This window comes from Lepidochelys kempii, chromosome 1 (assembly GCF_965140285.1).
Source record: "Lepidochelys kempii isolate rLepKem1 chromosome 1, rLepKem1.hap1, whole genome shotgun sequence".
In the NCBI taxonomy this organism is placed as follows: domain Eukaryota; kingdom Metazoa; phylum Chordata; order Testudines; family Cheloniidae; genus Lepidochelys; species Lepidochelys kempii.
In genome coordinates this window covers 186,839,822-186,911,699 of record NC_136380.1, presented here as the reverse complement: position 1 = coordinate 186,911,699, position 71,878 = coordinate 186,839,822, and the positions used below count along the sequence as shown (strand labels likewise).

The following is a 71,878-nucleotide window of genomic DNA, read 5'->3' as shown; positions in this document are numbered from 1 at the left end:
AAGTGTAATATCTGTTCCTTATTTCTAGTCCACAAACCCATCAAGGAATTTCATGATAGCTGTGTAAGCACTGCTGATGTGAAAAGTTGTATGAACACATATTGGCATGAGTATTAGCACACTTTTGGGAACTGGTGACACTTTTGCTTTCTGTGAACACATACTTACTTCGTTCTAATGTTCACAAACAGTGAGTAACAGCGGTTTCGAATACCAATGTAGAGAATTCATGGGGTTTAATTCTTTTTAAATGACCAATTATTTTTGCTGTATTCTTTCCCCCTCTCCTTACCATTATAATGATGATGATAATTAGAAAAAGACTGATGATATTCTACTCACTAGTCAGAAAAAAATTATTTGCTCCAGGCAAATGGATGAATGCAGTTTTTGTAAGGTTGATAATGAATCTAAATACCCTGGGCATTAGACAACTTGATGGCAGATGAAATTTATCCTGGATAATTGTTACCATAAAACATATTAACCAGAATAATTTAAACTTCTCAGGAATACTGAGAAGGACTATGAACATGTGGGATCTAAAGAAAATGACTTGGTAGTTATAAGCAGCTTGATAAAGATGTCTGTCCAGCATGCAGAAGTTGTTTAAATAAGCAAGAAGATGCATAGGACATTTAAAAGGGTATTTATTATTAGGGCTGTCAAGTGATTAAAAAAGTTAATTGCAATTAATAGTGTGATTAATTGCACTGTTAAACAGTAATAAAATACCATTTATTTAAATATTTTTGAATGTTTTGAATGTTTTCTATATTTCCAAATATATTTATTTCAGTTACAACACAGAATACAAAGTGTATAGTGCTCACTTTATATTTATTTTTATTACAAATATTTGCACAGTAAAAAACAAAATAAATAGTATATTTCAATTCACCTAATACACCTAATACAAGTACTGTAGTGCAATCTCTTTATCATGAAAGTTGAACTTACAAATGTAGAATTATGTACAAAAAGTAACTGCATTCAAAAATAAAACAATGTAAAACTTTAGAGCCTACAAGTCCACTCAGTCCTACTTCAGCCAATCACTCAGACAAACAAGTTTGGTTACAATTTGCAGGAGATAATGCTGCCCACATCTTGTTTACAAGGTCACCTGAAAGTGAGAACAGGCGTTCACATGGCACTGTTGTAGCTGGCATCGCAAGATATTTATGTGCCAGATGCGCTAAAGATTCATACGTCCCTTCATGCTTCAACCACCATTCCAGAAGATACGCTGGTGACAGGTTCTGCTCAATAACGATCCAAAGCAGAGCGGACCGACGCATGTTCATTTTCATCATCTGAGTCAGATGCCACCAGCAGAAAGTTGATTTTCTTTTTTGGTGGTTTGGGTTCTGTAGTTTCCGCATCGGAGTGTTGCTCTTTTAAGACATCTGAAAGCATGCTCCACACCTCGTCCCTCTCAGATTTTGGAAGGCACTTCAGATTCTTAAAGCTTGGGTCGAGTGCTGTATCTATCCTTAGAAATTTCACATTGGTACCTTCTTTGCATTTTGTCAACTCTGTTGTGAAAGTGTTCTTAAAATGAACATGTGCTGGGTCATCATCTGGGACTGCTATAACATGAAATATATGGCAGAATATGGGTAAAACAGAACAGGAGACATACAATTCTCTGCCAAGGAGTACAGTCACAAATTTAATTACTGGATAATTTTTTTAACATGCATCATCAGCATGGAAGCATGTCCTGTGGAATGATGGCTGAAGCATGAAGGGACATATGAATGTTTAGCATATCTGGCACGTAAATACCTTGCAACGCTGGCTACAAAAGTGTCATGCGAATGCCTGTTCTCACTTTAATGTGACATTGTAAATAAGAAGCAGTCAGCAGTATCTCCCATAAATGTGAACACACCTGTTTGTCTTAGCAATTGGCTGAACAAGAAGTAGGACTGAGTGGACTTGTAGGTTCTAAAGTTTTACATTGTTTTGTTTTTGAGTGCAGTTATGTGACAAAATCTACATTTGTAAGTTACACTTTCATAATAAAGAGATTGCACTAGAGTACCTGTATGAGGTGAATTGAAAAATACTGTTTCTTTTGTTTATCATTTTTACAGTGCAAATATTTGTAATAAAAAATAATAATATAAAGTGACCACTGTACACTGTATTCTGTGTTGTAATAGAAATCAATATATTTGAAAATGTAGAAAAACATCCAAAATATTTAATAAATTTCAGTTGGTATTCTACTGTTTAACAATGCAATTAATCGTGATTAATTTTTTTAATTGCAGTTAACTCACGCAATTAACTAAAAAAAATTAACTGTGATTAATTGACAGCCCTAATTATTATTATTTCAGGTATTTTGCACAGTGTATTCAGTTTGGTCCCTGTGGAGAGAGACACTGTCGATAGATAAATTGACTAGATAGACAAGCTAGCTAAACAACCAACTGTAGTTAGCTAGACAAGGTGACTAACTAAACAGACTGACAGGTATACTTAGTTCAAGGTGTGGGAATAGTAGATGAAAAAGGAACCAAGTGATGATAAAATCAATGGTTCAAATCTATCCCTGGTGCAATTCCCTTGACTTCAGTGAATTTATACCGGGTTAAATTTGGCTTCATACATTTATCATATTTGGAAGAAGAGTGTTTTTCTTCTGAATGTCCTATGTTTGAACAAACCATTCTTACATAGGAGGAGTGCTTTGGAGGATCTCTGTCTGTTTGTAAATCTGTTGCACCATCTGCCTGTCTTTCTGTCCATTTCTCTCTACCGCTCTGAAGTAAATTCAGTTCCTACCTAAATCTGCAAAGTTGACAAATCCCCAGTCAATGAGTGAGGTGCTGGATAATGTTCACCAACCTGTGTGTGACCTTCTGACAGGCCATCTGCAGTCTGTGCCCCATGCTGGTAGCTTCACATTAGCTCTGGCTGGGAAGGGGAATAAAGAGAAAATCTGTAACACAGTTAGGAACCACATAGTTCATCCTTTCTTCCTAATTTCCCCAGCCCACCCACATCTTCAATATTCTTCACTGACTTTAATTCAGCTGTAGGGCTTCTTCAGCTCAGGAGGACATGCTCTAGTTCCTCTGACTAACATACTGTGTCCTTCATGCAGGAGACCTGCTGAAGCAACCTTTGTTCCTTTACACCCTGGCAGCATGTGGAGGGGGTGCAATTGTCCTGGCTGTTATAGCATCACTGATAACATTCTGCTGCCTGAAAAGCAAACAGCAGTTCATTCCGGTGCCTTCAGGTGAGCGGGGATTTCTCTGCTTCCTATTGGGTTGAGTACAGTCTGTCCTAGGACAGTCTAAACACAGCTCCATTTCCCAACTTGCTCGGTGCAGCTTCTCCGTAGGTTCTGACTAGAATTTGTGGCTAGTCTTGTCTTCCTTCCATTCCTGCCCTTGTCCCAGTAAAGCTGAGCTTTGTAAAAACCTGCTCGTTGCTGGGGAAAAGTCTCCTGCTGGTGAGTTCCTGAAGGAACATTTTTGTTTTCACCTCAGATTTGCTGGCAGGAGCTATTTGTGCTGAAAACATCAGTGGGGGCACATTAAAGAAGCCCTACTGCTCTGTTTAGGCTTGATCCTGAAGGGAGCTGAGCACCTGTTCCTCCCACTGAATCTCCTGTCTGGATCAGGCCCTCTGTGCTCTGAGTTCAGACATAGCCAGGCCACCTCAGGTGGCAATCCTGTCAGCTCTCCAAATTTGGAAAGTTTATAGTGTCAATACCCTGTATCAGTCTGCTCTGGGAATGGAGCCAGGGCCATGTGAAATGGAGACAAAGACGAGTGTAAAAAGCCAGGCTTCACACTGAATATATCCAGAGTTTATGGAGGGTGGGTCCTGGTTCCTTGCAGTCTTTCATCTGCTTTTCTACAGAGGAGGAAAAGGAAGAAGGAATGATGATGTCAGTCATCTCCAATGAAGAAACAAAGAGCCCTCCAAATGGAGACCACCATGAGGCGCCATCTGCCCCAGATGACAGCCCTCCAAACCCTGGTTGGTACAGGGACTTGGTTTGTAGCTGCCTGAGAAATAACTCATTTAGGAAATTGGAGGAGGATAAAGTTGACGTATGTTATTGAGGGTTGAAAGAGTTGGCTGGACAGTCTGGAAACTGAACGAGAGAGGATATACTGCATGACCACTGGCAGTGCAAGCTTCCCAGCTCTGTCCTGTCAATACCTCATTAAGCCACATCAGTATGTGCATTTGTCAGCTCTTGGTGCATTGTGGCCTCGTGCCTTTAATACCCAATAAGTGCACCAATACCCCACTAATGCACCTCCTCTGTGGGGCAGAGGATGGGCTCATCCATTTTACCTTCTGGGTATTAAAAATATCTTTTTACAAATAGCTTTGCAATTTCACTGTAATGTTAGCTCCCCATGCTGCATATCCAGTATATTTGTAAGGTAGAGTCACTAACATTGACTCCAGTTCTAGAAATCATTCTTATTCAGCACAGTGCTTAAGAATGTGCTAAGCCAGAAGCACATGCTTAAATCCCATTGAAGTCAGAGGTACTTGAGTACATGCTGTGTTGCTTTCTTGAATCGGGGCCACAATTAGTAATACATTCATATTTAAATCTACCAAAGAAATCGGGAATGGAAAACATGGTATATGTGTAATGCAGCCAGGTTAATGTGGGATAGAAACTGTTTTTTTAATCTTCTATTTGAGTGCTTGATGCATTAAACTCATTTTTTTGCATTTACTTTCCCTGATTTTTTAAATGAACATTAACAGCAGCATATCCGTTACTAACCTATATTAACCGAAGCTACCTTAACTGGAATACTTTTAAGTGAGCCTTCCTTATCTCCGGCATCTTTAACTGTGGCCTCAACTGTCCTTTACTGAGATGGCCTTAACTGAGTTATCCATAATCTACCATTAGTTCAATCATTCTTAGGCAAAACTGCATGCCCTCGGTTTTCAGCGGTTATTGACAAGGGTGCCACAAAAATAAATCAAGTGTGCTTGATAAACAGAGCACTGGATTGGGACTCAGGAAATACGGACTCTGTTCCTAGCTCTGCCCTTGACCTGTTGGGTGACCTTGAAACTGACCTCTTTGGGAAGGTGCTTTGCACTCTGCTGGTGGAAAGCATTATGTCAGAGGTCCGTATCATTGGTAATGCACATGTGCAATCATTCCAGATTTAATGAGCCAACCTTTTAAAACATTGACCCGATTTTCTTCCAATTTAAAATCCCCCCTCTTCATTATGGAGGTCTATAAAACAAGGTATGTTTAAATTTTCTGGCAGCGTACCAAGAGAAACTGAGGTATGCGTGTGCTGCATTTCAATAGGAGCCTGTGTAAGAAGGATGTTTTTAACTTGCTTCTCTGATTCAAAAATGTCTGAAAATCATTTTGCTCTAACTTCATAAATAAATTGCATTTGGGGTTTTTAGGCACGGAAAATCCCAGCACTAAAGAATCTGGTTGAGAAAGTTGAACAAGTGAAAAATGAAGGGTTAGAAAGGAAACTGAAACTCAGCCCTAACTAGGGTGACCAGATGTCCTAATTTTATAGGGACAGTCCAGATTTTGGGGGCTTTTTCTTATATAAGCACCTATTACCTCCCACCCTCGTCCCGGTTTTTCACACTTGCCTTCTGGTCACCCTAGCCCTAACTCTAGCTGCTTCTACCACAGGAGCCATAATAAAATACAGTTTTATCTTGTATTGCATCTTACAAATGTACTGCATCCCTTAAAATGCTTGGCAGAGTTAAAAAATACAGTTACAGAGCAAGATACTGCAATAATAGTGGGGAGGAGTTAAATGTAGAGATATAGGCAAGGGAGAATTGATATGGTTTGTATCGGAGATTTGAAAATGCATGGAACGTTCATAAGGCAGAGAGAGATGACAAGAGCTTGTCTCAAAGCAATAGTTGCCAGATTGTATTGAAGGACAGAGAGGAATCCAGTTCTGGGTGAGAAGAAATTAAACAGAGAGGGGACTAGGGAAAGATGAGCTCTGTGATGTTGTCTGTGGCAAATCCATAGAGGGATTTAAAAACAAGGGAGGTGGTTTTGAACCAGATCCTGAATTGAATGGGGAGTCAGTGGAGCAGTTTGCAGCATGTGCTGATGCAGTTGTGCTTCATTGTGCCTGTCAGAAGGTAAACAACAGCGTCTGAGTGTGCTGGAGACCAGAGAGCTGGGACTGGGGCAGGCCATAGAGAAGGGAGTTGCAATTGTCAAGGCAAAAGAAGATTAAGGCCAGGGTGAAGATTCCAGCAGAGGTGGAGCTAAGACAGTAGCAAATGTTTATAACCATTTCTCACTTGTTTTCCAGAAAGCACAGAGACCTGTCAAGGCCTTGAGGCAGAGCCCAAGATGGAGGCAGAGTCTGAGGTGACACCGGATCCAGAGGTGATTGTTGACATCAACAACGAGGAGTGTGTGCGCGACTCTTTCCCTGATCCTATTGATCCCTGACCAGACACGCTCACTGTACCATCCTGGGGTCTGGGGCGGCATACCCCTGTATTACATAGTCTCACTCCATGTAAGAACTTGCCTGCAAAATAACTGAATTAGAGGGGGAAAGTCCACATGCGCACAGATTACAGGCCTGCAAACCTTATTAAAAACCATGCTTGGGCGCTATCATTAGCAATGGGCAAACAGGTTCAAATATTAATAAGACTCCCCCAACTCCATGAACATTTGCCTATTTATAAGACTGCACCTGAGCTATGAAGCTGTTTAGCATGCTCTGAAATGAGCTGGGTAAGGTAACTCTCCCCCATCCCATTATTTTTCATGTCTTTGCCCCTCTGAGATTCCTGGCTAGGCACCAGGATGGACACAACATTTAATCTGAGACCAAAGCCAGGATTTGTCAGAAATTTCCTGGGAAAGCCTATACTCATGAGATTTCCAGCCACATTTTGCAGACCTGAGGTCAGGGGAAGGCTGAGATAAGCGTTCTTTGTGATGGGTGCTTATCTGAACCACTCCTCCAAACTCTTTGCATTTCACCCATAACTAGTTAGTATGTGATGCTGAGAGATGTGAACCAGCTGCGATGGCTGGACCTATTGGAAGAGGATGACTTTGGGTCTCTCAGTATGTTTGTTGCTCAGTAATGACCAACAGGTGGTTATGTGTTTTCCTTTCACTGATGCTGATTGCATAGGGAGATGAGTGATTTGCAGCTGGTGTGCCACTGGGCTGCTTGCCTTTATCATAAGGGTTTTCATGGTATCCACCTGTGATTCTGAAAAGGTGTCTAGTGTAAAGCTGGGATTGTTGAGTGGTGTAGTCCTTAAGGCACTACTACCTGAAATGTAATGGTCTGGCTACTGCAGGCTGATTAAGCTGGTCCTCGGTGTGTGCTTGGGCTTTATCTCCTCTGTGTTATCTGCACAGACAGCTGTAGTTTAGAGAATTCCTTAAGTGGGCTTGTCCTGGAGCCTACTCAATATTATACCCATCGACTTTGCTTAGAAGAGACTTGGGAGTGGAGTAGCAGGGTTCTGATGGAGACTTGTGAGCAGAGTTATATAGGGGAATCCAGGTAGCAGGGGACCCTGCAGGCCAGGAGAAAGGAGCACTGGCAAACCTGCAGGTGAGTCTATCCTGGGGAACTGCTGGTTTGGGCTGGGCTGGGCTGAGCTGAGCTGTGTTTGCTGTATGGGGGATGAGGGCTAGAGGAGGTTCAAGAAATCAAGCTTCCCTTGCTTTGAGAGAGCTGTGGAGGCAAGGGTCAGTTTAAAGTCAAAGCAGGTGATGCAGTTCAGGGCTGAGTTGCATTGGCAAAGCTGTGGTGGCCAAGAACATTGCATTTTCTCTTGTGAATGCTGTTATGTCCTCCATTTTGTCACCATTCACACACCCTTCCCCGCCCCCCAAAATCCTATGGAAACAGAACTGAGTGGTGGTTTGTACATGCTCTCTGATGCGGGCTGCAAGCACCTAAGTATGGAAACATTCCCTGTCTCCTGGCCTGGGAGCTGGAGAGACCGGCATACAATACCTGAAGGATCACTTTGCACATTTGGATGGCAAAGCTCTGTATTGGTGATGCCAGAGGGTAGTTTGTTCTGTTTTCTCTGATTTTAGGACTCCATTTATAAGATCTTGCAGGTCTAGTAGCAGGGAGGGGGAGGTTCTTAGATGTCCTGTGCCACAGGTGACTGTTCAACCTATCTCAGCTGCTAGGAAACACCCCATCTGTTAGGCACAGACTTTCCATGATGTGATGGGGCTGGCCCTTTGGCTTTTCTCAAGGCATTAGGCCATCCCCTCTCAGTTGGAATGTTGCTCAGAGCCCACTACATGAATGTGGCCATATGCGGGAGAGTTATATCCCATCCCTCCAGGGAACAGGTGGAAATGTGGGGATACCCATTGATGGTGCACTGTGGAGGAGCTGGAGAGGGGCGGGAGAGTTCAGTAGTGCCAAAGAAGTGCTGGGTGCAGTCAACATTGGGCTTTCCAACCTGTCTGCTGCACGTTGTAGCTGATAAAGCTAGAGGCAAACAGGGTAACATTAACCTTAGGATGGTGCTTCAACCCAGGGCTCAGTGATTCTCCTCTTCACAGGCACAGTTCTGAGATGTTTCCGCTACTGACCACATAGTCTCAGTTGAGGTCTGGAGCTGGATTGAGCTTCCCTGTATCCAGGAAATATAGGGGAATGAGGCTTCTGTTGTGAAACTGGTAACTTAAGGTGCAGGATCTCTGTAGGAGTCCTCTTCTCCCCCCCCACCCCTCCTTCCCTGAAGGCAGACACCTACCCACAGATTCTACCATGAGACAGTCTGGTGAGAATGTGCATGAGTAGGGTTCACCCCTTGAATGTGGTGCTGGTCATTGGTGCTGTCAGTTGTGGAGTCCTGTCCTGGCTTATGTGTTGGGACGTGGGAGAAGGTCCAGGGAAAGCTAAGATGGTAGCCAGCTTTGGATGCTCTGCAGGCAGACAGAACACTCCATTTCTCTTCGCTCCCTCCCTGCAGCTGTACAGCAATGGTTAAAGATTTTTATTACTGCGATATAAGGCCAAGAGGTGAATCTCTCAGCTTTTTGCTCTTCCTTTTTGTTTTTAATTGAACATGCTTATGCTCAGTTGCAGATTTGTTTTGATGATTCTGTTCCTAATAAAGAGACTAAACTTTCCACAAGAGGTTATAAAATAAAGTTCTGTTCTTTGGCAAATGCCTTGTGTTCTTGTCATTGGGGTTGCCAGCTGGCAGGGTTTTGACCGGCCTTGTGGATGTTTGTACTACCTTGCTGGTTAAAAGATTGAATGTATAGTTTGTTTTCCACTGGGGCCAACATTCCCTGTAAGCTGTGTGCATGCATTGCAGTGTGGTGATCTGGTAATGACCGTGCATGTCATGAGTCTGGGAGCCTGGTCAGCACCCAGGTCTGGCTCTGTCGGGCCAGGCCCTACACCTGCTGAAACCACAATGACTCCTCTTGGTGCCAAGGACCATAAACAGGACAGACTCAAGGTTTGTCCACTGGGGTGGGTGCAAATGATCCTGGGGGAGAGGGGGCAGTAAGAGGGTTCCCCCAGGGGCTCAGGTGTGGGAAATATCCAGTGCAGGGGTAGGCAAACGTTTTGGCTCGAGGGCCACATTGGGGAATAGAAATTGTATGGTGGGCCATGAATACTTACGAAATTGGGGTTGGGGTGCGGGGTCTGGGGTGGGGTTGGTGATAAGGGGTTTGTGGTGCTGGAGGGTGCTCCGGGCTGGAAGCGAGGGGTTTGGAGAGCAGGAGGGGGATCAGGGCTGGTTGGGGCATGGGCGCTTACCTCAAGCGGCTCCCGGAAGCAGTGACATGTCCCTTCTCTAGCTCCTATGCGGAGGTACGGCCAGGCAGCTCTGCATGCTGCCCCATCTGCAGGCACCTCCCCTGCAGCTCCCATTGGAGCAAGTAGGAGCCAGAGTGGGGCCATGGTGTGGCTTCTGGGATCCATGTGACCCAGCACCCCAGCCAGAGCAGGGCCAAGCCATGTGGTGCGGTTCATGGGCCAGCTGTGGCCCGTGGGCCATAGTTTGCCCACCCCTGGTCCAGTGGCTGGTTCTTCTGCATCTCAGAGGTGGTGATTCTACTTGTCACTGGAGGAACTGTCATTTCAAGGCTGACCATCCTTTGCTGGAGATGAGACAAGGAGATTCCAAATTTATACCATTGGGAACTGTCTGACCATGTTCAGGAAGGGTAGTGATAGTCTCATTTTTAAACAACCAAACAGCAAGTTAAAGGGAAGAGGAGGAAATGTGTGAATTTATGACTGACTGGAAGGGCAAGGAAGTCACAGGGCTTGAACTACCAGTAATAATAATCCTAATACTGAATAATATCACAGGTAATGCCAAACTATGGAAGATTGGATAATACCCACATCCACACACATTGTGAGGGCTCATTTACAGACATGCAGTTTTGCAAAATGACCACTAGGGAGCAGCAAATTAACACCAAAAACCCCAAAGTGCTGCATGGTTCTAGATAGAAACGTAGGTGAGCAAAAGTCTGCTCTTTGCTAGCACACCAAAGGTGGATTGAAAAAGAATGATCCACTATTAAATGGGTATATTAAAGCCAGGGGCCTGGCTGTGGGTGTTTCAGGGAGAGGAGCCTAGGCAAGTGGGTGGGCCCCTTTGGGATCAAACCTGGAGCTGGGATGTGGGAAGGACAAGCCGTAAAGCAAATCTCCAGCTGAGGTCAGCCACTGGCCTGTGATGAGAGGGGGCATATGCAGTGAGATCAGGCACGGGGTGGAGAACAGGAGGTGCATATTGCATGACTTTTGAGGGGCTTTTCAGCTAAAAGGGTGACTTGTGCAGTCTTTGCTGTGACAAAACCATCATTTTGGCCAGGCCAGCCAATGCATAAGCCAGGCTTAAACAGCACCTTAGCTCCATCCATGCTAAAGCATAGCTAAGAGATAAAACTCTGCTGCCCCTATGAGCTCTGGGCTGTAGAGCAGCTGGGAAGCGCTGCAGTCTGAGAACAGCAGCACGGCCCTGTCGGAAGAGGGTTTGAGGGGCAGCCTGTAATGGAGCCTCGGAGTGGGTGCCTGCTGCACCGTTTCTCTCGGTGCACACTCCAGGCAGAGTGGAATCTGGGGTGTTAACAGCTGATGCATCAGTTTCTTGCCTGCAGCTACGTAATGGGCAGGGTCAGGAGCCTGCTCGGCTGGGGTGATACAACACCCTGAAACGCTGCTATACTTCTCCAGAGGCATGAAGCATACCTCAGAAAATCTCTAAGCCCTGTGAGGTTTTTGAAAGCAAACTTTCTCAGAAATGCAATGACACTGCACACCAATAAAGGATTCTGATATTGCCAGCTAACAGAAGCAGTGAGGGTAAAATGTTCTGAAAGATGCATGACTTTACTCCTTTATGTTCCACCTCCTATGAAAGGCCAGCCAATTTCTGCTGTGCTTGTAACCTGGCCTTGTGACTGTCTCTGCTAAGCAGGGCCAGGTTTGATGAGTACTTGGAGGGGAGATTTTTAAGAAAAGCTTGGGGTAAGTTCAGGCTGTGGTGTGCAGGTGGCCCTCTCCATTCTGCATCAGAGCTGATGCAGCGCTCCAACATAGGGCTGGAGGCATTGTGCTGCTGGAGGCTCTGACTTTCATAAAACATAAAAACAAGGAACTGACTATTCATGACCCTCCCGCCTCTCCCTGTAGGACCCTCAGCCAGCTCCCTAGGGTGTTAGAGAGAGAATCCTGGCCATGTTCCAATATAGATAATTCCATCCTATTTCGCTAAATGCCCCTGTAGTACTGACTCCATAATCTGCTGTGTCGTGTTGCTTTGTGGTGCATTCCAGTTGCTGCTTTCCATTTCAGTGGTGGCCAAGGCGAATCCTATATGGAGACCAGAGTTTGTCAGGTGCCTTGAGCCCCTTCAGTATAAAAGTTGCTAGTGGAATTAATACTATCTATTTGTCTGAGCTGAGACCCAGAATAACTTGGCATTTTCTCCAGAGTTTCTGCCTCCCCTTATAAGAGCTGCCTGCACCTCTCAGTCATGCCCAGCTGTTGACAGGAAAGCAGTGTCCTCCTCTGGTTATTGGATAAATGAGCCGTGTTCTCCTCCTCATTCCAGTGCCGTGAGACGTAATGAGAAATAGGAAAGGCTAGACAGCTCAGGTATGGATCCAGAATGGTTTCACTGAGCCCTGCATCTTGCCTTCTAGCTCCCATCCATCTGCTGCTGCATCCCTGATGATGGCTGACATTGCAGGAGAGATGTGCCAATTAAAAGTGCTGTTCCATGTCAGCAGTGGGGAAAAGATAATCACCCTGCACGTGGCCATACTACCGGTGCAGTTCTCTGTCCTAGCATCTCACGCTCTGGGCTTGCAAGGACATGAAGGCTGGCTCTAGCCATTATTGCTCTATGCTGCCAGGTGCAAGATTCCAGTTCCATTTTCTGCCCCAGTCTCTCACATCAGGTGGAAGGAGCACTGAGGCTAACAGGCTGTATTTACAAGCTATGGGACAGATCCAATAGGCTTAGAGCTGGCAGATGGAAGCAGAAGAAGTCAGGGAGATCTGGATGTGGGCAGGCGAAACTGACTTGTAAAGCTAAGGCCAAATTTATAGCAGCAAATAGGGCTCTTAAACCACCAGGCCATTGATCAGTTCCGATTATTACCCCTCTGCCCTAAAAGTAGATGGAGGAGAGAGTCTCTAACATGAGCACTAGCGACAGAATGTGCAGTTGCTGCTCCTTCCAGCTACTGTCAATCAGTACAATCAATCAGCTATGAGAAACGCTCTGGGACCTGCTCTAGTAATCGTTGTGGGGGGAGTGCCATGGTCTGTGTTAGACAAGGGGGCAGATGAGATGATCACAATGGTCCCTTCCGGCCTGGGAATCTGTGAGAAGGTGCTGGGTCTGCAGTGAACTGCTGTGATGTGCCTGGCAGAAGTGGGGAGCATTCAGGCCCCTACACAGTGCTGCCCCTTTCCAGGCCCCCAGATCAGGCCAGGTGTGGCACAACATGCCTGGCTGTTCCCTGTCTGATGGCAGGGCTGCGAAGGCTGGGCCGCTGGTTAATGATCTGCACCGGTGTGTGGGATGTCTGCTTCCGTTCCCAATTCTGTCACTTGTGTGCATCTCCCTCCCACTCTGTGTCTCCATTGACTCTGAATCACTTGAAAGACTAACAGCGCTGCATCCTGAGTGTGCTGGCCTGACTGCTCTCAAAACCACAGCTCTCATCTCCTACCCACTCTTGAACCTCACCCTCCTCTGCTGCTGCCCCCGGCCCCTACATTCAGCTTATCCTCGTTATCTAGAGACAGTCAATTCCCCTCATCTCTCCAACTGCCTCACATGGCAAGAGTCCTCCTCAGGCTGCTGAACGCTCTTCTTCACTCAGCTGGGCATGGCTCCCCTCACCCTGCTTGTCAGCCTCACTCTCGGTGCTGTGTTTGACATGATTGCGCACTGCATCCTTCCTGACTGCTCTGCCAGTGTCACTTGCTCCGTCCCGCTCTGGCTTCACACCTTTCCTTTTCAAGCTGCTTGTTCTTCCTCTGAGGTGGTGGCTGTGTGCTGCACCTTAGACCATAAGGGGCATCTAAGGGGTGCCCCATCACTCAGTTCTTGGCCCCCTGCCTTTCTAGATCTATTCCCCGCTCTCCTCTTTTGATCGCAATATGACCTCAGCGCTTGCTTTTACAGTGATAACAGCCTGCTCTGTCTACTCTGTTACTGACCAGTCCCTCCGCCTGCCTCACGCACCTCACACTACCTTTCTTTCGTCGAATACTCTGTTTGGTGCCTGAAGTAGAGGATAAGGTTTTCAAAAGAACCTGGGGCAGTGAAGTACCCAGCTCCCATTGAAAGTCAATGGCAATTGAACGCCTAACTCACAGTGGTGTTATTGAAAGTCCCACCCCCCCCCCACCATAATCTCTTCTGGTCAGGGACTGGCTCTGTGTGTGTGTGTGTGTGTGTGTGTGTGTGTGTACAGGGCTTAGCGCAATGGAACCCTCAGACATAACAGGGGACCCTGGACACTATTGTACCACAATGCCAAAATAATAATAATTATCCTACCTCATAGCAATTGTTGCATCTACCAGAGCAAGTACACAGGCTGGTATCAGAAAATGTTGGGTTAATGTAGTGTGGGAACCCTGGTCCCAGCAATAGCACCTGCTGCAGGCTCAAGTTCCTGGGGCGCTACTAGGGCCAGCAGGGTTGATGCAGCAGCACCGAACGTGGTCCTGAGTGGGAAGCCGCCAGTGGGAGAGTAGCTCAAGGCGGGGGATGGGGCTCACATCCCGTGGGAAGGGGCGGCAGTTGAGGGGGCAAAGCTTGTCAGAGAAGGAGGGAGGAGAAGGATCTGGATGCTGAAGTAGAGGATGAACCAGAGCCAGAGAGATGATTAAGATAAAAGAAGACCAGGAGAAGTAAAGTAGGGGACTGGGCAGTGAGAAGAAGGACAATAGGAAAGGTTTCAGGTCAGGAAAAGCAGAGATAACTGGTGGGAAAAGGGAACTGATCAAAAAGCTGCATTGAATGGTTACGGTGTTCCCTGAGATCGTAAGGGCCGTGGAGAGAGTGAGTAACAAAAGTAGACCCGAGAGCCCAGTTCTTTATGGCTTCTGGTAACAGCTGCAGAGAGACACCAGCTTTGTCAGTTCTGCGAATGCTACATTATACACACCTCTGGCTGACTGTGTCTGACGCCTGAGGTCTCTAGCTGCGAGGTGGATTCATGAGAGATCAGAGAAACCCATCTGTAGCCACCTTCCCCAGGAGTCTCGATAAAGATGCCAGCTGCAGCAGCACACTGTGGCTGCCGGAAGACGGCGCTTTTTCTAGCCTTGTGCTGGTTTCCTGTCTGGGTTGCTGCTGGCCCAAACGTTGTTTATTGTATTTGTGAGGTGCTTTCTCTGTAACAGCTAGGTGAGGGATAGAGGTGCTGGCAGGAAGCAGGGGACAGTGAACCAGTTTGGAAAGAATCAGAATTGCCCTGAACTATAGCCCAGAGTTGAAACAGAATCCTGATCTTCTTCCCAGGGTTGGTTAAATAACCGTGCTACCCGCCCCCTGCCCGCCCGCCCTTCCCCCTTTCTGGGCCAGATCCCCAGCTGGTGTAAATCAGTGTAGTGCCACTTAAGTCAGTGGCGCTAGTCTGATTTAAACCAGCTGAGAATTTGGCCCTTTGACTCCAGATCCCTCCTCCTGTCTCTCCTCCAGGTTAGAACACTCTCCTGCCCAAGGGAGTCAGTGCTGGTGGGGGCTGAGAGAGACTCTGCTCCCTGGAAACCTTTGAAAGGAACTATATGAAACATTTTACATATAAATTTTAAAGGAATCAGAGGGCCTCAGGAGGATAAACACAATTTGTGAGGGTGTATCACGGCCTCCAGATGCATTCCGGTTTAGTAATCCAAATCCCTCCCACCTTCTAACGGACACCCACTTTCTAAGAACACCTAGCACACCCCTCAGATAACTCCCAGAATCTCCCTCCTGTAACACCCAGAACTTCTCCTAGCAAGAGACCGAACTCTCACTCCAATGCAGAGGTGACGCGTGGGTGGTGCACACAGGGTCACGGGGCCCCCCCATTAGATTCCTGCCATTCCTTTAGCAACAGCAGACTCTGCCCCACAGGGCAGAGGGGGATGGCAAGGCCTCAGGCTGCCTCTTGCCAGGATGCCCAGCAGCAAGGAGGCAAAGGTTCTCTTTGGCGACGGCACTCGCCTTGTGTCTGTGCAGCGTCGGGGTTGGGGGGAGGAAGCAACAGGGTGGCTGGCTGTGGCCTGAGCCCCTCTTCTCTCCCCCCCGCCGGGCCTGAATCCTGCTCCATTGGGCTGTTTCTCCTTCGTTGCTGGTGAAGGCCCAGTGCTTCCCACTGCCTACTTGGCAGATCGCGAACGCCCCCGTCTGTTGCCAGGGCAGAGGCCGCTCTCCACTTCAAAAGCAGGGGCTCTGCCCAGGGGAAACCGCTCCCCTTACGCTGCAGCAGGGGTGGCCCTGCCTTCCATTTAGCAACAGCTTCTACCTTCAGAGGTTTTCAAACTATGGGGTGCACCCCCCCTAGGGAAGGTGCAGAGGAACATTTGGGGGGGTGAGTGGCAATGTCGCAGGGCTCAGGGAGCCTCCACCCCCTGACTCAACCCAGTTGGCCACCCAGCCTGTCTGATGGGGTGCGGGGTGCAGCCAAACCAAAAAGGTGCCCTTTTGAGTTAGTTTTTAGTTGTGCCCCCCCCCCCCCCCGCTCAACCCAGACAGACTGGGTAGCCCACTGAGGTGAGTCAGAGGGTGGAGGTGGTGCTCCCTCCCCAAGCCCCACTCTATGGGGCTGGCCCGAGCCGCCTGGCATCACTGGCCCAGGCCACCTGGCGTCACCACTCAACCCTCCCAAATGTTACTCTGTGCCCCCTCAAAGAGTGCACCCCACAGTTTGAAACCCTCTGTGAGGTGGTTTGGGATGGTCATGTTCCCCCCCCACCCAGAACCTTTCAGTCGTGCTCCCCCCATCAACAGTTACACGTCCTCTCTGCTCCAACAACATCTGACCCTTCCAACCTGGTAACTTCTAGAGCCCTCCCCCTCAGTGACTCCCAATCTCCCTTCCTGTAACACCTGGCACCGAGCCCAGTCTTTGCAAGCTGTCTCAGGGTTTCTAAATACTGATAACTGCCCTTATATTAAATATACTGCAGTAATAACCCCAAATACAGCAGTCTCGCTATAGTAAAGTGCTGTATTTGGGGCCATCCCTGCAGCATGCGACAGTATTGTTTTATAAGGGAGGTACCGCAAGGCCCTTCCCCGACTTACCCTCTGCCAGGAAGCTGAAAGTTAGAAGCCCACATAGCTTTGTTTCCATTGTGTCAGGGAAGGCTTGTTTTTGCAGGTGCCTGTTCCAATGACATATGCAGTTTCCAGTTCTTGTCAGTAACAGAACTTCTAGTTAACTAGTACCGCAATCCTGTCCTATCTCATGGGGCATGTGGGTGGTGTTAGCAGGGCCCCACACAATACAGCCTGGGCTCCCATAGGGAAGAGATTCACTAAGTATGCCTCTACGCCAGGGGTAGGTGCTCATTTGCTTGTTCAATGCCATGTACAGCTGCATTCTTGTTAACCGGAGAAAGCTAAAATTAATCAGTTTTTTACCCAGACTATTTCACGTCATGTGACTATTTCCTGCCACGAGTTCCCACCAAACATCAAAAAGAGTGCCAACGGAGTGATAAAGAAGGGGACAAAGACGGAGGCCAAACAACAACTTAAGCAAAACAAAATGAGGAAACCTCTTTGGTGACTAGATGATTTTTAACTATCATGTTGCCACATTTCTTATTAGTAAGCTTACATGGGTGGCATAACCTTGGCTCCTACTGATGGTAGCCAATTTCTTTCTCACTCAACGAATTGTAGCTATAATAGCAACCACGCTGACCATTTGTACAATGAATATTACTGCAACTGGATGTATTAATATGCACCACACTTCCTTATAACTGGTAGGACTAAAGAATAAACTTTCCCACCAATGTGCAAAAGATGGTTCATGCTGTACTCTCTTTAAGATCTTTTCTATTTTTTTGCGAGGAGTGGTGAACAGTTAGCATCACTCTTTGCTCTGGTGTTCTAACTCCTTTAAGTGCTTCTTTAGGTCTGGGTGTCTCACCAATGGCTTTAACACAGATATAGTAACTCCTAAATTTACTGGCTCTACTTGTTGGTATAATACATAATGTGAATGAATATTCTGCATGGTTGCATTATGTAGTAAGAAGTCAATATCACATCCTTGTACAGTATATACAGAACATGAACATAAGTTGCTGTGGGGATTGTGATCTATTTTGTAAAAGAAATTTACAAAAAATTCAGTACACCATTTATGGATTCATAAACAATTAGCATTAATTAAAACAATTTTTGAGCCATTGTTATCATTGGCCTGTAGACAATAATGGCATTTACCTTGGCTGGAGTCTAAACAAACATGGGACCCTTCAATAACTCCGGATGTACAGGAGTAACCAGTGCCTTTTTCCCATGCGCACGAATCTAAGTTGACACTGTTATATCCTTTGTCACCTTTGTGAATCCATTTAGGGATGTCGATGGGGCTTATCACGGAACCATTGACGTTGAGGCCCAGAGCAATTTGAGCAATTCCTCACACGCATTTATAATGGTAAGTATATAGGTGTTAATTATTTGATCTATAGGATTCTGAGAAATTAACTACTTTCCAATATGCTTGGTGGGAGCTCTCAAAATTATTTGTGGCATTTTCCAAAAGTATCTTTTAATTCCATAGGAATAACATGACTAAAACCATCTCTAAGCGTGTTACTGGCTATGTTTAACAGCAAAGTTTGTGCCTGAATACATGCAAGAGACCATGAAAGATTTGTCTGCAGAGTGTCTATGGAATCCATGATTTTAAGAAGGTCCTGCTCTTGCATGGTTTCCCAAATTGGTAGGATTCTAGCAATGTCCTACTCTGGAGTGCTCATTTGATTTAACGAGGAGGTTAATGGATGACTTAAGGAGGCTATATCGTGTCCCATGGCATCAATTTTATTGGCCCAGATGTTTGCATCAATGGTGTATATAACACCAAGACCTGTACCTACTCCTCCTAATACAGTGGCCAATACATTCTTTTTAATTCTAGATGGCTCCTTGGGTAACACACTTTGCATCTAGGCGTTCCATCCTTTTATTAAGGGTTGAGTATAAAGTGCACATTTTCCTTCAGTGTCAGTGAGAGTTACTTGCAAAGGCATGGTAATTCTTTTTAAAGAGTAGACAGGATTGATTGGGAGCAATCTTTTACTATTCTCCTTCATTACCACCGGTCCTACGTTACTAACATATGGTCTTGGTACTACCATTACTCAGACCTTTTCTTGGGCTCCGTTTACTCCATTTACTGGCCATACACTGGCATCATTTACATTCACCTCCACCTTAATAATGCTGTAGCAGCTGGTTACAAATGTTACATTTTTTTTCTTGCTTACAGAAACTATTTGCGTTGACAAAGGAATTACAATGGGCTTTTGTACTGTTGTAACAACTCAGACTTGCATTATATGAGTTGGAAGGAGTATGCGTTCTTATGCTCAAGGTACTTTCATGGAATTGCTAATTCATGTTAACTTCTACTTGAACTGTTGACACCTTTACATGAGAGGGAATATTAGACTTTATACATGCACACTGTAATGAGCTTTTTATCCTTTGTACATTAGAATACTCTTCCAGAAGTTTGTCCTTAAATTCCCATTTGCAACTATGGTTGTACTTTTTTACAAAAGTAGACTGCTTTGACTTTGTATCCAAGGCTGTTAATTGGGAACTGTTAGTTTCCACCATTGCCATCATAGAACTATTGCCTTTTTCCTCTTGCGAAAGGAGGAAACAATAAGGTGCCTTTTCATAAGCATAAACAATTAAGGGAACCATGACTGCTAGATGTGGTGGGTCCAAACTCATACGAAATAGGAGAGGTTTCTACTACCACTGTGGTTTCCCTTTGTATAACAAAAACAATACCCTTTTTCCTTAATTAATAACGTATTATGTATGTTTACAAGCAGGAGCAAACAAAGTATTAAATATATGGCACGACTGAAGTGTTGTGGTTCCTAGGAAGTAGACCAAAGAAAACATGTGGTTATGTTTTCATATAGCTACCTTAGGTCACAAACCTCTTCCATGTTTTCAGTTGGCTGGAGTGGAACTATATGAGGCTCCTTCACTTTTTTGCCCTTAAGTTCCACCTGATAGACTGTTGGACTGGCTTTGTTAGTTATAGTAACAGGACCCGCACACTGGGGACTTAGTACATACCCTTTGTCAGAATAAAACCTATATGGGTATCTATCCCCTATATTCCATTCTATTGGTTTAAGGGTGTCCCCTAGTCTTTTATCCATGAATCTGGCATTGGACTTCAGTTGTACAGCCACTTGCTTCTGAATGTCATAATATTGTTCAGTAACTTTTCCATAAACTGGTCCATGAGGACTCTCGGTTGGTAGCTATCTGGAGGGACTCCACCTAGCCATCACTGTTTGGGGATATGCATCATGTGATTCGTCAACACCTCGTGAGCTGTAAAACCATGAGTGGCTATGGTCGAACTTAACGCCATTAACACCAACGGTAATTTTTGGTCTCAATTCTTCCCTGAATTGGTTACAATTTTCCACAGAGCTGTTTTTATGGCATGGTTGTTTCTTCAACTAAACCAGAGCTCTAGGGATGACCCACAATGTGGAACTTTTGATGACTATTTAGGGCCTGGCAGAGAGGCGTCATGGTCTCGCCCACAAAATATGGACCTTGGTCTAAGACAATAGTTTCGGATAGGCCAAATCTTGTGAAGGTCTGCTCCAATAGGGTCTTTATGGTGGTTATCACAGTGTTATTGCGTGTGGGATATGCTTCGACCCATTTCGAAAATGAGTCCACCACGAGGCAGTCCTTATTTCCACACCTGGTGCGTGGGAGTGGCCCGATATAATGTATTTGGAGCCTCGACCACGGTCCAGCTACTTTTTGGTGCAGCATTGGATCTTTATTAACTTTATGGTTGGAATTGTTCTCTGCGCAAGCCAAGCAGTTTTGAATATGATGTTCCACATCTTTTACTAATCCTGGCCACCAGCATACTGACAACAGCCTACTGGCAGTTCTTTCAGAGCCGAAATGTCCTTGGTTATGTGAGAGGCTAATCAACTCTTTTCTCAGACATGTGTGCACCACTCAGACTGGTGTCCTTCTTTAAGGCCATTATGAGCACAACTTTGTTTCTGATTATGTTGTAGCCACGGTGCTCTTCTTTTTGTAACAAGTCTTGTAGGTCCTCGTCTTGCTTTTGCAGGGCCACAGTGTCTAGCTGGCTTTTTATTTCTTTATCTCTGTGTTGGACTTTATATGCTTCCTGATCTGGTTTAGTCCACAGATGTTCCATGCCCATGTGGGCTACTTGCTTAGCAAGCCCATCGACCTGATTATTCAATTTAGAAATTTTGGCCTGGTCTTTTCTATGGGCCTTCACTTTGCACAAGTGGCTGTCACCTTTTTGAGTTTCCACAAGTTGCCATGCATGCAACAGATTTTGAATATGCCACAGGGTTTCCATTGGCTGGAATCCATTGGCTGGGCATCCATCCAGTTAGGGCTTGGACCACCCAATCTGAACTGGAGCAGATGAAAAGATTAACCTCAGGTTCAGCTGCATCCAATACTGCTAATAACACAATCACCTCGGCAGCTTGCACTGAATAAGGCACTATGGTACCTTGCAGGATGCTCTGAGTGTTTATCTGCAAAGCTGCATATCTGGCACACGGCTTGCCATCCTTATAGAAGCAGCTTCCGTCAACTCCCCAAATATCTAGTCCTTTTATCTTTGCTTCTTGATAAGTGGTACATATTTGGAAGGGCGACTTAACTTGCTTCAGGTCTTCCTTTGGCAGGGGGCACTCATGCTCCTCTCCTTGATTCAATAGGGCATATGAAACAATAGATAACTGAGGTGCTTTGTTGACTTCGATGTTCTTGTTCAGTAAGCTGAGGGTCCACCCTGCCAGTCTCGGGTTGGATACCCTCCCTTCATTTATGCGGCCTGACATGACGTATTTTACTGGTGTGAGAGTCATCTTCAGAACAATGGGAGACATGCCTATCAGTTACCCCAATGGTTCAAAGCCCAGGTCAGGGCTAAGATGTCCTTTACACAGGTGGAGTACTGTTTCTCAGTGTCACACAGCACCTTTGAACCATAGACAATGGGTTAAGACCTGCATCCGGTGTCTTGGAGCAGAACAGCACCCAAGCCTCTTTAGGTGGTTGCCAGTTGTAATAGAAATAGGGTGTCTGGTTTTGGGTAGGCAAGAGCTCAAGCTTCGGTGAGTGCTTGCTTCAGTTTGTTGAAGGGTTCCTTTTGCTCTTTGCAGCACACCCATTCTTGTCCCTTTTTAAAAAGCTGGTATAAAGGATGTGCAATCTCTGCGTAGATTTCCACAAATTCTCTTGAAAAACCAGTAAGTCCCAGAAACAAACTAAGAGCAGAGATGGATGCTGGGAGCTTACATATTAGCTTGACCTGCTGTCTTCTTCCATGTACTCCTAATTCAGTGCCTAGATACATGACTTTCTGTAATGCCATCTGCGCCTTTGTCAGACTTATAAAAATCCCATATCTTTTATTTTGCCAAAAATTATATCCAGCATTTTCAAGTTGTTTTCCTTGGATGTTGTGGCAATTAAGATGTCATCTACATAACTCACAACATTGTCTTTTTCACACACTGTCCCCCACATTTTTGTCACACATCTGTGACAAATTGAGGGCGCGTTATGGAACCTTATGGCACTCTGCTGCTGGTGTGCTGCCGGTTGTTAAAGATAAACGCAAATTTATGCCATGCTGATCTGTGGAGGGGAATAGAGAAAAACACGCTGGACAGGTTGAGAACAGAGAACCATTTTGCACCTGTGGCTATGGTGGCCGTGATCTTGTTAAATTTCGCCACCACTGGTGCTAAACAAGGGGTGACTTTGTTTAGCTTGCGGTAATCAACCGTTAGCCTTCACAACTTCAAGACCAGCCAGATGTGGGAATTGCATGTGCTCGAGGTCTTGACAAGCACTCCCTGGTTTACCAACACCTCAATAGTCTCTTTTAATCTCTCTTCTACAGTAGAAAAGTATCTGTACTGATGTGGCTTAGGGTCTGGGCCATCAATTATTATCTCTATCAATTTTGCCACAGTGCAGCTTGTTGGTCGCGAATCCACTGAGATGTTTCCTGGCAATCTCTTTTACTTCTGGGCTCCACTCTGGCATTATCAGCTTTTCAGATGTCTTTAAAGCTGTCACCCTGTGCGATGCTGGAATTGCTTAGGATCCTGTACTCGCTATGTCTTGGACTAGTCTTCTATTTTGCAAATCCACGACAAGTTTCAATTGGGATAGGACATCAACTCCCAATATTCCATTTCCATCCAGTAGGCCAAACATTGCTTTTGTGGCAATCTTGTCAATAGCGCAAGTAATTGGTTCTGGAAATGGTACAAGGCTCTCTTTTCCATTGAATCCCTCAAGGATATTAATTTATTTTATGGGCTATTGTTTTACCTTTGACTCGGCTTTAGAGCAAATAATAGATATGATGGCACCCATATCAATTAGCATCTTCTGCTGAAATTGACCTAACTCTCTCTCCTCATTGTAGCTTTTACTGCTGGTCTTCCCCACTGTTCGCTGGATATTGGCGCCACCGCTGGGGAAGGAAGGGGAGCCTGGCCCTGTCACATTAAGTTAGGACCATTGTCTACTCGCTGCTCCATACGAGTGTTTGCTCTTACCTTGCCATCTTAATATTTAGCTAGTCTTTTAAGAAGCTCCTTGGTTGGTAATCCATCTATTTTGTCTTTTGGCTCGTACCTAAGCAATTGTCTCCAGAGCATGACTCTAAAAGACTTAGCCTCAGTTGCATCCTGATTATTTATTCCTCTTTCTGGCTTGCTGGAGTGAGAGCCATGTGTCCTTTCTGCTTTCTTCTGATTGTTGCTGCTGAACTTCTTTCCTTTTCTGTACTTTCTATTACCCTCTTTGACCCCAGCTATCCTTTTTTCTTTTGCCAGTGTGATGGGAAGGCTTCACGTTGGATCTCAAAAGCTTCCCACAGCTTGTCTTCTAGGTCTTTCAGCACAATGGTGTTAGGATCCACTGCTCCGATGATTGCCTTTTAAGGTAAGTAGCAACCCTTATAATAAAGTCTCTTTAAATTCAGGGGTATTACAGGCTGTAGCCCCTGCAAGCCAGTATAGAAGTTTTTCCCTATTCAAATATTTTTCTGGATGCTTGCCCATCTTCTGTCTCTCTGAGTAGAAATTCCCAATAATATTACTGTGGGAATAATAAAATTTGTATACTCTTTCACACATCTTCATGACATTCTCTGTATTAGCCATTTGGATGTCCCCGGGTAGGGCACTATATTCATCCCTGTTCATGCACTCCCTTAAGAGTGCAGCTGAATCGCCTTTGCTGATTCCAGGTAAAGTACTGACTTTGGAGAGCCAGTCAAGGGCAGTTTCATGATTTAATGGCCCCAGAGCCTTTCCTGGGGCTTTCGCCTGTTCTGGTGTATACAACTTAATTTTGTATCTAGTCTCTGCTGGACAAGAAGATCCACAATTTACAACCGTGGTTGTGATCAGCGCCATAGGAAGTCCTCTCCTCTCCTCTCCTTGATTTCTTCAGCTTCTGCTATTCTTAAGGAAGCTGAAGGCTGGCACCTTACTGCTTCTTCCTTTATGGACCCTTGATCACTTGCTCCTGCTTCTTCTGTATCTTCCAAGTCTGTCTCAGACTCCCATCCTCTCAATGGGTCCAAACTCATTGCTGCTAGCATCCCTTGAGTTTGTTTTAGCTTCTCTTGCAATCTATTAATTTTGCTATTACAGGTAGTGTGACTGGTTTGACTGCCTTGGCTGCTCTTTAACTCCTTCACCAGTTCTTGGACGGCTGCTTGCAATTCTTCATTCTTCGTTGCTAACACGTAGTTCTCTCTTTCCTTTTGCTGAGGAGGGCACTTAACTCTTGAAGTTGCAGCTCCAGTTTACTGATTTGAGTCACATAGGTTAGATTCTGAGCTGTGAACCCATCCATTTTACTACCCAGCTTTTCCATTTCCAGATCTTTTCCTGCTAAGAGATCTTTTAATTGGGAGATTTCCTGCCCTTTCTCCCTACAGTGCTTGCTTAATTCGTTGCCTGCTATTGCTAAACCATAAATGAACACTCTCTTCCACATCTTGCAGCTCAGGCTAGGCTTAGCTCCTACAAACTCTTCCCATTTTTTACATAGAGTGTCATATACATCTGCCCCGGTAAATAAACCTTTTGACCATGGGTTTTTAAATTTCCTGAATGATTTACACAATATTCAAAAGAATTTTTATTTAACTTTGGTGTCCAACCAGCTGCTCTGTATGTTTTCTTACTCATTTTCAAACCAGTCTGACCTACCACAGCCTGCCCAAGTTCCTTAGTGGGAGACCCACTTGCTACTGACTGTCAGAGTCAGCAATCAGCAGCACCCAATTGTCTGAATTGGTGTGTGCTCAGAGCTTCCCAGCTCTCACAGGACGTGCACAACCTCTTGGGCTGGTGTCTGTTTTCCTTCAGTCATCCACCAAGCTATCAGAGCCGGCGCCTACTTAATCACAGCTCACCAGGTCATCCGGAATGAGCTTTCCAAAAGACACCGTCTTTTCCAATACCAAAAGGCCCACCGGGTCGTCAGGTCTAAGCCCACAGGACTCACTGTCCTCCAACAATTCAAAACCCACTGGGTCATCCAGAATGGGCCAGCAGGGCTGAGCCAACTGCTCGAGCCTGCACAGGACTCACTGTCCTGTCTACCAGATCCTTCAGCTAAGCTCTGTAGCACTATAGACTGAAGTCACGCTTCCTGACTATCAGAGTCAGAGCTCCCCTGGATTCTCACCAGTGCTACAGCTAGCAGCAACAAGGTCAGTTTTGAGTTCCAAGAAACTACTGTCCCTGCGTCCAGTACTCCCACCCTCATGGTCAATGGGACGTAGTTAACAATACCGAGTAGATAATAATGCAAATAAAACAAAACATACTAATGTAGTAAGATGTACAAACATAAGTAAGTAAGAAACCTTTATTACAGGATTGGCTTTTATTACAGGATAGTTTATTACAGGATTGGCTACAGGAGTTGTCTCTAGTGTGAGATCTGAGATACAAATTGATCTGAGATATATGACTGGCTCTTGGAGCTGGAAGTAACCTGAATATCTTGTGATCTTTGGTGTAGATGACCATTTAACACTAAGTCCAGCTTGCCTGGGTGGCGAGATAGACTGGAGAGCCTAAGGGGACTGCCAGTGACTCCATGGTAAGACTGTTATAGTGATCCAGGAGTTCACATTTGTTACTGGGTTGGTAACTTCTAATTATAGAACACACCACCAGTTTGTTTTTTCCCCACAGTCCGCCCTGGGGTAGGCACTCACAGTCATGAGCCACTCCAGACAGTGTGACAGGTTTGCCTACCTGTGCTACAATTACACCTCCAATTGCAGCATAGACATCCTCTAAGTATCCACTTGACAGCCAAGGGAGTGACTGTGAGATCTTCAGACTGGGACTTAGGTAGAGGATGAGAAAGACCAACAATACAACAAGAAAAAAGTGCTTCTGTCAGATAGTCTGAGGTTTGACCCAGGTGACGGTTGTGCAGCTGGTATTTGCAGCCAGCACAAACACATGGCCTAAAACAGAGGTCCCCAAAGTGTCTGGCTTGCCCCCCTGGGGGGTGTGGAGGACCATCCATGGGGCACAGCAGGGCCTGACGAGCCTCCATTGGGGTGGGGAGGGAGTGCCATCCAGCCCCTCCCCACCCCCAGCTCTGCTCCACTCCGGCCCCCTGCCACATCCCCAACTCCCAGCCCCGCACGCACCTGGCCACGGCTCTGTTCCCAGTTCAGGGCTGAGGCTGGGGGCAAAGCCAGGAGTGGACCCACATCTGCCCATGGGGCCAGCTGCAGCCCATAACCGCAGCATAATCCCAGACCCGCCCCCAGCCTTGGCCCCAGCCTTGGCCCCGTTACCTTTGTCCACATCCCCTTCCCTCCCCCTGAGCCATGTCCCCACTCCTGGCCTCAGCTCAGGGGGGCCGGGGTGCCATGGACAGGGGTAAGCAGGGTGTGCGACCCTCAAATGTTTGGGGACCACTGGCCTAAACTATGTAGGTGTTGCTTGGTTTAGGCCAGGGCAGCATTTCTGCAGTGTTTGGTGTTTTGTTTTGTTTTTTCCCCCTCTAGCCTGTCTGCTAGAGCTGCAGGAGCAGCAAGTGGTTTCTCTAGTGGATGGTATGTCCAGACGATGAGATGCTCTGAGACCCAGCAGGGCCCTGTTGTGCAGAGGCCTGTATTCTAAGTTGTCCAAAGTAACATAAGTTTAACTTGGCCTGTTATGTAAAATTGTTTATGAAAGTCAGCAAAAGTTGAAGGGAAATAGTTGGCCCAAACTGGATTGTTTAGGATAAAAGAGCTGTCCTAACGGGACTCCAAGGCTCCTGGTAAAGTCATAGGTAGGCATGACAATAAGCTGAAGGATTCTAATAATGGCAGGAAATATTTATAATTGTTTTGATTGGTAATGTTAATGGCGTGCAGTTGCCCTCCCCTCTTGGATGTTGTCTGTTTGGGGGGAGAAGGGGGACAGGTGAACTGGAAGGAATGAGCTTCACCATCATGTCTGCCAGCCACATTGTCACCTGGGACCCTGTTGGGTCTTTGTCTACTGTGACACTGTTGGGTCTTCCTCTCCCTGCTCTGGTCAGGCTCTGACCAGACTAGGCCAGAAAGCAGGAACCACATGACATCGTCACCTCCACTGTTACCTGCACACTCTACGGCACCCACCTTTACCCTTCTGTGGGCTCACGGTAAATCTTACGTTCTGTGGGTTTGTGGGGTCTTTTTACCAGTGAAAGAGCCTTACACAGTAATATCCTTAACCTCTATTTATTAACAATCACCAAAACAGAATGCAAACACTAAGCATACAATGCTCACCGCTCCCAATAAGGCAGACAAACTTTTCCCACTGGCCAGTCAGGATCAGGTCGTCCATGGAATCCAGCTTCTCATGATATAGTTGGCAGGGTGCTAAGGTCTTGCAGTTCTGATCTTGGGCTGTGTCCTGGAGTTGGTTCCAAAGAACTTCCTTTGGGAGTCTAGTTTATATAGTGAAACTGGAGTCCTGTTTACCTGTACCTTAACCAATCATTTTACTAAAGTATTACAAAACAATTCTTCACCCAATCATACCCCACCACCTTAGCTGATTTACACCTTGCAAAATTTGTTTCTGTTTGTTACATAACTATCAAAGAACCAGACAGAAATGACACAGACAAACAATAGAGAAGTAGGGACCATAAAGGCAAAACAATAAAGAAGTAGAGATTTCACACCCATAACTAAGTGATTCCTTGCCAGACAGAATGCTGTCAGACAAAGTTTTCTTTAAATGTCTTAAGATCTGTTTCTTTATCTGGTGATGCTGGGTGCTATTAGGACAGGATCGCCTTCTTAACAGCCCAATATTACATTGTTTTAATATAATTTAGATGGGATGTGGGAATGCGACTCTCTGCTTCTTAGCTCATGGCTGCTGCTCTCCTAATATGGCTGCAGAAAAAGGCCCCAGACCTTACCCACCAGCTTCATCTAAATCCCAAACACTACCTGGAATATGAGACTTTGGTTCCTGCTGTCATACTCCCTCCCACATGTGTCCTTTTTCCTTCTTCCCCCCGCCCCCACACACTTCTCTTTCCTCTCTCCCTTTTGCATCTGTCTAATAACACTGCTTATCTTAATCAGCCAAGACAGCTCCACCCTTTGCAATACTGCTGTGAGCCTGTAAGCATAAAGGTGGCTAAAGGGAAAGCTTTAAACTGCCTGACACTGATAAAAGTCTACCAGGTCCTGAGTAGCTGATGAGACTCTCTGCTGTGCCATTTTTCTCCAGTAGCCATGTTGTAAGGGAAAGTCAACACCTGAGACAGAAGCCGCACTTTCTATATTTTCTGTTCTTTTCTTTCCCCTTTTGTGTGTGTGTTAGTCTGGTTTTGTTTTGAAGGAAAGAGGATCAGATTCCAGCAGCCTCCAGCCCATTTTGACTAACTTTTCCTCCTTTCCCCAAAAGGACATTGTCACCATCGTTAACACCATCTAAAAGCCTGTCAGAAAGGGGGGTTTCCTTATAAAAACTAGGTACAGTTACAGGGAAAAGGAATAAGGGATATTGTTAAAACGAAAGCCTCACATAAGGCCAGGTCTACACTACGGCATTACTTTGGTATAAATACATCGCTCAAGGGTATGAAAAATCCCCACTCCTGAGCAACGAAGTTATGCTGACTAAGTGCTGGTGCGGACAGCGTTGTGTCCGTGGCAGAGCTTCTCCTCCCAACATAGCTACCGCCTCTCGCGGAGGTGGATTAACTACGCCGAGGGATGGGCTCTCCCCCATAAGCGTAGAGCGTCTTTGCTAACGTGGCACAGTTGCATCAGTGCAGCTGCGCCAAAGCAGCGTTTCAAGTGTAGACCTGCCCTCATACTTTACATTTGAAATGCTTTAATGGATTTTTCCTTCTTTTTGTGTGCCTTCAATAAAGATTTACAAAGATTTGTAATGGTGGCTGTTGCAAAGGGAATAAGCCAATAACAACTTGACACTAAACCCCACACCACACTTAACTGTTTAATGCTGTAACAGGGATAAGGAGCTTTCTTAACATCATATCCCTTGTTGGCCCCAGACCCCCTCTTTTCAACACAGCAGCCCCCAAGACCAAATCCTGGGGGAGAATGAGGCACTGCACTCTTCCCACGCTCCACAGGGCTCCTTGTGTCTTTCACAGCAGACTCCTTCCTAAATGCTCAAGAGGGTTTTGAAACACCTGTGTGTTTGCACAGTACTGCTAATTATGGGTGAACCTCACTAAGCCTGGAGTTCAGTTTCAGTTCAAATATTCAAAGTTCAAATGTTTCTGTGAAGCTAGTCTAAAGCTTTTCAAAGGAGGTGTTTATGCTATCTACATAACACACCTCCTCTCAGCAGACCTCAGCTACTTCTTAAACCTGCTGACTAGTCCCTGAAGACCCTGGAGGGTGATAGCTGGTTGCTGGGTCTTCTTTCTTTCTCACCCAACAAGACCTCCGAAGGCAGGTTAAATGTTGCAGCAGGAGAATAGTAAGACTTCCCCACATCCCTTCTTCTGGGACATGAAGGTAGAGGTCAAGGTCCTTAGCTGAACATCAAAGAAACTTGTGTTTCAGGTTCTGTTCTCAAGTTGGGACAAAATTGGGGGGAAATTCTGGAATTTGAGGCTTGCACTTTCCTAATCCCTGCAAGTTGTTCCTCAACCCTGGTTGAAATAATGGACCGAGAACTAGTTCCACTCTGCTCGTGTGTGTGACAGAAATGGAAAAGTTTTGATGAGCAAGAGGAGGAGGAGGGGACAAGAGGTGCCAGGGCTGTGCTGACGCACCAAAAGGCTGCTGATTAGAAGTAGAACTTCATCTCACTGGCCAGGAGCTTTCTTCACGCAGGGACAGTTTGGAGATACGATTTGGAAAATGGACTTTAGGGGGATTTTTCTAGCCAAGTGCCTGGTGGTTTTATTCTCCTGTGTAAAAGGTGAGTTTGCACTGGCTTTTTGCTCTTTCAGGCTGACTTTGCTTAAAATTGCACTTAAAGTATTTAACAATCTACCTCAGTTTTAACACCCATTCCTTGTACCCAGACAAGGGTGATGGATATCTTAACAGGGTGCTGAATTAGGCCCATCTGTGCCACAATTAAATTGACTCAGGGATCCAGTTCCAATACGGCTATAATTTTCAGGGTGGATGGGACCTATAACTGCATTGTCCCAGGGTTTCACCCAGTTAGGAGAATCTGGGGTGGTCTTGTCCACACGGCACATTTTAAGCCTCTCCCCTGACTCAGTTATAGTTGAGGAGCAAGTTATTATCAGTATGTTTTAGATTATTCCTTTGATAGTGCTTTTAATATAGAAATGTGTAAGCACAATTAAAAGTGACTGATCCCATCTCTGCCACACATCTTCTGCTTAAAGCTAAATAGTGAAGCTTGGGGCAAGATGGATGGTCTGATAAAAATGCTTGGATCTTACTTAAATATCATGGGCCACATTCTTCCCTGGTTTAACTCTACTAAAATCACAGATGAATTTGGCTCCTTGTCTCTACGAGAATTATCGCTATTGCCACAGCAAGTGCAGTGCAAATAAATCATTTAAAGAGTGTTACACAGCCCTCTGAACTGTAGCTAGCTCGTATGAAGCTGCGAAGACCAGATATTTGGGGAACTGGCAATGGGACCTTTAGGGTAAAATCCTGGCCCCGATCCTTGGCCACTTACTTTAATAGAGCCAGGATTTCACCTTAAAACTCTCAGGGCTTGATCCTGAAAAGTTGTCAGCACTCTGTCCCCAGTCCAGGCAAAGCGCTTAAATACATGCTTCACTTTAAGCATGCGATTAGCCCCACTGACTTCAAAAGAATTATTCACGTGCTTAGATTGAAGCATGTACTCAAATGCTTTGCTGTTGGGGGCAGAGTGCTCAGCAACTTGTAGGCTCAAGCCCTCAATGTTAAGCACATGGCCTCACTTTTCCCATTGGTAAAATGGAGACAATGATATCTACCTTCCTTTGCAAAGTGCTGCAAGATCTCTTGGCTATTGTTATTTTATTTAGCTTTCAGCCCGGGGGATCCCATGACCAGAGCTTGCTATTATAATATTTATACTACTCGCTTCAAGTTAACAATCCTTTATCTGACACGTATTAATATAGGTAAGGGTCAGCATGGAGTTTTTCCTACTGCCCTCCGTGAAGCTGCTGCATTTTTTTCGTAACTCTGTTCAAGAGAGACTTCACTGTGCATCATGTAGACCCATTGCTCTTTTCTAGTATCAAAGGGAAACAGAACTGTTGACAGTGCAAGAATTTTTTGCACAGGAATATTAACAGAATGTTTGTATTTATCACCCTATCCTATGGTAGGGCGGGGTTGGTCTAGGTTGTAAATTACAGTGGGTACATATATATTGGTATTATTATAGTTATAGCAATTATTTTTAAAAACGTTGATCTCAAAATGTAGTTGCCATTTTGGCTTATAGATTAGAACAAGTAGTAGTGGACTCGGTACACAAGCAGCTTTCATGAATGACAGGAATAAATCCAACAGTAGATCATTTATGATGGTGGTTTAATGTTTTCTAGGTACAAGGACTAGATAAATAAGGAATACATTCTTGCTATGGGCTTAAAACAGACTCTCGATTTCCTTGAACGACTCTATTTGTTCAAAACGTTTGGAACTTTACAAGTGAATACTTCTTTTCTCTGGTGGGTACAGTACTATGCTGCTCATGAATCATCCCATCCTCTTTGTGACGGCAATGGAGCAGTTTGTTGCTAGATTCTGATCGCTCTGGCCTTTGCAGAGTATTTCACTCGGCACTATCGACAAATTATGTTCCATTGTCTATACAGAGGACTTAGTGTTGTTTGTTTGGAGTGCTCAGACTTCTGTTCCACTGATTCGGGAGGCCAAGCAAACTTTTAAAGACCTAACAGGATTGTCTGTCAACTGGAATACTATTGAGCTTTCCTTCCTCAGGATTTTGATCAACTTTTCTGCCATCTACACCTGCAAAATAGAAATGATAGAATATGCAATACAAATAATAATGAGTAGTAATAACTCTAAATATCTTGGAGTAATTCTGAGGAGTAGCAAGTATTTGTATTACATTTTTTTTTCTTTGTCAAAAATTCTGCAGGTTTTACAAAGGGCTTTGGTGCTCCTGTTAACACTTATTGGGAGAACGAATATTATTAAAATAGTGACACTTCCAAGAGTGAGTGATTTCAGAATGTTCCATTAGAAATGCTGAATGCTTTTTAAGAAACTTGATAGCTCAGTAATAGCTTCCCTTTGGGCTGGCGGATGCATTGCATGAAACTCTTCATCCTCTCACAGGCTCTAATGGGCCGTTCCTCTCAGATTTCTCGAATAATTATTTTGTTGCACAAGCATGATAGTCTAATTTTTTTTATTTGACTCCAATATTACTATTATGTAAAGCAGCAATTAGTTTTCCGTTTTCCTCGCTGTGATGTATTTTATCATATCCTAGATCTAATGAAAACTTTATAATAAAGGATTATATATTATAATAAAAGATTTATAAACCTACCGGTAGTTTCTCTCTATAGGGAAAAGAACTCACACGGTGCAAAAATAATTCAACGTAGCTCACCCTGCCCACCACTATAGCTTTATCTTGTAGATTAGAGGGGAATTAATTTAGCAAATGGAAGATTGAATAATCCCTGGTTATGAATGAAAGTTTTGCTGTTAATGAATTTATTTTATTTGAAACTTACAAGCATGTATTTAACCCGTCTGATAGTTTCAATATTATTTATCAACTTGCTTCTGCAGTACGGACTAAGGATCTACACAAATGTTTGTGTGGCATCAGCTTCTCATCTGAAGTCACCTTCAGGCAAAATCTGTGCTCTAAAAACCCAATCGGCTATTACTGCACTATTCAGTATGCCGAGGCTGTGATTTTTAGATTTAGATTCAGTTTGAGATAAATGGGCATGCATTCTTGTGACAGAACATACCATGGGAAGATGAATGCTTCTTTATACGTAACAACATGAATAAGGCTAAACAGCCTTTATCTTTCTTAGTAATACCAATATTTAGCCCTTATGTGACACCTCACATCTTCAAGTGCTGAACAACCACTTGCAGTAGCACCCTTGTGAACTGGGTGTTATCCGTTTTGCACAAAGGTGACCTGAAAAGAGGGAAAAACCTGCCCTTGGGTCCATGTTTATCAGGTGATCGTACCCATGAAATAGAGCTCTGGGAGGGAGGGAGTGTATCCTGTAGTCACAGCCTTGCGGGAGGCAGGACCTCTGGGTCTTACTCCCACCTCTGTCACTCACTGTGTGACCTCAGGCAAGTTGCTTAGGCCAAGATTTTGAACAGTGACTAAGGATTTTCAGTGTTCAACTTAAGACCCATTAAAGGAGGCTGATTTTTCAGAAATCGCTGAGCAGCTGGTCTTTAACCTGTCCCAAGTTTAAATTGAGGCACTCAAAATCACTGGTCACTTGAAAATTTTGGCCATGGGTTTGAGTCGTCAGAAGTGTTTTTAGTAATTCTGGCTGCCTCTGTTGTGGGTGCCATCTTGAGGCACATACAATACAGCCTGATTTGCAGAGGAAGTGCATGCTCACAAGCCTTATTGACTTGGCGCGGCAAGTGCTCAGTGCCTTTGAAAACCAGGCCCAAGGGGTCTTAAAATGACCACCTCCAAAACCAAGGCACCCCTAAGAGCACTTCTGAAAATTTGGCCCTTAACTTCACTGTGTTCAGAATTAAAATGGGGTTTGGGATGCTTAACTAAATAATGTTTGGGAGCTGCTTTGAGGGCCTGAGATGAAAGCAGCTATATAAATGCCCACCCTTATCAATGAGGAGTGGTTTGGGAAATAAGGGAAAAGTGGGGCGTTTAACTTTGTGACCAAGTTATTTAATGCTGCAGTGTCTACTGTTAACTCTCATCCATAGACGCTTTGGACAGACACTAATCGGGCTGTATTGTTCTTCCCCTGTTTGAAGGTTCTGCAAACGAAGTGTACGGTGTTCTGGGTGGTTCTGTTTTCTTGAACGTTCCTGACTTCAAAGTGGAAAAGCAACATGAAATAACATGGCTCAAAAATGCATTATTCCTTGCGAAGATCAAAAATTCTACAGTGAAATATTCCAGGGAAAAGGAAAACGAAAAGGGAAAGTATATGATGTCCCTGGATGATGGAACCCTGCAAATAGACCGCCTGGTGGAAGAGGACAGGGGAAATTACACAGTGAGAGTGTACGATGACGAGGGACAGCTGCAAATGGAGAAGAACTTAAATCTGAGCTTTGAGGGTGAGTCACCTTCCACATCCTTCCCACCATAGCTGGATGAGTCCCAGTCTCTCCTTCTGCTGAATGGGTCTTCATCCTGTTTCCTTGTGGTCTCTAATTTTGCTGCGTGGGCTCCTTTTCACTGAAGGGCTAGCTCTTCTGCTTCTATTCCCTTTCTCTGTTCCTGGGTGGGTTCCTCCTTTTCCTCTCTTGCCAGGTGAGTCTCCCTGTTCCCTTCTTTCCCTCTATTCAGTCCCTCTGCTGTCTGATTTCTTCTCTTTCACATCAGCCACGAACTCTGTCAGGCAAACAGACCTGCACCGGTATCTATGAACAACGGAAGAAGTTAGCTCAGGTCATACTGGGCCTTTGTTTTGCTACTTAAAATATCCAGGAATCCAGGTGTTTATATATACATTTGGGAGGGATGGAAGGCCGGGGTCTAACTTGGGGCGGCGGGGGGGAATGGTGGTAGGACCCTTCCAAGCTCCTCCCACAAATTAATAACCCACTTGAGACATCAAATTGAGATGCCACTCATGATGGATTGTGGAGATGTTTGAACTGTTTGCATGCTCTGCTGGGCTCGGCTCCCCTAACTGGGGTTCAAATATACCCATGGACTCCGCTAGGCTCCTTAAGCTTGTGTGTCTTATGGAGGAGAACACATTTTGGAGCCCAAAAAGACCGCTCAGGAGAGTGCTGGTACGCGTGCTACTGCCCAGTTCAAGCCCTGATTTCACAACAGACGGTGAAACCTTTCTTAAGCAGCCATTCAAGGGACTGATACCTCTGGGTTGTTTGACCAGTGGGATGTGGAGCAGAACTGTGTTCTGTACATTTGGAAGACTTAGGCAGTCTCCTAAAACAGGAGGCTGCTGAAAAATGCCTGAGATCTTTCACAAAATTCTGTAACATGAAGATTTTCCTTCTACAGTACTTTGCTCTCACGCCTTGCTTTTGAGCCTACCAGCTTGCTTGCATGTTTACATCCTGCCTTAATGTTGAACTGCTGCATCGGAAGCCTGACCATTAGTAAACGATTCAGTAACTGGCCCCCTATTTATTTGTAATTAACTGGGTCTCCTGTTTACTATTCACCTGTTCCATCCCTTATAAGCAGGGCGGGTTTGAATTTTTTTGTATTTAGAAATTCTGACAACATTTTGAATTTTAAAAAAAAAAGGGAAATGTTTGAAATTTTTTTTCTTGTGTATTGACCAATTATTACAGCTGATTGGAATCTTCTGGATGTCAAGATTTTGATGACATTTAAAAAATTTTAAAGAAAAGAAGCGTGAGCAGAATTAAAAAAAATTACTATGACGTTCATTCCTGATTTTCTACTAACTTGACTTATAAGCTGAAGGGAAAAAATGCAGATATCTTTAATGTGTTAAAAGTTTTCCTTTATCTGATAATTGCTATTTAGATGGAGGTGACCCGTGACAACTCAGACGTCTTTGACATCATGAATGACAAACTCTCCTGCTAGACGTTCTTGTGTATGAATACTTGTTAGGATATTATAATTGCAAAAAGAGGCCATGATCCTGCAACTTAAGACTTAAGCACATGCATCACTTTGCTCTTGGGAGTAGCCCCAAAGTGTTCTGTGGCTAAAGTCAAAAGCTAATTAAGGAAGTCTGGCACCCTCGGCCCTCCCACAAGTGTGGCCCCCTGTGGCCACTTTCCCAACTTGCGGCCTTGCCACACAGAGACAACTGGCTACGCAAGAGCTATCTGCTGGGCTGGTGGGGAGGTCCACCCTCTCAGATTGTGCGTGGACACCTGCTGCCACTGCCCTAGCAAAGCCCCGAAGGGGTGACCACTCTCAAATCAACACTTGCTGAGATATTATTACAGGCTGCCTGTTGACTCAGGGAGGCATCAGTATCTCCGTTATACTTGGGTCATGTTTTTCAAGGTTTACTGGTTAAGGCATTGGATTGGGGTAGAATTTCTAGCTCAGCCACTGGCTTCCTTTGTAACCTTGGTCAAGTGACTTAATCTACCCTGTGCCTCAGTTTCCCAACTGTGAAATGGGGATGTAGCTCTTAAGAGTGTTGGGAGGATAAAATCCATTAGCGATGTGAGGTGCAGTGATATGATGGCCATTACGGTCAGATAGCTAGCATAATTATTTTTAAAAGTAAAAGCTTAGCTTCTGGCATCATCCTGTGAAGCTAGGAATCAGGAGCCTAGGAATCTGTCCATAGTGTCTAGAATGTTTCAAGACTGGATGTCTTTCTGAAATATATGCTCATGCTCGCTCAAACAGAACTTATTGGCTTGATGCGGAAATTACTGGGTGAAATTCTATGGCCTGTGTTATACAGGTCAGATTAGATGATCACTATGGTCCCCTCTGGTCCTAAAATCTCTGAATATTGTTTATCCAGCCCTGAGCAATTGCTTAAGTGTTAGCAAGACAAGGGCCATACACTGTATTCAATAGATGGATTACAGCGTTTGCTCAGTAGTTAGTGTTATAATTGAAGTGCAGTACTCTGAAAAATGACTGACTGACTGTAAATTAGCATTGAGGGTTTCCAGGCTTTTTGCAATGACTGATTGAATTTGCTCAGTGGAAAAGTAAAAAGTGGCTTCTCCTCCATCCCCCACCCCCCTTGCAACTGATGTGCCTGCAACTTCAACCTGAACTCAGAGTCAGGGTGGGCTCTTTCTGGCTCGTGTACCATTGCCAGTACTAGAGATTCCGCAAGGGGAGCTCCAGAACCAATTCACTGTGCATAATGGGAAACAGAAACCAGCTTATTCATAGCACCTTAGAGACTAACCAATTTATTTGAGCATGAGCTTTCGTGAGCTACAGCTCACTTCATCAGATGTTGCTTCATGCAGTTGATAGATTTCCACTCCATACGGCTAAATGCAGTGCCTTGCATAATGACAGGTTTCAGAGGAACAGCCGTGTTAGTCTGTATTCGCAAAAAGAAAAGGAGTACTTGTGGCACCTTAGAGACTAACCAATTTATTTGAGCATGAGCTTTCGTGAGCTACAGCTCACTTCAAAGTGAGCTGTAGCTCACGAAAGCTCATGCTCAAATAAATTGGTTAGTCTCTAAGGTGCCACAAGTACTCCTTTTCTTTTTGCGAATACAGACTAACACGGCTGTTCCTCTGAAGCTTATTCATAGTTCCATTGCCTCTGTAGTGCTAAGACGCTTTCTAGTCCAGTCTGTGTTCTTATACTGCGCTCATCACTGTCGTATCTGAACACGTTCCAGCAGTGCATTAAGCAACGTGATGGAGACCTGGGCTATCCACTTATACCATCATAGCTATGGCAGAAAGGGATGTATTTTATTTATTTATTTATTTTTTACTGACCTAGCTTTTCCAGTCTTTCTGGTGCCCAATGCTGAATGCAAAGTTGCAGATGCAGTCATGCCAGAGCTGCATAGAAGGAGACTATTGTCTCTTTGCTCTATGATGTAAAGCCTTCATCTTTTTAATCTTCCCCCCCTTGCCCCATACCTCGTGTGCCAACTCTTCCCTTCATAGCATAGCTTCTCTCCCATATTAACTGCAATGTGTGTTTGCTTATATTGGACTGATGGCCTCCTGTATGGAAGAGAGGAAGTACTGTGGTCTCCCTATGTGCCAACCAACCACCTTGGTGTCTGAGAGCCTGTGTAGCATCTGAGGTATTTGTGGGTGGAGATAGAGCAGCAGTTGTTGGTTTGCTCTCCTTGGCTCTTCCCCCTGCTCTGAGTTCAGTTTTCCGCACACAGATCTAGGTGGGAGGTGTTACATCTTTGAGCAAGGTACTATAGCTACAGCTCTGGGTCCTCTCCCTGGTTGCTAATGAGCAGCCACCTCAGCTAGAGCCAACTCTGGGCACTAGCTGGGGTGGCTGGAAACAGAGAGGGAGGTGGAGCCTGCAAGTTGACTCCAGGCTCTGTATGGATGGAATAGAGTTCCAGTATCCATGGACCCCTGAGAGCAAAGTCGCTGGGAGAGTTTGCAGTCTCCCAAGTCTGCAGGATCCCCTAACTCCTCCTACCAGACGGGATGATGAAGCAAAAATTTTGCAGGGGGAAACTGGTAGTTTGCTCCTCCCTTCGGCCATGCCTGAGGGGGTTCTCCATGAACTAGAGCAGTGATATTCAGACCTCAGTGGTTCAGGAGCCAAATTAGCCATCAACATTACCCAAAAGAGCCACGGTAGTGTAAATTCATTGTTTCATTTACTGTAGTACTATTCATATTCAAACAGTATGATGGGAAATATTGAGTGTGTATGTGTGTGTGTGTGTACACACACACACACACACATACTCTCAATATTTCCCATCATATACATATATATATAATGTTTTATTCTCACAGCAAATACGGTAGTGCAAGTTGATAACTTAACTGGTTAATAACACAATAAAAGCATCTTGATTGGTTAATAGTTAAACCACACAGTGTTTTACTACCATGCACTGCAAAGAGCCGCAGGAGACACATTAAAGAGCCATCTGTGGCTCCTGAGCCTCAGTCTAATGTGGCTATGTCGATACTGGCATTAAAGCTAAAACTTTTGTGGCTCAAGGGTGTGAAATCCCCCCCCCCATGAATGGCAAACGTTTTAACAACAAAAAGCCCTGGTGTGGACAGTGCTGCTTCAGCTGGAGCTGCTCGGAAGCTACCACCTCTCACTGGGGGAGGTTTTATTTTGTCGCCAGGAGAACTCTCTCCTGGCCATAAAGAGTGGCTACACAACGCACCTTACAACAGCATGATTGCAGCGGCCGCCCTTGTAAGGTGTGCAGTGTAAACATAGTCTGAGCCAGAGTGATCTGGCCCATTGTGTTTCCAAACTGAACAGGACAAATGGACTGGGATTCTCTCTCTGTAAATAAACAATGAAATGTTATCTCAAGAAGAAACACTCTATAGATCTGAAAGGAGGGAACAGAGAGGAAAGTGACAATGAGTCATAAAGGTGTTAAACTTTTTATAAAAAAACAAGTATGCAGGCCAGTGTTGTGCTGGACTTTTCTTTGTTGTTGCCACATCGTATCCCCCGTCAGGTCTAATTTGCTGTTCGCTCTCCCCTTTATTTTTTCAGGCATTGCTACTTTCCCACTTTCTCTCTCACTGAATATCTGTGTTTCAGATTAATTTGTCCCGCATCCTTTCACAAAATAATTTTGTTATGTTCTGCTTATGCCTCTAAAATCCCTCCAGTTCCTTTGTATCATTCTGTGGATCTTGCCTGTTCTAATAATGAACTTTTTAAAATTAGAAATCTTCACAGTCTGATTGCCTCTTCTATTCTCTTTCAGAAATTGTCTCTAAACCAGAAATCAAATGGATATGTTCAGAAAATTCCGTAAAGGTGACATGTGAGGTGAATCAGAGAAACAAAGCTCTTTTTCATTTGATTCGAAATAACAAAACACTGAATTTAAAACCGCACATAGATGCAAATGGCATATGGAAGATTGAATACAGCTCCAAAAGCAGAACTGCAAAGTTCCAATGTGAAGTAAAAAATCACGTTAGCAAGAAAACGGCTGATCAGGAAATCAAATGTTCAGGTACAAAGTCTATATTGCAAAAAGGTCTCCTAATCACAGCCCACAAACAGTTACAAACATACAGCTGTCTCCAGGGTGCTGAATCTAAAACCAGGATCAGCCCAATAAAATAACTGAGGGAATTGACATGCAGTAGGTGTTATGCAGTGCTATGCAGCAGGAAGCAAAAAACAAAACCCTTTCTCCCCACCTCCCCCCAGCGGTTGTTCTTTATTATTTCTACAGCACCAACAGTATCCATTGCACTGCCCAGATCATTACAACGTCAGGGGTCATTTTAGTTGGGTAGAAGAAAATTACCCAAGTTGAAAATGGGTCAGGACATCCGTTAACACCCTACATTTCCCAAGAATGGGCCTGAGTCTCCTCTCTCTTAATCCATATTTCCACTGTACGCCCATGTGGCTTCATTGACATCAATGGGATTGCTCTTGATTTACACCAGTGGAAGGCTATGCCTACAACTTTGTAGGGCAATGTAGGGTAGATGTTTCCTACAGTGACCGAAGAGTTTTTCCATCACTGTAGTTAATCCACCTCTCTGAGAGGCAGCAGTGAGGTTGACAAAAGAATTCTTCCATCGACATAGACGCGTCTACACTGGGGCTTAGGTCGACTTAACTGCAGTGCTCAAGGCACAACATATTTCCTGAACCCGAGCAACATGTTTAGGTCAATCTCGTTTTTTAAAAGTTAGGCTGCCTCAGCAACATCGCTCAGAGGATTTAACCCTCACTCTAGACAGTGCTAGGGTGACGGAAGAATTCTTCCATCAACCTAGTTACCCATGCCGATGGGAGAACTTTTCCCGTCAGCATAGGTAACGTCCACGCTGAAACGCTACTGCAGTGCTGCAGCTGTGCCGCTGTAGTGTTTCAGCTGTAGACGAGCCCCAAGTGACAGGAGAATTAGATGCAAGGAAGTCTTGATCTTTTCCACCCTTGTATCTACGAAGTCAGTGGTGCCACACTGGTGGCTGGATTCTTTTGACAGAAAAGCTGGATGTCCTGATGGTGCTATTTAACATGTGCATATAAAGCATGGGCTTCCTTTGCAGTGAGCTTTTGGGAAATTAGCCACGTTTTAGATGGCTTAAATGGGCAATCAAGTAGGTTAGGCCCCAGGTCTAGATTTTCCTAAAGGGAAAAGGGTTTACAAAACTTGCTCTTCATAGAAACATTTTCATGAAACTTTGTTATACCAATAAAATAAAAACCAGCAAGATCTTATTAAAGGGGGAAAGGCAAAATACCACATTTATTGTGAATACAGAAAGAATCATAGTAAGCAGTTAGTTATAGCTGTAACATTCCATTCAGTCTCATATTTATTCACACATTCATTCATTCATTCATTTATTCATTCTCTCACACACACACACACACACACACACACACACACACACACACACACACAGGTTCTGCAAGGTTGTTATCATAGTTACCAGCCTTAGAGTTGCTCATGCCAAGCCATTGTCCAGGTGGCCTGGACATGAGGAGGGAGCAGGGCCTTGTCAGATGCTCATCTGATGCTCCTGGAAGTTGGTTTGCAGAATCAGACCCCAAATTTCTCACTTTCTCGAGTCCATTTTTATAGGAGTTTCTTCCTATGCCAGTCTATGGGAATTGCTTCATCATGCTGTTGCTGAATCAATAAGCAGATGGCACATTCCTGACGGCTCTGTGCTGTCAGATGTTATCTTGCTCTTTGGTTCTCCCATTCTTGAAGCTGTTGGGTGGATTCCAATCTGCCCTCCGGGGGTCCTCTGGGGGTTATTTCCACTTGACGCCGCCTTCTGCCGATGGACACTGGATTCTTAGGCTGGCACCTCCCTGATCATTCAGTTATTATCCACACCAAGCATCCATCCACATACATCCTCTATCTCTATTTTAATCACAATTGTTAATACAACAAAAGGGCGGGGAGTCTCTGGGTGCTGTTTCTGTTGTTACAGAGTATTGCTTTGAGTCTCTCTCTGTGTGAATTGCTTTGAGAACAGACTCTGTCTTAGAATGTACTAACACAATTAGCAGCTTGCAAGTTTCACACGTAGAGGGAGAGAAACAGTACCAAAAACCAAGAGACCTCTTAATTAGTAATACCCTGGAATTTAAACTCTGGGGAATCAAACTCATTTGTGATTTTAATACAGAACTTCTTTAATATGATCCAACAACTTTAGGGGGAAAAAAAGTAACTGGAAATTTTGTTGGTTTGTTTGAACTGAGACAGTGCCCTGCAGTGCTGGGTAGGCCAAGCCCAGCCGCATTCGGCTAGTGTGCAGACAGGGACACACACCCCTGAAGCTGACCAGTCTTTTCTTTAATTGTCCAACTTGGGCAAAAGGCAAGAAGTCAACAAATGGAAAAATTAATCGGATCTCCAAAACCCTTTCACTTTTAATAATCTAAAGCGTCAATAGAAAAATTAAAAACTCAATTTCATTACCTATGTGTTATTTTTAGTCTTTTAAAAGTAATATCTGAACAGCTTTGATGGCTTCCCACCTATGGTGAAGTCCTGTGGCCTGTGTTATTCAGGAAGTCAGACTAGATGATCACAATGGTCCCTTCTGGCTTTATAGTCTATGGATCTCCATTTATACAATTAACTCTCACGTGTTCCCTTTGACCTGTTAATCTGGGCATCTGGCACCTTCAGACACCAAGCAGTTTAACAGTAACATCAGTAAAATTGACAATCAGGTGGTAGAAACCTACATCCTTTTCACAATGGGAACAGTGCTGCAGGCTTTACCTCTGTAGTTTTGCCAGAATCACAGCAACAGAACTGGGCATTTACCGCTAGTACAAAAAAATCATATATTCTAAATTAGAGATCCCAAAGATTAAATCATCACTATTTAATATCTGTTGACCAGTGACTCTGCACTACATGCTGTATGGTATACGGTTGAAGATACGGAGTCAAATTCTCTACAGAATTAACTCCTTTGGCTTCAGCGAAGTTACCCAAGCAGAGAGTTTGGCCCATTGACTATACCTCAGTGAGTTTATAATTTAGATCAGTGGTCCCCAGACTTTTCAGGGTCACGCCCCCGTTTACCCTGGACGCTGCAGTGAGAAGTGCCACTGAAAGCCTGCAAATAAATAAAACCAGTCAGCTTTCAAAGGGGGAGAGGAAAGGATCCTACAGTGTGGAGCTCACTGCAGTGAAAGAGTGATTGTCTGCCCCCTTCAGACCAGTGGCAGGGCCATGTTGGCCCACCCATTTAGCACCAGGCCCAGCCCGATCTGAGCATGAGAGGTGGACCCTCTGCCAGCTCCTGGAGCGACGGAAGCGGTGAGAGGAGGCTGCTCCCAGGCACTTGTGGGAGAAAGGGCAGGAGGTGGCTTCTCCCCAGTCACAGTGGGCTCACTCTGGGATGGCCCTGGCGGCCAGCGCTGGGAGGTTACTGAACCGGGGGGGAGTGTTGCTGTCAGCAGGAACCGGGGCAGGGGTACTGCCACAGCAGGTCAAGGCTCATCCACCTTCCTGGAGAGTGGGAGCTGAACGTTGGCGGGGAGACGTATGTAAGACGTGGCACTGAACTGCGGTGTCGGTACAAGACTCACTACTCTGGCGCATGTTCTCTCAGCAGCAGCTGGGCAAGCTGCATGAGGACAGCCAAGGCTACTTCTTCCACAACTGCAATGGTTTCCTCTCCTGCTACGTCCTGGACTATATGCAGGACCTGCTGCTGCCCCAGCACTTTCCTGAGTGCAGCCACCTGCAGTGGGAGGCCAAGTACTTCCAGCTGCCCGAGATGGCACACCCTCTGGCACAGAGCCAGGGGCAACTGGCTGGAGATGTGCACTGCACTGACCAGCCCCTGCCCCTCCTCAGTGATCTGGAGGTGGAGCCACTCCTAGCTGTACCACCATCTCGGACAGCGTGATGGCAGCCTGAAACAGCCAGAGGAGTGTGAGTGCAGATATAAGACTCAAGAAGCAGTTCTCAAGGTAGCCAGGGATAACCCTGTTAAATTGACACGCAGGCATGGGGTGGGAGACCACAAGGCAGTGTAGAGTTGCTGTTTCTTACTGTCGCATTCATCTGTGTATATTAAATACTTGGAGCTTACTGCATGAAGTTCATTCTCCCATCACTCAGGGCCAGTCCTCACTGGGTGTAAATTGACATAATAATTAATGCCTAGCACTTGTATAGGGCTTTTCATCCATAGATCTCACAGCACTTTACAAAGGAGGTCAGTGTCATTATGTAGTTTCATTGACTTCAGTGGAGCAATGTTGATTTACATCAGCTGAGGATCTGGCCCTCGGTGTTCTTCGTTGTGACTTGGCTGCTGAACTCCATCTGTCAGATATCAGGGGCTGGGTATTTTGGGGTACTAAGTCTGTGTTATTTTTTTCCGTAGCATCAACAGCTAACAAAAGCATTTATCACACAGGTCTTGAAGAAATATGTAGCACAGGTATCATATCACAAGAAAGTCCAAAAACCACACCACCAGTTTCTTCCTATGCAGGTTAGAAACACGGGGGATGTGGGTGTGGGGAAGGATCAGCTGTCCTCAGTTTAGGTCTCAGTTAATCCTTCTTCCCAGCCATGGGAGGCAGTGTGGCCTACTTGACAGTGCACTGGACTAGGACTCTGTAGACTTGTGATCTATTCCCAGCTCTGCCACTGGCCTGCTAGGGGGCCCTGGGCAAGTCACTTCCCCTCCCTGTGACTCAGTTTTCCCATCAGTAAAATGGGGATAATGATACTGAGATCTATGGATGAAAAGCAATGTATAAGAGTTCAGTATTATTATTACTTGAATCTCTTGTTTTAATTTGGCTACTTACAGGTGCCACTTTGCAACTCAAATAATATTGATAATGATGATGATAATTGTATAGGGTATATTTTTTTGGAAGATCACAAACCACTTCACAGACACTAAGAAATTAAGCCTTGCAGCACACCAGCCTGAAGTAAGTAAGTAAGTATTATTACATCCATTTTACAGGAGGAGAAGGGGAAGCCCTGGGATAATTAAAGACAGATTTCATGACATAAAACTCAAAGTATGTACACCTTTTTTCACACACATGTGCACACTTTCACATAACCCAATCACCCCATTTTGTGAGCAAAACTTTGGATTTGCAAGTTTAAATGGGGCTTTCTGATATCTATTTGTTATATGATCCAGTGCCCTGTATGCGCACACATTTGGGAGAGGTGTATGCAAACATAAACGTGTGCACACATTTTTGTATGTTTACAGACTTGAACCTCCCTTTCTGAAAATTCTATGCCAAGTATCTATCTTGACTATATGGCCAAGGAGGCTGGGGCCAGTAAGGAGGAATCCTCTTCCCCAGGCAATAGACCAACTGTACAGCTGCTCAAGGGGGGATTCTCCAGCCTGATCCCCTTCCCTAACCTGGGGGTGGAGCGAGACTGTGGTGCATCTCTGGGGATGCAGTTTAACCTGGGAGCCCAGCCTACCGAGGAGCATTGAGGCATAAAACACCTGAACTAGAATTCCCATGGGGCTCCGAGGTGCCATTTCTGAACCCAACTAGTTCACTTGTCAGCCAAAATATTTCCATTTATAGATTTTTTGAAAAGTCATAATTTTCAGTGAGAAGAAAAAAAAATTTCAGACCCGCTCTATTTGGGAGCTATTCTACATTCGGGATTTGCGCATCAGTATAGGTGCGAAAATCTCCAACACACACAGGCTGTAAGTGGTAAAGGTTTGTAATGTGCACTGGTTTGGTATTCAGTGGGGGTGCAAAGCAAGTCTAAATGACACACTGAAGGGGTAGAAGAGGACTGTGTGTTTTACACCCTCCTCTTGGTTGCCTTTCCTGCTACCCACTTTTTTTTTGTCCACTGGACACAAGTTCTGAAGTCCTTATGCAGATACAACCATAGTCGACTTCAATGGAAGTTCTGCCCAAGGAAGGACTGAGTCAGGTTTTGATGCTCAGTATGTAAATGGCACTCATTTGCACACCCACTGAGGACAAAAATCGGTGCATATTACTGTACTTCACACTCATTTGTGGCCAACTTACCCCAACGAGCAACTTTATACTTGTGTTGAATTTAGCCCCTTTCAGCCCCCTCTTCACTATCGTTAATTATTGTGTAGCACTCGTTTTGAGTTCCAGCCAAGGAAGAGCAAGCTCTGAAATACCACAAGACGAGCTTTTCTCACAGTATTTCCAGCTCCTGAAAAAGTCTGTTTTTTGTCAGACTCTGAGCACTACTTTCGCCCAGTCAAAGCATTTTGAAAGTCCTTAAAAGACCAGAAGGGCATTCAGATCTTTGTGTGTCAATCTAGAACAAGACTTTTGAGGTTTGACCATCACTAGGAGCAAGATGACACCTACTGTTTCTTAGGTAAAAGTCCTTGGCACTCCTGTGAATTCTGCCTCAAACTTTCCTTAGAACTCTCATCAAACAAAGCACATCATACACACATTTCTTAACTATGTTCCATGAAAGAATTCTGTTTCTCGCCAAGTTTTCTGTGACCATAAGCTAGTGGTTTAACCTTGTTTGTGCCTCAATTTCCCCCTCTGTAAAATGGGGATAATAATACTTAACATTATCTCAGAGGGGTGTTATGAGTCTTAATTTATTGTTTGTGAAAATGCTTTGAGATGCTGGGATGAAAGACGCTATAAAACTACAAGGTTTTCATATCATCATTGTTATCCATGTCATAAGCTTCACATGTGTACATCCTCTAGGTCACTGGGACCAAATTCCAAACTTTGCCTTGGCATTTTCTTCTCTCCCTGTGATATCTCCTTCTTCTCTCTGAGCTAGGGATGCTGGACATTGTTCTCATTGGGAGCATTGCAGGAGGTGCAGTTGTCTTTGTCATCTTTTTGGCTCTGCTGATTTACTGTATCAGGAAGAAGAGAGCAGAAAGATATGAAGAACAGGGTAAGCACTTGAAATTTTCATGTTGCTGTATGACCACTTAAAATCTCCTAGTTCTTTCCACAAACTGCTCAGAGATAGTGAGAGAGAAAGTACTGAGTTTTGTCACACTGAAATTCTACACTTCAATTGCCAGTTTTAATCTTGGTTTCTGATGGCTGTTTTTAACAAGACAGTGCTATTTTCAAGGACTATTATTTACCAGTGAGGGGAGAACAGACCCTCCAAAAGCTTGTCTCAGAGAAGCATCCATGATTATTTGAACATCCTTGATCTAGATATAAGCTTGAGAATCTCACCAACACACTTTCTCATTAACTTTTATATATATGTAAAGGCAACCAACATCACTAATTGCATGTGAAATGTAGGCATGCCTAGAGAGTGATTTGGGGTGCCTCCATTTTTTTTGGCTGTGCAGCCTGAGACACTGTAAAGAGACCAGATTTTCAGAAAGTACAGAGCATAAGAGAGAGGTTTTGTTATTATTTATTCATCCTCTAAAAATCAGGCCCTGTTAAAGTGTCTCAACTTGGGCATCTAAACATAGAAGTATGTAAAAATCACTAATCATTTTTGAAAATTTAGACTGAGTTTTAGTTTTGGTGGTCACAGAAAAAGAAGAAAAGGTATGTAATGAGAGAAATCCAATTCAAGAATACAACAGAAGTACTGGCTATAAATAATTGACAATGAAATCATAATTACAGGTAAATCACATAATTAGGATGAACAGGGTTTAACTAGGTCCTACATGCTCATGAGATGTTTTCATGGTGTGATTGGCTTGACCAGCAACAGGGAGGACCATAAATCTCCCAATAGCCTTGGAATATATCCAGTCTGACTTTGCAGACCCAAGAGGTTTGGACAGTTCAGCAACTGAACTTTTGGTTGCTCGTCTGAACCAAACCCAAACTCCAGACCTGCTTGTCTTCACTAGAAAACTAAGACATGTTAGAACATGTCCTTGAGGAGTCATGAACATAAGAACGGCCATACTGGGTCAGACCAATGGTGTATCTACCTCAGTATCCTGTCTTCCGACAGTGGCCAATGCCAGGTGCTTGAGAGGGAATGAACAGAATAGGCAGTCATCAAGTGATCCATCTCCTGTCGCCCACTTCCAACTTCTGGCAAACAATTTGTCTCAGTTACCATGTTTCATTAACTTTGTACCTTAGCAGTTAGTGTAGACAGGGACTGTTGTGTTTAACATCTTGCCAGCTGGTCATGGGTAATCTTACTGGAACCAAAGATTTACCCATGGTCCATTGACACAATGTTCAAACTGATTTGTCCCTGTCCTCACTGAGTGTTAAGGTGCATTTAACTCTGTGTTAGTTACCATCAAAGTAACCAGGTACTTTGGAATGGTTCAATAGAAGTTTAGGGTCAGTTCAGTATCTGAGCCAGTGGGTCACTCAGTCCCTAAATCAAACCATACATGGTCACTGGCCTTTCAAAAATGGTAATAAAGTGGCCAAAGACCATTAGTCTACTTCATCTATGTGAAGTACATTTTGTATGGGTAAAAGGTACAAGATTGATTGCTGTTGTGTGTGGAGTCCTCTATTTACCTGCAGAACAATTACAGCACAGACAGCGGCAGGGTAAACTTTTTTTATGCTGCCCCCTACTAATGTGTCTCAACCCTGTCTTCAAGGGGATCACCTCCAAGGAAGAGAGAGGAGTTCAGTCTCCTTGGTATATTTCCTGCTTGCTGGTAAGCTGTTGTAGCTGTCCAGAAGAGCAGGCTCACTGAGATAGGAGGGGATGGAACTGACTGAAATACCCTCTGAGAACCATGACCCCTACAAGCCAACAGACAGGCCATAGAGGTAGTCTGGGAGTAGATGGCAAATCCAGGTTTTATTATTTCATTGAAATAAACAGGGTCCCCAAAACCAGACCACTTAAGCAGTCAAATGCTTGCATAGTTTGCCAGCGTCCAAGCCTCCTTCCCTTGGTAGTAGCTGTTCACCATAAATAACAATGCCACATTCCTTTTTGACTAATTTTTTTCTTATTGCCCTTCTGTTTTAGTTATCTGGATATTTTGGAAATAAAAAGGCACAAGCTTCTGCGTGATACCTCTGCTAACACTAACCCCCAGCGCAGAGAAAAGCTTTGACCCATTAGAGGAACAGGGCCCAGGGAAGATCTCAGCAGCTTCTTTAACTAAGACAGGCGCAGGCTACCCTGCAGACTCCTTCTGTAACCAGCATGGGTTATCTTTTGTTTGTTTGTACTGGTGACGTGACTCATGCTGAAGCATTAACGAATTACTTGACGGTTTTCTAATTGCAGATGAGGAGACACCGATGAAAACTCGACAAGTGGGCGATGAATCGAAATATCGGGAGCTTCCTCAACCTCCAGTTCATGCTCCCCAGAAGCAGCCACGCCAGCAGCAGAGACTACCTCCACAGTCTCAAACTCAGTACCAGGCAGGGCCCCCCCGGCCCAGGCCACGCACTCAGCAGAAGTCTCCAACCCATATGAAAGAGCGACCGTAAGCATTTGTCCTGGAGGAACAGACCCTGTCCCATTACCTGGTCTGGTGGGACCTACCACAAAAATAACCTTGCAAATAGCCAGCAATCCCCCAGACTGGCTGCTTTCATTGTGGGAGATCACTGTCTATACTTAATGGCTAAGGAAAAGGCTCAACGATGGAGACGCGAGGTGATCACAGGTCATTAACCTTGGCCATTTTCTTCAAGTAACTCCATGCTAATGTGGGACATTTAGTCCTGAAATCTGCTTCCTTTTTGCTTCATTTAGTTGTACCTCTCCTTGCCATCTTCTGGTCAAATTATTATTATTTTTTTTTTGGAAGGCCCTAAGACTCTATTGAGATGACTTTCATCACGTCTCTCTTCCTATACCTGAACTCCCACCCAAACACCCCTCTAGTTGCTGCAGCCAGTCGTTTGATCATATGGAGAGGAAAACAGGTGTGTTAATTGTCTGACATACTGGAGTGCTGGCAAGAAACTGCAACTTTATTTCTTGGCCATGACATGACCTGGTTCAGGGTTCCCAAGGCAGATATGCTTGTCACATGACAGGAGCCAGTATCCATTGGTGTGTGAGGTTCCTGTAGCACAGTAATACATACTACCAACCAAAGCCAAGTAGTCTAATTAATAACTACTTTCTCTGAACCTTGTTGACTCTCTCATCCCATGGCCACTTTGTGCTCTCAAAAGAGGCCTGCTCAGCTACTATAGTTGGTGTGTCACCTGGAGCCAGTCACACGTACCTGAGAGGAAGAATTCACCCTCTCTCTTTTTCTACGATATTACTTGCCTTCAGGAAAATCTGGAAATGCTGCAGTGGTGTCTTCTGCTCCTCTCCCACAGCCCGTCCACACTGAGGGATTTAGGAGGCCTCATTTGCTCCATTTCTGTGAAGGAGTTAGTTTAGGTCTGATGCCACGTAATCCATCTGACCCACAGGAGTGCCCCAGTCACATGACCTGCGTCAGCATTCTGAAAGCAAATAGCCTTGTATTGACGCAGGTCAGGGGACCCAGCAGTTCCAGTAACTGCGAGGTGTATAACCGGGGTATTTACACATAACCATGAAGACCTCTTGCTTTGACAAAGGAGGACATGCTCGTCTGGACTGCAGTCAGCACCCCGTGTCTCTGGGAGACAGGGTGTAGTGGGAAAGACATTCTTGCTTATTCATAGGTAATGCACGTGGGGGGGGGGGGCACACAGATTTCTGCTTGGATTGCTGGGAGGAGGGAGAGGGCTTTGTCCTTCTGAAGTGTCTGACCCCCGGCCTGCTCGGCCCCTGTCCCTGGCAGCCGGGGAGCGGGCTGTCGCCACTGACACCATCTCTCCAGCTGGGCGCTCTCTCTCCGGCAGCTGCCACACAAAGCGGTGACCTGCGAAGTGGCTCCATCCCGCTCCCCAGGGAGAGTGGCCAAATGTGCCTGGGAGGAGGTGCAGCAGGAGAAGGACAGAGCCCCACCCCAGCTAACTCTGGTGGGGCAGGGAGAGCATGGCGGCTGCAGGCTGGGCACAGGGCCGGGGGGTCGCTGGGCAGAGGAGACATGTGGGGCTGTCATGTGTCCTCCCCTTTAGATTGCGGCCCCCCCAGCGTCAGGAGGCATGAGTTGTCTGTGCCTCTAACCTTTGGCGAGTCTCATGATTTCTCTGATTCGCAGGTAGATCAGCTGGGTCAGCAGAGGCCCCATGTTTCTATTTTATTCACTGTATTGTCTGGCTGGCTAAAGCCACCCCTCTGGTGTTAGTGACGGCACACGGAGCATGGGGCAGGGACGGAGAAGTGAGAGCCATTCTCAGTAGCACATTGGCTGGAGCCTGACACTTGTGCCACATAAGGTAGATGAATGTAGGGTAGTTCTTTCAGGTTCTGCGTCTCCAATGTATTTCCGTGGCGTTAAAAGGTGTATCCTTATTTCTCTGCCCATTTATAGCCTGCCAGGTGCAGGGAAGAGACATGTGGGGAAGGAGGTCCCTGCATGTCCCGCCAAGGGACCAGTTGTACTTTGCTTTGTCCTCAGAAGCTGGCCTGTATGGCTCGAACACCTGGCCCAGCTTTATGCAGTGTGTGCTAATGGTTTGACTATTTTAATGTTTATTTTTTTAAAATGGCTTGTACTCCATTTTGTATATGAGATAGCAGCATAAATAAAGATTAGAGAGTGGATGATGGGGCTTTAGCTTGTGCTGCTCCTGGTGTTTGGCTACCTGGATTTCACTTACTTGTCAATAGGTGACAAAAGAAGATGTGTGATCACCAGTGGCCACAGCACAGAATGACACTGTCACGCTCAACTCTATGCTCCCTTGAGTATCCACGGCGAGCAGGGACAGCGTGGGATACTCTTGTGCCCAACCCAGCTCCCCATTGTGGGCCCAGCCTGTGTCCTGAGGGGGCATGCTGTTCCTGTCCTGGAGCTCAAGAGGTTTAGCTATACCTATTCCTGTTCACCAGTGTAAGTGAAAGGTCCATGGGTTGCGTTCATTCTTGATCGCCATTTATCCTGTGACATCAGCGTGGGGAGCTCTTGCATGGGGAGAACTGGGCTACAAGGTGGGGGAAGGGTTCATTCTGTGCCCATCCCACATCTCCAGAATCAGTGATGGGGGTGGGAGACTGTGTGCCCATCCCTGATGCCTAGTGCAATTTTGGGGTCAAAATGACAAGTAGCTGTAGCATTTGCTTTATGAGCATGTCTCAAGGTTCCTTCCCCATTCTGAACTCTAGGGTACAGACGTGGGGACCTGCATGAAAGACCCCTAAGCTTATTCTTACCAGCTTAGGTTTAAAACTTTCCCAAGGTACAAACTTTGCCTTGTCCTTGAACCGTATGCTGCCACCACCAAGCGTTTTAAACAAAGAACAGGGAAAGAGCCCACTTGGAGATGTCTTCCCCCAAAATATCCCGCAAGCCCTACACCCCCTTTCCTGGGGAAGGCTTGATAAGGATCATCACCTATTTGTACAGGTGAACACAGACCCAAACCCTTGGATCTTAAGAACAATGAAAAATCAATCAAGTTCTTAAAAGAAGAATTTTAATTAAAGAAAAGGTTAAAGAATCACCTCTGTAAAATCAGGATGGTAAATCAGATTCAAAACATAGAGAATCCCTCTAGGGAAAACCTTAAGTTACAAAAAGACACAAAAACAGGAATATACCTTCCCTCCAGCACAGCTTATTTTACCAGCCATTAAACAAAAGGAAATCTAATGCAGACAGACCAACCCTTTGTTCCCCGCCCTCCAGATTTGAAAGTATCTTGTCCCCTCATTGGTCATTTTGGGTCAGGTGCCAGCGAGGTTATCTTAGCTTCTTAACCCTTTACAGGTGAAAGGGTTTTGCCTCTGGCCAGGAGGGATTTTATAGCACTGTATACAGAAAGGTGGTTACCCTTCCCTTTATATTTATGACAGCATGTTATCCCTCAATATCCTCTCTCCTGTCACTTCTCTCTCAGGGCAATTGACAGAAAACAAAGATAATTGCAAGGTGAGGTTTGATATGGCTCCAGTGCCTGGTGACGGCTGTCCACTGCCATGGGGGGAGACCCCACTAATATACTTACTGCCTGGGAAGATGGGACCTGGGAATGCCATAGAAGTGCCCTGTGTGTGCTGTGCTCAACCATGAGGAAGAGCCTGCTTCAAGTCCAATCTGACTCTCTCGCTCCCTGGGTTGCATGATGCTAAGTGTGCAAGCAAAACCACCCCTGTGGCTCTCAGTGCTTGGCCATGCAGGAGAGCTAAGCCTGATGCCCAGTCCTGGTCTCTTTGTACGGGAGCTAGGAGTGCTGCTGGGTTTGGCCAACTATCCTAGCAACAGTGAGTGCTTCATGCTGCCACGTGGGAGATCTGGGCTTGATTGCAGTGTCTTCTCCTGAGCTGCCGAGGGTTGGGGCAGCGTGTTCAACCTCTGGGTGAAGTACGTTTCCCAATTAAGTTCACAAGTTCTGATGCAGTTGTTTTTTCTAAACCAGCAGTCTGCTAGCCCTCTGTTCTCACCCCAGCCTCCGAGCGCTGCCTGTCACCAGCGGCAAAGGCAGAGACCTGCGAACAGCTCACACTTGGCAGGAAGCACAGAACCACAGGCTGCATGCGTACCCGAGGTTTCCTGTAAATTGCTGCATGTCAAGTCATCTCGCCCCATGCCTAGAAACAGCCCTGGCCTGACACTCCTTGCTGAAAGGAAAATCCATACAGCTTCATGACACAGAGCACTAAAAATGGGGGCAAACAGGGGGGCCATCACTACCCTGGTGCCAGCATCGGGGTGTGATACGTCACCTGCAAAGGCGCTGTAGTGCAAGGCTGAATAAGGCCCAATGCACTGGACAGGGAGAGAGTGAAGTCAATGGAGGGGAGGATAAAGGGCTCCTCTGTCCCTCAATGCAATCTACTGAAGATGTTCAAAGAGTTTAACAGGTTTCTGCTATAGTGCCTTTCATTCCAAAGCCTCACACTTGCTATGGGCTCCAGCCCGCTGGCCTCTGGACTAAGGTGAAACTCCAGTTGACTCCAATGGGATTTGTGCCCAAGTAAGGGCTAAGCAAGGAGTGCAGGATTTGGTTCTAGAGATATAAGACAGCATTGAAATGCAGCCATCTCTAGGTTGGAGAACAGAAAGCTACTGTCCTACAGCACATTGCGTGGCAATAGTGGGAGGGGAAATTCTGGTCAAGGTGATCAGGGCAAATCCCACTCTTATGAAAAGTGCTTTGGCATCTATAACGTCTATGAAGAGCAGACAGGACATTGTTCTTTCAGGACTCATCTTAAATCTCTCTGTTCACTCCTGGGTATCTGAATATTCCTGAGCTCTACATTGAGTGTTACTCGTGTTTTAAAAATTAACTGAGCAGTTTGAAATGAACCCCTCAAAATGCCTGAGGAACTTTAGCTTTCAAAATACAAAGGCTATTTCAGATCTGAGTTATTGTTATGGCTGAAAGCCAGCCAAAGAGAAGAAAAAGTCCTCGCATCTGAGTAAAGTCCCTGGGGCCTTTCTTGGTTCCACTTTTGCTGCAGTGTCTTTAGGGGGCAACAAGACATGCTTCTCTATCAATGAGTCATTTGTTTGTTGAAGTTGTAGGTTTCACCATGGATGAGCCAGTGAACTCCGTCACCTAATTCATGTTGTATCATTGAGGAATCTGGCTAGTAGAGTCACTTTCCAGAGGGAAGCTGGGCTTTCTCGCTGAGAGCAGGAACTGCTGCATGCCTTGTTGTGGGCATTACCCTTCCACCTACATCTCTTTGGGCCAGATGTTGAAGAACCTCACACACTCGCAGCATCTGCAGCTGAAATGCATCGTGCCACATGAACTGAATAGTCAAATGGCTTGAAAACCATCAAACTGTGGCTACAGACAGGCAAGTGACTCTGTGAAGTGACCTGGTGTATTTCCATCTAGTGGTTCTGGATTCCACGGCCTCACTTTGCAAGTCAAAAAAGAATGGGTCTGATTCTCCACTCAGCGACACCAATTGTATGTCACTGTAACTCCACTGACCTCAGTGAACTCACAGTGGCATAAAAAATACTTCTAACTGCCAGCAGTGCAATCTCGCTCTGGCATCCACACCACCAAGTGGTGCCCCGCCTGCCTTGGATGCTACCAGCACTAGCAAAGAGTCAGCAGTGAGAATCACCCTGGGGATTCTCCTGATGGTGTGGGAGGCAGAGAGTACTCCATCTCAAAGCCCAAGCTGCATAGACTCTAGGGCTGTGTGAAGTTTCTTGTTTTGGGTCAGTAAAGTCAGCCAATGTGACTGCAGGGAGCACATATGCTGAGTAAGAAAGGGGCATTTTCACTGTGTCACTTTCTCATCACTGTCACACTTAAATGATTTGTTACATCTCTTAGGTTATGTCTACACTGCAATTGGAAGTGTATAACTGCAGCACGTGTAGACATACCCCAGCTAGCTAACCATTGTAGTGAAGCCACGGCCGCACGAGCTGTACAAGCCCACACAGGATGCCTAGTAGGTACTTGAATAGATAGCCCGTGCTGCAGCAGCTTCACTGTTGTTAGTTGAGTGAGTTAGTTCAAAGCTAACATGAGTGCGTCTATATGGTGCAGTCCCACCTCTGACTACAGTGCTGACATAAGTTCAGAGAGATTTCTTTTGTGACGTACTGTATTTAGCAATTATCTAAGGAAGGAGCAAGCAATCAAATGCATCCGTGGGGTAGAATGTAACTGGCGTGGTGTTCTGAAACCTATTTTTCCCCCTTAGGGCCACCTTCCCAGACTTCCCTTGGGTTCAGCCCACTTATACAGGCCAGCAGGAACAGCTAAGATGGGATTTCTTCCTTTACCGTTGCAGCCTATCCCTGTAGTCCAGCAAACTAGGTATGCATGACCCTCAATGTTCCCATGGGATCCCCTTAGCTGGGCCAAGTACCCATGACTGGTCCCCACTTCCTCATTGGGGTCTCTGAATTCTCTAGGCAGAGTGCTTGAAAAGAAGGCAAATTTACCCTCAGAGCATCCAGAGGACAGCTGGGATCAAGGTGCCCCAGTCTGACTCTGAGTGCCATTGTCCCAGCTCATCCAGCACACCAAAGAAGTTGGCCTTGCCAGAATTCTGTCGAAAAGAGTCAGGAAGTAGTCAGCAGCCACGAGCTCTTAGCCACTCCTGTCCCCCTCTGAATTCTCCTTGGTCTGGCCTGAAGACTCCTCTCGGTGAGAGGCAGTAGCTGTGAAAAAAAATAAAGCCAAGAGGCAGAGAAGACCCTGACCATCTGCCACTGATTCCCTCAGTAGGGCAAAGACCAAGAACCAAATACCTGGATCAAAGAAAACTCAAAAATCCAAATGCAGGCACCAGAATATCCTCCAAGACCTCGTCCTTACGGGGGAGGAGTGGTTATCAGACTTGCAACAGGAGAGAAATGAGGAAGAATAGCTTAGAAAAGCTCTCCCAAGCAGATTACCGTAAGGCACTACTGCAGGGAGTTATGGCTCCCTTGGTCTCCAGCCAGAATCCTTGAGTGAGAAGGAACAAGAAGAAGGAAATAAGGAGAGGCAAAGCACTAGGCACTACCTCTCCTCAGGTTCGACGCTGGAGCCCTGTATCCTACTGCACTCAGTGCCACAAGGGGTTACTAGAGCACAGTGGGAGAGCTCTGCGAAGCCATCCCTGCAAGTGTTACACTCTGAACAGAAGGGACCGCTGAGAGGAATGTGCAGGCCCAGAAACACTCACTTGAGAAGCTGAGCAGAGCTTCAGTGTGCAGTAAGACTGAAACAGTTACTCTCCCTGGTGCCTCCTTAACTCCTTTGGACGGGCCTCCCCTTTTCGGTGCACAGCTCCTCTGAACTTCAATTTACCCTGAACATCCTTTGGAGTGAGGTTCACTGACTGTCCAACAGTTTGTCCAAAGGGGGGAAGTCCTCCTATCATATGGAAAAATGTCCCGATCTCCCCACACTAGTCCCCATGTCTCATGGTCTCTTTTTAATTCCTGGGTCACCTTTTCTGTTCCCACCCACTCTCTTGCTTGCCAGAGCGGCACTGCAGGACTGTCAGAGAATGACACTGAAAAGCACCCCCAGTGGTCCTCTTTGGAGCTACACTTCCCATTTTAACTTTCCCTTCAAACAAAACTCTGTCTAATGTTGTTTTAATCATGCCTCTAGGGTAGGAACATCCCTTCCCTCCACCTAAGTGAACACCAGGACTGAAACCAGGGCCTCAGGCCCCAGGGCCCTACACAAACAAATCCGATCATGGGTGGGGATTTCTAAAGCACAAGTCCTACTGACAGTGCCCACCTAGGTGCTTTAGAAAATCCACACCCCATCCCTTTGTTGAACGTAGATGCCACAGTATCAGCTTTTGTCAAAGATGCAGTCAGCCATACCTAAGGGTATTGAAGCTGAGAGGAGGGGTGTGTATTTTTGTACAGAGGAAGGACAGGCCAGTGATTAGGGCACTAGTCTGGGCTGTGTGGAATTTGGGTTCAATTATCTGCTCTGCTACAGACTTCCTGTGGGACCCTGGGCAAGTCCCTTAGTCGCTCTAGACTTCAGCTCCACCTGTGTAACATGCACTGATAACAGCACTGCCCTACCTCACATGGGTGCTGTGAAGGTAAATACCTTCAAGATTATGAGGTGCTCAGATACTGTGGTAATGGGGCCCAGATAAGTACCCACAATAGACAATCATCTTAGCCCCTGAATGCATTGAAAATAAAGGGCTAGCTGATGAAAGTCGGTATGGCTCTATTGACTTCAGTGGAGAACTACAAATGAATTACATCAGCTGAGGATCTGCTCTAATGTCTTAGAAGCTTTTTGTGTCTCCTCTGCCTAGTTTCTTCCTTTCTACACACTCCTGTGGTATATGTGTGCACCTCCCAGCCCAGCCTAGCCCAGCCCACTTCTCTCACCATCTCAGCCCTTCTCTTTTCTTTCAAGTTCTCTTTCATCAACCAATACTGAGCCCTTGTTAGCATTAAGTGTGATCTGTGTGGCTAAAGGCTCTTAGCACCTCACAGCTCTGCAGGCCTGTTCTCACTTCCCCTGTCACATGAATCACTGATAAACCAACGGTTTGAATATGAGGTTCAAATTGCCAAGAGGGTTCAGGGGAGTGAGAAACTGGGTCAGGAAAGTGGTTAACTCAGGGTTTCTGTCTGCTCATTCATCAGCTGTACCAAGCCTATCATCTCTGGTTTTGCTTTTGCATCTCTGGTTCTGGGTGCTGTTGTTAAGGCCTCAGCCTTTCTTGCCTTTATCTGAAATGCATTGTTGTTCAAGATGGCAGGAAGAGATAAGAAAACCTCCAGGCAGCAGTTTTTGTAGGTTCTGTTTTCCACACGCCTCTCAACCTACAGAGCTACAGAGGGGAGATGTTCCCAGCTTTCATATCAGAGCTTGTCACAGAGCCCATTGACTGCTAGGGTACCTCCTTGGGCCACATCTGAGGATTGGCTCTACTTCGGTCCAATGCCCCGGGCATCTGCTGCTCACTGCATGCCCTACCATCGCTCATGCTCTCTCTCTCTCTCTCTCTTACACACTCACTCAGCAACACACGGTTCTGTATTTTCATGACTTGACCTTCTGGCCAAGTCTCTGTGTGTTTTCCCCCTTACGGGGTATCAAAGTCCTACTGGATCAGTTGCCAATTTGTCATTTCCAGTCAGCCTTCCAGTCCAAGCCCAGATCCAGTGCTGCTTTCCCAGCAGCTGACAGGGGAACCCAGGCCCTCCCACTACTCCAGGTTCCAATCCTGGGACCCTATAACTGGCAACTGCAGGTTGCTTTCCCTGGACTCCTTCCTACAGCTTCCAGCACCCCATTCTCTGAGTTCATCAGCTCAAACTCCCTCCTTCAAGACAACTGAACTTCATAGCCCCAAACACACCTCCTACTCCTAAGGACTGACTACAGCCCCTTTCTGCTGCCAACTTCCTGGCTTCATACCAGCCCCTCCTGTTTCTCCCCAGCTGGGCTCTACTTTCAACCAGGCCTTCAAGCTCTGGCTCTTCCCCAGGTGAAGTCCATTAAATTAATTATCCTAATTTAATCTGCTCTACCTTGTATGGGGGTGGAGACCCCAACACCGAGCTGCCCATTTCTAGTTCTAGCTTTTACTTTCTGGTCTTCTCCAAAAGGCTGGAGTAGATTAGAGATTCAAATGCTATCATTAAGAGCAAGTAAAGGGCTGGATAATGTGATGACCATAATGTAATAACTAGAGTACAGATGGGCCTGAGGCAAAACCCCTTTGAAAACACCCCTGAAATTTGGGAACTTTCAGATCTGGATCCACACTTTTCAAACAGTCCTTAATGCTACAATGGGATGAAGCCTGGATCCTCAGGAGCACCCTAAAATTAAGAAAAATTTGGATATGGATATGAACTTTCTGTCTTATCCCATCTCTGATCGGTAACTACAGACAGAAAGGAATGCTTTAGGACATGTGAAAGACTCAGGAGGGAATTCTCCCCTCCCTCTATGTACAACATTGTACAACTGCTAGGTGCATTATGGGGATTTTTTAAACTTTCTCTGGAAGCACCATGCATAGACCACTGCCAGAACCAGGGTACCAGCCTAGCTGGCTTTAAAATATTTTTATTTATATTTAAATTTTTAATTTTTAATTTAATATATTATATTTAAAATATATTTCAATCTGAAATAGACTGTGGTCCTGTATTCCCAAAAAGCAGACACAGGCTGAAAGACATGCTTCAAGAGATGCTTGGGACCAGGGTTGATCTGAACAGCCCCCACAAGTGACAGAAGTTTGGGATTTGGACTGGCCAGTTCAGCGAGAAAGCCCAGTGAGAGCTGTGGGCCTTGTCAGGGGATAGGATGGATACTATGGAGAAGATTCTCTAGCAACTGGGGCAAAGATTGAGATGCTGAACCCTATTGGAGCGGATGGTGCTTTTCTACTCCCAAACTTTCCTGGTAGAACACAAATAGAATAGGAATTGGGTGCACAGTGGGGCCAGTCCACCAAGGTCCCAAGTATTTGGGGCTCCCAAGCCCTTTAGTGGTTTGGGGAGGCTTTTGAATGAAATACTATGGAACTTGAACTAAAAGACATCTGTTCACATTGTGCACTGCTACTAAAGATCATAACATGTGATACAACTGCTTCTGGCCTTCCCATGGAAACTAGCTCATGTAAACATCTGGTGGGCACTTGCCAACCAATCAACCACATGACAAGTTGCTAGTGACACACCACAACACCTGCGTGTCCTTCAATAGACTTGCTTCCTGTCTTTGTTTCCCAGCAGTTTGGAGTGATGAGCGTAATGAAATGTAGCTTTATTTTGTTCTCAAAGTGTGATTTGGTTAGTCACCTGATTCGATTTGGTTCTATACCCTCTGTACTGCTAGGTGTTGCTTAGATCAATAGCACCATGTCCAAATGGAGCTTGAAATGAAAAAGAGGAAGAGGAATGAAGAATGCATAACTTCTGGACACTGCTCTCTCCTTTGCCAATGAGTAGGTTGGTACTGGCAGTGGAACCAAACTGCAAAGGCACATTCTCTAACCGTAGTATAGTTGATTGCGTGATTTATCAGAGTTGCATAAGCTGGATTACTTGAATCAGTTTTTAAGCATCATCAATGAAAAAATAAACAATCTGGCAAAAAGTGAATACAGTGAAAATTCCTACAAAAGAGGGTGCTCTTATTGTAACCATTCCCTCAAAGAAAACCCAGAGAAAATGCACAGGCTCCAGCTGGTACAGAATGCATTTGTTCATCTTCTCCATGGCTCAGGCTGCTGTGAGCATACCAGGCCAGTGTTTACGTCTCGCCACTGACTCCCAGGCAGTTTCTGATGCCAGTTTAAGGCTTTGGTCCTAATCTTCAAAGCAATTAATGGATCAGTTCCCAGCTATATCAAAGCCTGTATTTCAATCTATGAACCACTTAACAGCTGCACTCCTCTGGGGCAGCGCAGATCACAAAGCCCTGACTGAAGCTGGTGAGAGCTGGGGACAGAGCATTCTCAGTCAAGGGGCTCTAGCTATGGCACAAACTGCCAGAGGAGATCAGGTGAACCCAGAGCCTGACCATCATTACAAAACCTTCCACTTTGAGAGAGCCTTTCCACCATATGTGATGCTGACAACACGACCTTCCACATCTATTCCAAATCCCCTCCCAACTCCTCCCCAAAGCCCCTCCCCAAAACCTACCCTAAGCACAGTTTTGACCCCAAAAAGGGAGACGTGCCAGAGACTCCGTGAAATCCACTAGTGCCTTTGCTACTGCTTATGTAACCCTTCTGCCCGTCAGAGTTGGCAGCAACAAGGGCCGGGTTCAGTATCTAGGGGTTCCATTCCAATAACACAACGCAAAACCGGCTCGAGCCCCCACCTAGTGATCTGGGACAGATATGTACCACCCCCTCTGGGCGCCTCCAAGAGGTAATACTTCCCCTCTCACAAGCACTGAGTCTGAGTGTAGCAAAAGCCTTTTAATAACAGAGAGAAACAATGTGTCATTATGTTGGGGGAACACCACCAACCGGATTCATAACACAAACCATGAGCAAAAACCCACCCCAAGCAAATTGGGCCATGTCCTTTCCCTTTGGTTCTTGAGTCCAGCAACCCAAAAGTCACCCAAAGTCCCAAAAGTCCAACAACCCAAAAGTCTCTGCCCCTGGTCAGTGCAGCCCCAGAGTTTGAAAATTTATCTGCAGAGTTTTACCTCCCAACCTGGGTGGAGGGTTAAGGGGCATCTTAGGTGGTCCAAAGCCAATTGCCCCATCTCTCCACAGGGCTCTGCTCCACCAGACTTTCCATGAATCACTCTGCTCTGCCAGCCCTCCTCCCCAAGCTGCTTCAGCCATCCTGCAAACTGCTCCACTCCACCAGCCATCCCACAAGCTGCTCCACAATATATCTTCAGGCTCCCCCACTACTTAACACAACACTCAGTAATGGCAGCTCTTTTGTAATTTTAGCTTGTAATAGCGGAGCCCCAGTGCCAATACACCTTCAGCCCAAAGTGAATCCAGCTCAGCAACCTGTAACTAGACTCCTCATAAAATCAAAATTAGCTCTGACATTCCACAATGGAGAAACCACAATTAACATGCAGGGCTCTCACTGCAGAGTCCATACCACCAGATACTAACACTTGTCCCCAGCCTCTTTCAATTCACTGAGTTTTGGAACCCATGTCCCTTGCCTAGCAAGTGCTACTTAGTTGATGGCGAGTCCCTCCATCATAACAAAAGGCCAAGTGCAGTTCCACTGTCCTTGATTCACATAATCAGGATAATAACAATTTATTTTTCCTGCCCCAATAACTGAGAAACTGGGGATCCCACAGCAGCCAAAGTGACCATTTGGGCAGCTATGGGCTCATGCTAGGTGGGGTGGGTGTGCCTATGCAAATGAGATCAGCCCCTGAAGTTCTTTTCCACAACTTGCCACAACTCACCACCAGATGTCAGGGTGGAGCTCATCCTGACTCTGCTTACACTTATAAGTGGAAGGCAGGCAGGCATCTAACTCCCATTTAAGTCAATGGGAGTCAGGCACCTAAACCCTTTGAGGATCTGGCCCTCAGAAACTATGGTTTTGGGTAGCAGCATAAAGCTTTGAGACAGATAGGGCTTGCAATGTGCCTGGAAAGATAACAAACTTGGGCCCTGTCTGACTAATGGTGGACAGGAACTCCAGAGCTGAGGGTCCTGCAAACAGTACGATGCCCTTTCTCAGTCCCCAGAGTTCACATCTGGATACTAGTGATGGGCTGAACTCACTTTCTGGGATTTAGAGGAGGAAACCTTCTGGATCAACAATACCCCATCTGTAAAACAAACCCCATTACAGCTGTCTCCCTTAATCCAGGAGCAGCAGGGGCTAAACAACAGGGTTTGTTTGGCAGGTGGGCCTTGTTAACCTGCCAATTGCTAGGCATGATCTAGGCTGCTCAGCGGCCCTAGGGGCTAGCTCCAGTTTAGAAAGGGAGGGTATCTGCTATCAGATGACATAGCTAACCTTGCTGCTGTTAGAATGTAAAAGAAGAAGTGTGCCTAACAGCCAAGGTGGGTCTTATGATTTAGTCTGTTCTGTTAAGAGCCTTAATCTAAAAGAAGCACCTGAGGTATTTATTACCCAAGAGGGTTGGTGCCTCTGTTAGTGAGGGGGAAGTAGGGATGTGCTTACAGGACTGTCAGAAAGATTGTCCTAGCTGGTCTTCTTGCCTGATAGCAAGTTTCAGGAGAAAGGCAATTAAAGCCAAACTATACATGATTTGACTCAATGCACTGGTTGTATAATAAACAAACACGAAGCTATGACCATCTACAGGGTAGTCAGGAAGTCAGGGCTGTTCTGTCCATGGAGCAGCCACCTGCTCCATGTGAGAGGTATTGTTATTTATGAAGCAGATAACTGCACTTTTAACTAGCTGAGTTTTCCAAAGAGAAACTAAAAGGACGCCTATATGACAAACGACACTAACATGAATGAACTCCTTAGAAAGATGTCTGCTATTGACTCCTTCATGTGTCCATCCAACTCACCAGGATTGACTCTGGAATGAACTTCAGCCAACTTGCTCTCATTCAGGAGCAAGCTTTAGACATCAGGAAAGCTAGACTGCTGTACTCTGTACTGGATGAAATCTTAGCTCTGCCACACTTTGGTCTAGTAGATAGAGCAATAGATTTTGGGTCTGGAGACCTGAGCTCTGTGCCTTGCTCTAAGTCCCTTCACCACATGTGGTTCTCTTTTTCTCCCTCTAACACTTCTGTTTGTTTAGCTGGGAAGTTCTTCAGTGGAGGAACATAAGAATAGCCCTACTGGGTCAGACCAAAGATCCATCTAGCCCAGTATCCTGCCTCCGGACAGTGGCCAATGCCAGATGCCCCAGAGGGAATGAACAGAACAGGTAATCATCAAGTGATCCATCCCCTGTTGCTCATTCCCAGCTTTACACCTGGTATAAAAACACCCCAGTACAGCCGAAACAACCATGGCTGGTGGCAATTGTGAGCAGAGCTAGATATGGCCCCAATCAAAAACCGTTTAGCTGAAATGCTCCCTGCAATTTGAATAACACGGGATCTGGATTCAAACAGCTTCTGGTTTCACAAAAGCACAGCTCCAGCTGGCCAGTATTTTCAATCCACCAGTAGCCCTGGTTTTGGCCGCCTCTGCTAGGCACCACCTCAGGCTTCCTAGACTTGCGTTCAAACAGAATTGATGACCTGTTTGGAAAAGCTTGCGTTTACTCCTGAGTTCTGGCCCAGACTGGACCTGAAAGAGCTACAATGCTGGGGAAGAGGCTGTGCACATGAGCTTTCAAAGCTAAACTAGCAGGCACAGGAAGCTCACATAGTGCAATTTCAAATCTAATTCAGACTCTGAAATTGTGGGGCTTTGTCCACTACCACTAGTGACATTCATAGCATAGAGGCAGCCCCTCAACATACACATACATACAACTGTCACACAATGCACTTCCCCCATACTTGAACCTCCCTTGTTTCTTTCCTTAATTCATGCACTCACCTGTACGCCTCATGCACGTACCACTCACGTTTATATGCACTGCCTCATGCCCTTGTCCCCATACTGCTGTGTGCCCATGCATTCTCCCCTACATGCACGCATGGACCAACACACACTCCCCTAGGCACTTCCCCATGCATCCACAGTTAATGCGTGCATACATCTCCCTCCATACAGGCAAACACACCTTTCCATTGCCCAGTATGCACACATGCATCTCACAGGCACACTTCCATCTTGTATACAGCTGCCCTTGCACCATATGTATAATACACTACATAAACCACGCTCGCCTGCCTGTACACCATAAATACACCCATTAACACTTTCCCCATGCTCGTGCACCTTTTCTCCCTCCCTACTCCCCCACTGCTCTAGCATAAATTACACCATGAACCCTGTACACACAGCACTTCTCCTACAGGTGCACATGCCCTGTACCTATAGCATGCACACACACCTTCTCCTGAGCAGACAAGCCTTTGTGGCTATGCTCTGTTCTTTGACCTGTTCTATTTTTTTCTCCCTACTTCCCTGTTCCTTGCCCCTCCCTCTCATTCAGGTTGTTAATCACAACTGATTCTTCATGAACAACAGAGCTGGCTGAATGTTCTTGACCAAAAAAGCTTTTCAGCTGAACTCCCTCCTCCACTCCCTTACTTCTTTTCTTGCAAGAAAATACATTCAATGAAAATTTCCAATTTTTAGCTGGAGGGGGTGGAAATCCACCCAGACTGTTTTTGTTTGGAAAATGCTGAACCTTTTTCCTTTGGACGTTTCTGAATCAGAATTTTTTTCAGAACAGTTTGTTTGGCCAAGAAAAATATTTTGACTCTTTTTGACAGTTTGCGATGAAAAACCTATGAGGAACTATTGGAATTTCCTGAACAGCTCTAGCAAACTCTCCCTTACAAACACTGGGTGGCTGCATTACTACCGCCAGCTTGCCCAGGCCTGCCTGAGCATTCTGGGTCTGCGTTTAATGACACACTAGCAGTAGACTGTGCGTTACTAAGGCATGACGGATTGAGTGTGATGTCATGTAAGTTTCTTTCCTCCCTACCCCCTATTTGCATGAGGTGTTGCTGTGTGGGGGTGCAGCAAATTACAGTGAACGACACCTGCCAATAGATTGCATGTAAGAGTTCTGCAGAGGCCTGCTAGGATCAGCAAAGATTTCCAGCAGTGGGAAGTTAGGGCAGGGCAGAATTCTTATTCCTAGCATGGCTCGTCTTTCTCCTGTTGGAAACCCTCTGCCTGTGTGATGTGCCTCCCTGTTGCCAGCTGTTCTTGTGACCATTCGGTGGGAAGGCAGTACTGGGGGTGTGTATGTGATTTGGCTAGCATCATGTGTCGGTGAAAGCAGTGGGGCAGGGAGTAGAAAGTGGGAGAGGAATGGCAGCATAGGGGTGATATTGGGGTGAGGGCTTTTAAGGGTAAGGGAGCTAGGTGCGGGGAAGGGTTAGGGCCTTGAAAGCTAAGGCTGAGCAGTCACTTCTCAGTGCTCTAAGGATTAATGGTCAGGCTTGCTTGCCCTCTGTTCCCTGAGCCCAACTGCTACTGAGCTAATTACTCTTAACTCACCTGCTCTTTCTGTGCTAGGCAGGCACTGGCATCGAGCAATGGCATGAGACGTTTCTCTGAGCTGGTTGCTTCCTGAGTTACGGGAAGTGCCTGACTGAGGTTTCTGCACAAGCTCTGGCACCTGGCTCTAGTAATCTGCAGTTTATTCTGGTGCTGACCCTCAGCTTTTGTTCCCCAGCCTGGCCGCCTGCTCTGACCACTGGGCCAGATGGTCTATACCCCGGTTCATAACAGTGAGGTTCTTTGCCCTGTGTTATTCAAGTCAGGATTACTCCCTCATCCACAGATGACCTCTTCACCCTAACTGTAGTGTCCCATAAAGGCATTCGTACCTGTGTACTGCTTTGTGTTAGGTCAGAATAGGCCCACGTTTAAGTTTTATAGCTAGCATTTAGCGAATAACTTTATTTGTAATGAGCTTTCTCATCTGTTCCTGTTTGAGTGGGGCATCTCCAGTCCCCTTCATCCCAGTGCTCCATTCACTTCTTCCAACGGATTTCCAGCCAAACCAAAGATAATAGCTGAAAGCATCTCACATATAGTAGAGTAATGACTCAAATCCTCAGTCACTGAGGCTAACGTAACTAGAGAGCTCCGTGCATAAATTAAGTATGATCACGTTCATGGAGAACTGATGCAGCCCTCTCTCCCTTACTGACAAGTTCTCTGAAATCACTTCAGGACCCGGTGATTTGCTTCCTGTGAGTCACGACAGGACTGTGTAGAGAGGAGAGGGGGTTAACACAGATGATGGAGGCGCAAGATGAGTGAGAGCTGTAGCACGTTAACCTGTTCCAAGGCTGCAAAGATGAATGAGTCAGACTGGATGAAGGTAAATGGCATTTGGCCATATTTTCAGGATTGGTCTCAGTAACACCGAGACAAACACATAGAACTCCTAGAGGAGAGTTCCTTGAAACCTCCCCAAGAGCAGTGGGGTGGATGTATTTAAATTCCTAAACACGTGTTCCTAGGGAAACCATCCCTGCCCATCCTGGCTAACAGCCATTGTTGGACCTATCTGCCATGAATTTATCTGGTTCTTTTTTGAATCCCGTTATGGTCTTGGCCTTCACAACATCCTCTGGCAAGGAGTTCCACAGGTTGACTGTGTGTTGTGTGAAGAAATACTTCCTTTTATTTGTTTTAAACCTGCTGCCTATTAATTTCATTTGGTGACCACTAGCTCTTGTGTTATGAGAAGTAGTAAATAACACTTCCTTATCTACTTTCTCTACACCAGTCATGATTTTATAGACCTCATGCATATCTCCCCTTTGTCATCTCTTTTCCAAACTACAAAGTCCCAGTCTTATTAATCTCTCCTCATATGGAAGCCGTTCCATACCCCTAATCATCTTGTTGCCCTTTTCTGAACCTTTTCCAATTCCAGTATATCTTTTTAGTGTATCTTAGTATGCAGAATGGAGCCCTCCTCTTGGCTGAAGCTCTAGGTGCTATTTCAATACTACTAGTAACGGGCACAGTGATTAAGAACTAAGAGGTGGGTGTATCCACTATCAGGGATGTTAGCATGACAGCAATGCTCAGCATTGTTATTCGGGTAACCATGTAGGCCCCACTGGAGATACTAGTGCTCAGTACTGTTCTCTCTGAGGGAGAGGTTGGATGACCAGGCAATGGTATGTGACAGATAGACGGGAGTTGATTCCTACTATGGGGAAGGTATTTTTATTAACTCCTTTTTTGCTGAGTTTACAATTCAGTGCTCTTTCCTTTTGAGAGGGGAAGAGCTCAATGTGAAAGGTACCACCAAAAGCAGAGGAATTAAGTAGGACAAAGTAAAAAAAAAAAAAAAAATGTAAAAGCACAAGGAGGGAAACAGCCTTTGCATGGAGGATGGGGGTGAAAGGATCTTTAAGAGGCAACCATCAGATGTACGTTGAGTGAAAACCAAATGCCTCATGTTTGAGGTGATTCCACATGTCATGACGCCCCCATCCCGTCTTTAACTGCAGGTGTTTATTATGCAAGCACAATGGTAAACAGTAAAAATACAGGCTTCCACACAGCTCAAGTTTCAGCTTTGTGTCTCTGTTTACTAGAGACTGAATCTTGCCTGGAACTTCATGCTGCACACAGACATGGAGTGGCTGGATAATATATTTCAAGTGAACATATTATTACAGAGGGGAGAGGGTGTTGGATGTATGTGTGAGGAGGAGAGCATCTCTGAGAAGAAGCAGTCAGGCAGGTATGGGGTAGGATCAAAAAATGACACCTAGTTGTGGATGGAGATGTATGTGTTAAAGATACCCTTGATATAGGTTTATGTGGAAAGAAATGTATGGGGCTTGATGGCCAAAGATGGGGAGAGGTAGAAAGCTGGAAGAGTATTTATCTTTGTCTTTAAAAGAGCCACTTGCAGGGAAAAACGAATGTAGGTTTTTTTGGGCTGTATATGCTGAGAGAGCATATCAAAGTGGGGAGGTGATTATCCTGCTCTGTTACTTTGGTGAGATCCCATTAGGAACCATTGTTTAATTTTGGAAACCTCATTTCCAGAAAGAGGACAAGATTCAATTCAGAAGAATAACAAAAGACTGGGGGACTGGAGGGTGCATTAATCAACTAGTACAGAAAGGATGTTTGTCTCTTTAAAATAGAGAATGAGAGAATTTCCAGTGCATGTCCTCTCTCCCTGAGTATCTCCCCCAGAAGTGGGCAGACAGGAATGATAGGGCTGCTTTTTCCCTCAGATGTTCTAGTTTTAGCTGCATATGACTGCTGCATTAGTGTGACTGAGGAGCATTGCAGCTGTCCATACTGACCCTGACATACATCTAGATGTGAAATAGTTATAAGACTTGTTTGTCCTACAAAACCTAGGAAGCTTCTAAAGGAATTGATTCAAGAGGAACCATTTACAGAGCTACATAGGTCTCACTTGGGTAAGAAGGAACTAAGGGAGGACAAGAGAACTGTCTGCAAGGGTGTAAATGCGAGAGGGGGACTGTTGACTGGCACAAGACGGTTTGGTATAACCAAGCGGGCTGGGATGCAATTGAGAGAACTGGAAGTGACCCTTTCACTTGGGACTTTAAAAACTAGGCTGAGCAGAGCACTGGAGAATGCACTGTAGACAAAAATCCTTTATTGGCTGAACGATGGACATGGTCTGGATGGGACTTAAACATCCATAATGAGGTCTGCTTCAATGCCTTCTCCTTGCCCAGAGCTCCTTGCTGACTGTTCTGCATCTTCTCCCACCTCAAAGCTTCTCATTCCCTGCTGCCAGGTATGTAGTTATATGAAGGGCAATAGAAAGCTATGCCATTCCAATGCCAGTGTGCCCTGGAAGGAGACTCTTAGCTTACAGATTGGTAGCCAATAACTGTGCCACAACTGGGATCTGGCTAATGGGATATCTCTACTTTAGTGCCTGATAATCTGCTGGCAGGCACAATAAGACTTGATATTAGTCAGCAGCCACCTTCAGGGCTGGTCTTTGGTCAAACATCCCCTAGAGCGGGAGCCCTAATGTACTGCTTGCCCTTATAATGGTCCCCACTGGAGACACTTAGCTATAGAAATAGCCCCTAGTTTTTGGTAGCTTGGTTGCTAACCTCTAAGGCTGGTTCTACTCACCGTTCAAGCAGCACTGTCCTCTAGAAAGCTGCTACCATGCTTTTGTGAACAGCCGTGGTGAACTGCAGAAGGAACTAAGAATTAAGACTGGAACGCAATTAACAAGCAACTGTTCTGCCTGGTGCTGTTCAGTGCCTTAGCTGATCATTGATTATCCTTCTGCCTGGGTGAGCTTTTGAGCCCTCACCAAGCTGTGACTGTAATCTGAACCAGTCTCTCTACAGCCTTGTTTAAACACTGTTAGCAGGGTTCCAGGCCCAGTGTGGTCTCTGTCCCGGGACACTTAGTCTAAGGGCCATTTGATACCGCCATGCTCTGGACTATTTATGGGGTCTTCCGTAGTAAGAGTTTGACCAAATAGTTCATTTAACAGTGCCAAGACCTTGCTGGCAACAACTGTATTTTCTACATGATGGTATTGCATAGTTCTGAGCTCACTGTGACTAATTAGGGACTTGCACTCCAATCACATCATGTTTCACCTTTCTGCTGCTCATTCACTGGTGCAGAAGAATGTTCATGCTGCCATCTAGTGGAACAAAACAAATGCAAGAGATGTCCCTTTTCATTCATAACTAGCACATTGCAGGATCTTTTGTTTTTTCTCATTTGCTTCTATTCCCTCAGATTTATTTATAAACTGGTTACAGCTCTCGTCCTCATCATTCGGGGTCTCTGAATGATGAGCCCTTTCTTAGGAGAGGGGATGGAATAGCTGTTGTAAATACCACTTTATAAACTATTTAAGACTAGCATATTCTGAGCCAAATTTACAAATTGGCCAAATCAGATTAACTAGCAAATGCAGTCCCGAGAACCTACACTTTTTTTTTGACTGCAAAAGCTATTTTTGCTTGCACAAAAAAAGGAAATGAACACACAGGTAAGGTAGCAGATAACTCACCTACATGATTTGCAGGCATAATTTAGTTCTATAATTGCTCAAATTCAGGTTTTGCAGGTGTAAAAATGTATAGTTACAAAGCTAGAAGCTACTTTAGAACATTGGACTCAGCATTTTAAATTGCTATTTGACCATCAGTTTCTTTCACTCACCTGCCAGAATCTGGGTTCGGGCGTCTGAACTCCTGTAGCAGTTACTTTGCTCTTGCACAGCACCTTGCAAACCCCCATCAATTGATCCTCTCCACCTCCCTTTTAGGGTAGGTCAGTATCGTCGTCCCCATCTTACAGATGGAGAAAGAGCAGTTGTGAATTTGGTCCAAGGTTGCATGGCAAGTCAGAAGTGGAGCTGGGAATAGAACCCAAAAGTCCTGAAATCCAGTCCCTACCTCCGACCACTAGATATGCTGCCTCTCAATCCTAAAGTAGCACAGGGAGTGTCAGAAAGTGTTTTTCCTTAGGCACTAATGCCATTAGCTCCTGCAGGGGAAACAGACTATGAAACTCAAACCCTGGCAAGTAGACTGAACTGATTAAATGCAATGTTTTGATGTAACTATATTTGTACTGTTTAAGGCTGCAGAGATTCTCTGACTTGGGAGATTGACTAGCTTGCTTAAACTTTGAACTCTCTATTCCACTGTCCTTTATTGTGTAGATGTCCAGGGCCTGGATCAGAGGCTGACCTTTGTCTGTGGTTTAAGAGCAAATCTCTGGTCCTTAAAGGACTTTGTGACACTTCCCAGGGTACACGGGGCTGTGAGGCACCTCACTACCACCAGCCCTTAGCATGAGGAAGCCTTGTCTGTGGCTGCCAGCCCGGGGATCAACTCCCCAGTTCCACTGAGCATGAGCAACCACAAGCACTCCCCTCTCAGCCTGAACAGACCCCACTGTCACGCTCCAGGTTCGCAATAGGCCCATTCCGAGCCCCAAGCCCTCCCAGCATCTCCCTGGAGTGCCCAGCCCCTGGTCCACTGGACACTCACAGTATTCACAGATTTGCTGCTTCCAAAGAAGTAGTACACTCCAGCTTACCAGTTCCCCCACAGATCACCGCTCCACTTTACACACAGCACTTAGAAATGTCTATAGTGAAATCAAGTATACGTTTATCTGACAAAGCATAGAGATTCAAGCAAGTAGATGTAATGG

The 71,878-nt window shown here is 45.4% G+C and overlaps 2 protein-coding genes across 2 annotated transcripts in view; both read left to right on the top strand.

Annotated features, from left to right (window-relative positions):
• Nucleotides 1-9,155, top strand: part of LOC140895194 (uncharacterized) — a 15,438-nt gene extending 6,283 nt beyond the window's left edge. The window contains exons 3-5 of the mRNA XM_073304650.2: nt 3,122-3,259; nt 3,889-4,008; nt 6,327-9,155. Coding sequence (XP_073160751.2) covers nt 3,122-3,259; nt 3,889-4,008; nt 6,327-6,469 — 401 coding nt within the window. The 3' untranslated portion in view covers nt 6,470-9,155. The remainder of the gene's footprint in view (nt 1-3,121; nt 3,260-3,888; nt 4,009-6,326) is intronic.
• Nucleotides 9,156-30,138: 20,983 nt separating this feature from the next.
• Nucleotides 30,139-51,767, top strand: CD2 (CD2 molecule). Its single transcript, XM_073328779.2, has 5 exons — nt 30,139-30,272; nt 34,313-34,621; nt 39,904-40,158; nt 46,960-47,079; nt 49,387-51,767. Exons 1-5 carry the CDS (start codon nt 30,212-30,214, stop codon nt 49,593-49,595), a joined length of 954 nt encoding a protein of 317 aa, XP_073184880.1. The 5' UTR covers nt 30,139-30,211; the 3' UTR covers nt 49,596-51,767.
• The last annotated feature ends 20,111 nt before the right edge of the window (nt 51,768-71,878 follow it).

What these genes read in the sequence shown, in the direction of transcription:
- CD2 (XM_073328779.2), top strand. Translation starts at nt 30,212, where the DNA reads ATGGACTTTAGGGGGATTTTTCTAGCCAAGTGCCTGGTGGTTTTATTC. An exon ending in CTTAAATCTGAGCTTTGAGG is followed by an intron (nt 34,622 to 39,903) that starts GTGAGTCACCTT and finishes ATTCTCTTTCAG; the next exon opens with AAATTGTCTCTAAACCAGAA. An exon ending in TCAGGAAATCAAATGTTCAG is followed by an intron (nt 40,159 to 46,959) that starts GTACAAAGTCTA and finishes TCTCTGAGCTAG; the next exon opens with GGATGCTGGACATTGTTCTC.